This window comes from Cupressus sempervirens, chromosome 5, assembly GCF_028749045.1.
Source record: "Cupressus sempervirens isolate cs-2001-9-10 chromosome 5, ASM2874904v1, whole genome shotgun sequence".
In the NCBI taxonomy this organism is placed as follows: domain Eukaryota; kingdom Viridiplantae; phylum Streptophyta; class Pinopsida; order Cupressales; family Cupressaceae; genus Cupressus; species Cupressus sempervirens.
In genome coordinates this window covers 93,625,208-93,691,607 of record NC_143122.1, presented here as the reverse complement: position 1 = coordinate 93,691,607, position 66,400 = coordinate 93,625,208, and the positions used below count along the sequence as shown (strand labels likewise).

The following is a 66,400-nucleotide window of genomic DNA, read 5'->3' as shown; positions in this document are numbered from 1 at the left end:
GGGAAGAATCCTGGGGTTCACACTTTTCCAAGGAGGAGAATGGTATTCTTGGACTTGAGACCATTTCTTAGAATATAGAGTTCGGTTCAACGACAACACAAACTTGCAAAATTTTAAGACACATTAATGTTTGGTTTGAGGCTACATCTATAGAGTCCATTCAAATGCTTTTGAACTTAGTTGAAGAGGAGGAAGGGAAACTTGTCGAGGAATCAAAGACCCAAGATTCATTACATTCTAACATTGTGGTTGTTTTAGATTCACAAGCTGAAAGATTAGCAGAAATAGACCATCAAGGTTTGAAAAGTTTAGCAATTGAGGGTGGGTATCACAACCAAAAGAATTTAAATTCTTCAGAACTTATTTCAAGTAATACTATAGAGCCTAACAATGCAGCCAATCCTAAAGATGAGGGGTATATTCCAAACAAAGAGGGTTGTACACAAGGGCATGCATATGTGTTTCTTTGGTGTACATACATTGTGGATGTGCATCAATAAGGGTTATAGTGAATTCACATATAGAGTTAAATCAAACAAGGAACACAAAACAAGCATACAATCGACCCTCAAATGTGATAAGGGTGTTACCTCTTGCTGCGATTTCTCCTCACCCAAACTCTCGCCCACAATCTATCGCGCGAAAATAAAATGAACTATTTCACCTTTGTTTTAAATATATGATCCCGACAACATGAAAATTTCGACGAGAAACTTAACTATCGTTGAAATTTCAACAATTTACTTAACTATTGTCAAAATTCCAACATTGTCAGGATCATATTTAAAAATAAATAAATTAACAAGCCAAATTGGCATGTCATTGAAAATGGAGGCCTAATGTACTAGTGAAACCTCGTGCAAAATGAAGGTGGAACACTTTCGAGGTAAACTTGGTATGATTATAATTACTGAGAATGAGTCTCAACATATTTGATTATTGTACTCATAAAACTAATTATTAATCATGAATGTTATTTCATGATTATTTGGGCCCTATGTACATCATTGGGAAGTGATGAATTTCAAATGATTATCACTTGTATTTATTAAAGTTATTGGATGATGAAAATATTACACTAACTTAATCTTCTATTATGATGGATATCTTATGATGTCTAAGAAGATCATGATAGATTATATCTTGCATGGTGGAATAATTTCCTTAAACTGACCATGAATATAATGTTCCTATGGTAAGTATTATTGAGGATACATGTGAACATACCTTATGGAAATGTTAAGTATTTGGTGAATATCACCCGACTTGATATTCGAAGGCAATTACTCTTGATATCATAAGATGATATCTAAATGGTGGATATATTCTTATCAATGATATCCTTAAAACTTGTCATTACTGATATTATGTTGAGGTAATATCTAGTCCTATATTTATCCTCCCTAAATAAGAGGGAGTGTTAATTTTATTGTAGTGTCAGTCAAATAAATCTCATTGAAGATATACAAAATGTGAAGTAAAGAGGTTTATTTGTGAATGGAAAATCCTACACGTTTTATCCAAGTGTATAAAGTTGGCAATGCCACTTATCTTGTATGCACACATTTGGAGGGAGCAAATGGATGTTGTAGAACAAATAAAGTTGATCTTCAAAAGTTATTTTACATTTGGAAACAATAATGAAGAATAAATAATACTAAAACCATTTTAAGATGTCACAAATGTTGTTAGATTCCTTGTATGCCAAGGTTCCTAAAGCAATTAGAAAAACTTGAAATGGTATCTTATTTTAGATCTTGACTTTTATTAAATTTATAAGCTATATTTCCATACAATTTTTTTGTCATGTTACTACAAAATTTAATGTTTTTGTGATGATGGTTTAAATAACATTGATATAATTTTTTATTTGAAGGGGATTATTGGACAACTCTAGAATGCACACCTTCATTAAAGAAATATGTCATCTTATTATAACATTGTTGGCAATGATTTGCATTACCCCATTTCAAAACATTATGCTTTACAACTTAATCGCTCTTTATGTTGCTCAATTTCTACTTTTGCTAAATTCACAACCCATGCTATCATGTTGTTGTGAGTCTTGTGAAGTTTGCAAGAAACAACAACAACTTCATCATTTTTATATTCACTGGACTCGACGACATGGTCGTTCGATCACTTCTTTCCATAAGTTGGAAACTTTTGCCTAAGGCTTTGAAGTTTTGTGAATTGAGCAACTATCTGATAGTGAGATCTTCAAGGCACAATAATCATGAGATCATCTTGCATTTAATAAGACAATCCTGGCATAATCTTATAATGGGGTACATTATTAAGTTTGGTGGAAGGTTTGTCTTATTATGAGGTGGTGAAGTACAATATTTGAAATTTCTCGTGCACAACTAGAATTAATTGCTAAATAAAGTGTTTATAAATTAAGTACAAATTCATTCCTTTCATCACCTTATTCTTTGACAATAATGTTGCAAGTTATGTTAGTTGTACTTTGACCTTGCTAAGATGGGAGAGAGATACAACAATGAAGATCTCAAGCTTGTGCTTTGGCTTGCTCTCACCAAAGAAGAGATGGAACAGTTTGACATTATCTCCAATATGTTCACCACCATAACCTGAGGTAGGTATACACAAATACTACTAACCACCACACAAGTTGTCACAATTCATAGATCACAAGGTCTAACACTAGATAAAGCCACAATTACTATAGGTAAAACTAAAAGACAATGCCTGACCTTTACAATAACCTCAAAAGTCAAATCCTTATAAGGCCTTTGTTTAGAATCCACCTTCTCTTTGGATCACTATTGCAAAATGAAAAAGAATTCGAACAATATTATTAGAAAGAAAGAAGAAAATCGGTTGCAATTGATATTGCAAAAAGTCTAAGCATGCAAAGTTACTTGTACACCCACTTTTTAAGTTCTACATTTTAATTATTCCCTTCTTTTCTTTGAGGACTTTTTTTGTTGATTATCGATTATAATGTTATTTATTCTATAGGTTCACACTTGTTGATCAAGAAGATGAAATAAATCAAATTTATATTAACTAAGATAATGCCCTACCGAAAAAAAATAGGACACTACTATAACTTCAATTTTTACAAAATAGATGCTGCTATATACAATACTTCCTTCTATAATGCAACATGTTTGTAGTCCGCTGATAAAAAAGATGAAATAAAGAAGATTTATATTTACTAAGACAATTCCCTACCCAAAAAAAATAGGAAACTACTATAACTTTAATTTTTCCAAAATAGATGGTACTATATACAAGACTTCCTTCTATAATGCTACATGTCTGTAACTCCTAAACTTGTATACACTTTCTTTTATTATCTAAATTTTTATTTGAACGCATCAAAAACCTATTGGTGCTCCTCCAATGGTACAATATTCTTATTCATGCACATCATTTAGTGAGGGTTCACTTTAGATTGGACAAGTAGTCTTACCATCTCTCCTTTTAAGAGTGGTAACATCAATAAGCCTTCCAACTATAGAACCATTATGATAAAGCTTTTGTTTGCAAAATTGTTTGGGAGTATTTATAGAAAACAAATTTACCATATGGGTAGATAAAAAGGATGGATAAGCTAAATAACAAGTAGGTTCTAGACCTAAGCATTCCTCAATTGATTACAGTACTAAGGCACATCATTGAAAAAGTTTTGGAGGGAAAGCAAGAAGCATTCTGTTGCTTTGTAGATTTCAAAAAAATATTTGACACAATCCCTATAGATAAGATTTGGCTCAGGTTAGAGGAACTCGGGGTCCCTATTCATCTTAGAGTTGTTGTTCATAGACTATATGAGGAGGTTAAAGTCAAAATCAGAACTTTAGATCACATCTTGAAAGTTTTAGAAGTGACCTAGATGTCAAACAAGGGTGCCCATTGTCCCCTACCCTTTTTTGTTTATATATTGACAAACTTGAAGAGTGGTCAAACTTATAGGGGGGGATGGTGTTCATCGCCAATTCTATTCTTGGCTTATAAAAACATGTACTTTACCTTGAGCATTTTTTTAGAATGTTGGGGATGCAAGACCATATCATCAAGACTAAAGTGATGGTTTTCTCTAATAAAAGAAAACATAACCACTGTAAGTTTTACTTTGAAGGCAACACTCTTAGTATTAGATTACAAATACCTCATAATTGACTTCAATAAAAATTGAAGTTGGGAAGGATGTAGGAAGAAGCAAATTTTGGGAGGTTGGAAAGCAGTTTATGCTTTGCAAAATAGATGCAAAGAGGCAAAACTTTGAGATAGGAAAACTACCCAAACTCTCTTTAGGCCTTGAGTGCTATCAATTGTTCTTTGTGGCTATGAACTATGAGCCGACAACACTTCTAATTTACAATGGAAGTAAACTGAACAAAAAATGAAAATGCTTGATTACAAACAAGTTCAAAATTAAAAGTTCAACCCCCTATGATATCATGTTGAGTGAGTTAGGGGTTGCTCCTATCGAAGCAATTGATATAGCGTGACTCATAAGATATTTAAAAATAAGTAAGCAAATGAATGAGCACAAATGGCCCAAGGTTGTGTTTAGTGACACATTGTACAAAAGAAAGAAGACTTTGATGCGTTAAAACAACAAATGGTTTAATAAAGGGGATACATGCCTCACAAATAGAAATGAGATAGACTTTTGTTATGAATAAATTCCATATGCATTCTTGGGATAAATGTTTAATGAGAAAGAAATATTGTTATATTACATAGTTTAATCCCACTCATAACCATCATAAAAGATTATGTTGGGGTCAATATCTCTTGGAGAGCCAAAATTCTTATTGTTGAGTTAAGGACCAACTCTCATCAACTTTATTGTAAAAAGTAGGCATTCAAAAATACCAAAAGAAACTTAGGAAGAAGCATTTCATTTTAAAGTGTGATGCCTCGACATTGACATTTTTATTATTCTCTTGAGAGTGAGCTCTTGGATAGATTCATTCAGCCAGAACAACTAAGAGCACTCTTCTTGACGTTACATAAGAAAAGGGCAAAAAGGGCAAAAGGGCAAACATGCATAAATTAAGATATCTTTAGCATTGCCGATTTAAAAAATAATTTCTTCCTTTTTTATCTGAGTGCAATTTTTTGTTTTTCTTACCAATTTTTTTTTAATTTTAGGGGAAATGAGCTAATTGCCACTCATGCTAACTTCATGCACCTACAGTTCCCATTCTATATATTGAAATTTGTTAATTTTTTGTTGAACCTCTGTAGGTGAGTGAAGAGCTTAAAGCTAACCTTTCTACTTTCCTACAATTAGAGAGCTCTTTGTAGAACTCGTAAAGTGCGAGGTGGTCTAAAAGTGTCATTTTAAGATGTTCACCCACCTGCCACTAAAACCTCCAAATAGCCGCTATAGTAGTTTTTGCACAAATGGACCAATAAACAACCAATAAAACTAAAAATGATCTACTATTAGTAAATGTATGATTGGCTAGAAGTAACTTTTTATAAGAGAAAGGTAGCTGTAATTTAGAGTTTGGACATTGCAATAATGCCTAGGCAACAAAGAGCTTGTTCCCCTTATTTGGCAAGGGACGTGGCTATCCTCCCTACAAATTGCACCATTGACTAAATTTCAAAAAAAGGAAAACATAATGATTTTTTTTAAATTTTTAACATTTTTTTTTTGATGAATAGCCCTTTTCTATTAATAATTAATATACTAAGAATACAATTCACAAAAAAGGGCCAGGGGATACAAGATCACCCCATGAGAGTTCACACGACCAAAGTCAGAATCAAACACTATTCATCAAAAAAAAAAAATATAAAGCAACCTCAAGCGGCTAAAGCAGTGCCTGATAAGGGTGGTGGCTCATCACTATCATGGAAACCCCAATCATCTTTGGTATTGGGGGGTGGACTAGGAACAGTCCAATCATCATTGGCAATAGCAGCAGCAAGATTAGTGGCCTGGTCAACATCTTTTAACTCTGGCCGTGGAGGCAAAATTGCCAGGTCTAGGCGAGGCCATTTCCCAGAGAGCACCCACTGAGCACTAGGAGGAGGAGCCAGGGACTAGCCAGTGTCATCATGGGGCGGGGAAGCCAAACCACGCCTCCATCCACCATTGCCACCATTGGGAGAGTGGTGGCGAGAAGCCTGGGAGCGCGGGGTGTGCAAGTGGCAGCCTGAGGAGTGGTGCCATGGACGGCAGCCTTGAGGTGTCAAGGTATCAGCTGAGGCATCTGGAGGAACTCTGGCAACACTGCAAGGGGCATTGCCCTAATGGTTCAGTAGCTCTTGCAAGTGAGCCACCTCTAAGGCCACTTTGTTAGCTTGAACTTGAATCTGCATAGTTACATTATTACAAATGCATGCCTTAGTGTACATAGCAATATTACTACCAAGAAAACTGTGAGTGAAAAGAACAACATTTCTATCTTTCCACAAAGTGAACAAAATCTCCATCTTGAAGGTATGCCAAATCTAAATAAAATTTTGAGGGATTCTAGAGGAATCCCCCAAGATAACCATGTACCAAGAAAAGGGTTCAAGCCTAAACGGTCTAAAAAGGTCACGAATCTAGTGCTAGTAATTTTGAGCATATTTACAAAACTAGAAAATATGCAAGAAAGACTCTGGTTGTCCACAAAAAGGTCATCTAGGATCTGGAACCCTAATATGCTTGAGCCGAGGCCCAAGGGAAAGACCTTGAAAAGCCAGACACCAAGCAAAATGGGCAATCTTGGGCTCTGTAATAACACTCTAAATAGTGTCAAAGCGCTTTCTCCATTGAGAAAGAGAAGATTGCAAATGCCATCTTTGATTGAGCGTATCCACCATCAACAGATGGGGAGAAAGCCATCTATAACCCAGACTTGGTTTGTAATTGGTGAAAGGAGTAGTAGGATACCACTTCCAATCATGCCACCAAGGTCTAACAGATTGAATACCCACTTTATGAATTAAGTGTACTAGAATTGAAGAGACCAATAAGTCAAAAGTCTGTTGATTTGAATGGACAAGACAGTACTAAACTTGCATATCTTCCTAGGATTTGAAACTCATGGAAACCCTAGAGAAAAGATCTTTAGGAGTTTTGATGCCTTGTTTGAAAAAATGCAGAGTACTGGCACCTTGAGTCTTGGCAAGGGGAGTACCCTAAATGGAAAACAAGGGAGACCACCAAATATTTTGCTGATTCAAAGAGAGGCCATTGTGGAACTCATCACCATACCAACAAAGTTAAGGCTTGATAGCTTCCCAAGCTTTCCATATGCTCTTGATAACAAAAAAGCCCTGAATGATCACTGGCTCTCGCATGATTAGAAGGGTGTGGAAACCAATCCCTTTCTGAGCTGGCTTGTTGATGGGAAAGCCAGAAAATATGCAATGCCGAACCAAAATCTTCCAGGCTTCATCTCCAATGATGGCACGAAGAATCTATTTGGCACATAGAGCAAGGCCATGCTTCTGTGTGAAAAGTAGGCCAAGGTCACCAAATTTTTTTGGGAGACAACAAAAATCTCAAGCAACTCTGTGAAAGCCATGATGATCAAAACCAGAAGCCTAGAGAAAATCCCTGAGCAATCTTTCCAATTTCTGATAGGAGGCTTTAGAAGGAGCCCAACAAGAAGAATAATAGACATGAGCGGCCGCAAGAACTTTTGAACAAATTTGGAATTTGCCCGCAAGGGAGAGCAATTTCGTAAGCCAATAATCTAGTTTCTTGGTGATCTTGGCAAGCACAACATTCCATAGTTCAGTAGGCGAAACCTAAAAAGCAAATGGAATGCCAAAAAAGTGGAATATCTCTCTATGGGTGACCCATTTCCATTCAAATTGGCTAAGCCAAGGTGCTGCTGGCAAGAAAGACTGTTAGTAGTAGAGCATTTTATGCCATTGAATAACAGATCCAGAGGTTTGACAAAAAGTGTCCAGGCATTTTAAGACATTTTGGATGTTTTCTTCATCCTCCAAAAGAGTGAGGAAGGAATCATCAGCAAAATGACCATTAACCAATTGGGAAGATCATTTTGGCAAAGAAATGCCACGAACCAGTCCTGAGGACATAGAGCGAGCTAGCAAATAGCCAAACCCTTCAACAACGTGGACATAAAGTGTTGGTGTCAGAGGGCAACCTTGCCTGATGGAACGAAAAAGCCCAAAGGCATTAGATTGAGAAATTTTGATGGTAATGCAAGCATTAGCATCGCCAAAAAGCATTTCCACAGACTGTTGGAAATTGGGACCAAAACCAAGAGCCTGGAGCATAGCCAAGATAAAAGGCCATTCAATGCGATCATAGGCTTTAGCAAAATCAATCTTCAAAAAAACAGCCGGCTGTTTGGATTTGCGAGCCCACTCCATTCATTCCCAAATAGCAATAATGTTGTGAAGAATATATCTAGACTTAATAAAGCCAGTTTGCTCAGGCTTCACAATTAAAGACAGAAGGTGCCGGATTTTGAGAGAGAGTGCCTTGGCAATAATTTTATAAGACACGTTCAGAAAGGTAATGGGCCTCCAATTGCAAATATCCTTAAGATCTCCAACTTTAGGTATAAATTTAATATTTCCTTTATTGATGATAGTTCTTAAGCTTTTAGTATGATAGGCTTTAATATTTGATCTTCATGATCTCTATATTTTGTATATTTTGTGATTGAAAACAACACAATTTTTGAGAAAATTTCGCTGTGTTTTTTTGAATCTGAAAAAAGTCATGTTTTACCAGCGCCAGAGATGCTCCCAGCGACTTTCTTCAATGTAATTCGGGGACAGCCAAAATAGCGCCAGAGATGCTCCCAGCGACTTTCTTCAATGTAATTCGGGGACAGCCAAAATAGTCGAATCTTGCTTACTTTTGCGCTTGACGTACACGTAAAGAGGCTGGAACCCCTCTCCCCAAGCATTGAGTTTCGTCAAAATTTAAGGGCGCTCGCAAAGGGTCGAAACGCCGGAGACGACGAGGCCATGGCTTATCGCCTTTCAGCGGCCCTCAGAGGCTGCTCAGTCACCAGGGCGGTTGCAAGATCATGCTTCCCCTCGGCTCCTGCTCTCAACTGCCTCTGATCCAAGCGCTCTTTCGATCAAGGTCTAAAAAATGGAGAATGATGATGTGCAGAGTAGCTGGAGTCTTCATGGAAACAGGGATATTACTTCGCGCTATGAAATTCTGGAGAGGGTGGGTAGTGGGACGTATTCAGATGTGTATAGAGGCAGGAGAAAGGAGGACGGGTTGATTGTAGCCTTAAAGGAAATTCATGATTACCAGAGCAGTTTGAGAGAGATTGAAGCCCTACAGAGGCTAAGGTTGGCTGGTTCCCCACATGTTGTTTGGCTTTATGAGTGGTTTTGGAGAGAGCACGAAGATGCAGTTTTAGTGTTGGAGTTTTTACAATCTGATCTTTATTCTGTTATAAAGTCCTCAAAGGAGGACGGGAAGAAAATTCCTGACAGAGAGGTTAAGACATGGATGATTCAGGTCTTACAGGGAGTGGCTGATTGCCATGCTAATTTTGTTGTCCATCGTGACCTGAAGCCTTCAAATCTATTAATATCGGCTAATGGAATTCTCAAGGTTGCTGATTTTGGACAGGTAAGTAAGATAATCTTTTTTGCTTGCTTTTTAAGTTTTACGGTTGGCTGTTGCAGTAAGCTCAAGCCTCTTTTGTAGATGTCATTGCAAGTATTGAGTTCAAATCTGAAATGCTCCAGAGTTAGACTTCCGTACAGGGAAACAATACTCATCGTGGCTGTTCTGCACTATATTTTATCATGCTGTGGGAATAGTAGAGTTTTTAATTCATTTTGTATCCAGCAAGCGCACTTCCTTGTTTTCTGTAAATTATTTCTTGGTTCAAATTTTCTTTTGATTCGTAGTATATTCCTAATTAAATATTTTAAAACTCTCTATATAATTCAAATTCCCCACTTTACAAAATTGGAACGCCTGCTGCACCTGCATTACCACTGCCATTTATCATTGACTTTAGGTCTGAAATTCACCAAGTCGTGAATCCATCTAAGGAAACAAAACTCTTTATGGCTGCCCTGTACTGTATTTTTATCATCCTGTAGGAATAATAAAGTACTAGTTTCCAAGTTCATTTTGTGTCCAGCATGCCCACATTCACTTTTTCTGCAAAATTTTTCTTGGTTCAAAGTTTATTTTGATTTGCATTATTTCTCTAATTGACTATTTCACAACTCTATATAATGCGAAATTCCGAATTCAATTGGAAGCCCTGCTCCATCTCTACTATCGCTGCCATTATTTGTTTTGAATTGCTATTCCTGAGTTTAAATATGAAATGCACCAAATTCATAATTCCATATATGGAAACCATACTCTATATGCCTGTCCTTTACTAGTTTTTATCGTCCTGTAAGAACAATTGAATATTACTTTTTAAGTTGATTTTGTATCCAGTATTCACATTGTCAATTCAAAGTTTCTTTTGATATGTATTATTTCCATAATTGAATACTTCATAATTCTACATGATTTGAAACCTCTACTTCACAAAATTGGAAGCAGTGCTGTACCTGCACTTCCACTCATTCTTTTGGAAACTTTGGCTTGAACTTCACAGTAAGAAACATAAAATCAAAGTCCCACGATTCTTTTCCTGAAGCCAAACATATATTATGAAACAGCTGTAGTACCTTTTTTTTTAATGAATTCAGAAACATTCTGATGTGGAGGCTTACACCTGCAGGCAAGGATTTTAGAGGAGCCTGTTACAATTTTGACAAGAGAGTATGAACATCCAGATGGTAAGGTTGTGAATGCCTCGGGAGAAGGAAGATTGGATAATAGTGTTAATGCTAAAAATTTACCAAATGAAGTGGATGTGAATTCAACCTCTGCAACTGAATCAACTTCTGAAGGTTTTGCAGAGCGCAGACACTCGGATTTAGGGTGGAAAAATGAAGGTATTGTTGATTCTGAACTCACTTGCGGTGTGGGAACTAGATGGTACCGAGCCCCAGAATTGCTATATGGAGCAACAATCTATGGTAAAGAAGTTGATTTATGGTCCTTAGGCTGTATCTTTGGAGAGCTGCTGATTTTGGAACCTTTATTTCCTGGCACTTCAGATGTTGATCAGCTTAGCAGACTGGTTAGAGTTCTAGGGAGTCCAACTGAGGAAAATTGGCCCGGATGTTCTAATCTTCCTGATTTTGGGAAGATTTGTTTTCCTGGTAACTCTTCTCATTTAGGTTTGAAGAATCATGTTCCAAATTGTTCTGAGAGTGCCTTTTCTATCTTGGAAAGACTTGTTTGCTATGATCCTACAGCTCGGCTTAATGCAGCAGAGGCTCTTGAAAATAGATACTTCATTGAGGAGCCTATTCCTGCCCAGGCACATGAATTGAAAGTTCCTCCACCTCAGAAAGCTGATGAAACTTTCTCAGATGATGAATGGGACAAAAGGAAGAATGATGAATCAGATTCAGATCTTGAAGGCATGGATGGTTTTAATGTTGTTCACTCAAGTACTGGTTTCTCAATCCAGTTTGAAAATTTGTCATGAGGGATTCTGTTTTTCTATAATAAGAAAACTAATGCTCGTGCCAGGTCTGTTTTGAAGGCATTCAGACTGGAGTTATCTAGTTTACATTAGAGGAGATTGACTACTTCGACTGTACTAAGCAGAGATGTGCTTCATAGAGAGATATTAAAAACTCATCCTTAATTTCCTGGATGAAAACATGGAATGTAGTTTCCAGTCTGTGAACAATGAAGAAAACACAGTCTTGATTTTGGCAGCGATATCTCCTGTACAGTTAAATGAATATCTATCCTTAGCCACATAACTCTTTAATTGGCATACTTCCTCATATGATTTACATTTCTTTTTGGGAACTAGCTGAAACAGATTTCTTTTTGCCATTGGAACTTGATTCAATGAAGTGACCTTCTATAGATTCTGTATTTTCTTGCCAACCTCATGAAACTGACTGCTCTTTACCATTGGGACTTCATAAGTTGTTATTTAACTGAATTTTCACATTCTATTGGAGGTTCAATTTTGGGGTGAGAGGCAAAGTGATAGTATATTACTGAACTTGGAAATTTTCAACAGAAATGAAGAATGTTAGCAAAGTGGGCCTAAGGTTTTATACAGTTGCGAAGCTTCTTTGTTTTGTTATATATTTGAATTTTGCCAAGACTTAATTCCCTTCAATTTGTTTGTTCTTTTAACTATTTGTAATGTCTCTAGCATAATTCTAATGCTGCGAACCCTTTTTTTTTTAACTTTTCATAGTTACATTTGGGCTTCTGTTTCCAAAATACACAGCCTTGATTTTTGTATTTCTAATTTGAATATATGCCACTATTAGCACTGCTGGGCATGCTGCATGATGCTACCCTGTTATTCTGAGCACAATGGTTTACAGTAATGAGTGTATGAACTGAAAAAAAAGAAAAAGGAAAATACTGAGAGGATGAGGGGGTGATTCAATATTTTAAAATTTTATCACAAGTGGAGACCAAACAAGATCACACAAAAAGAAGACACACAGATTTTTCTCACGTGGAAACCCTTTTGGGTAAAATCCCCGATACACTAAAAATCAGAAATGGGCTACAACCCAGTACAATAACTGAGCTTTGACGCAACCCGAGAACTCCACTTTGTCTGTCAATGAACTACAACTCAAACATTCAGATGGCTACAACCATTAAAGTGCCAAATCTTTAGTGCAAAATCGATCTGGTCATGAACTTTCCAGCACAAGAATGGAAAGGAGATTTCAGAGACTACAAAATAGTGAATACAGTTGGACCTCTCCTCAAGGCAACTTCATGATATTGCCTTGCTAGCAGCACCAGACTCAATGACACATTCCTCTTCGCTACAGTACAATTTTCACATACCCATTTTCAAAGTAAAGTATTCAACTTCCTTCTGTTCTGTGATTCACTCCAGCAGAAACCAACATCTGCATGCCCTCAAATGTTATAACTGAAGAACTTGGCTAATAAAAACACTTATTTAAAATCTGTCTCCCTTTTTAAAACTTCAATACATAGAGAGCAACTTATATGCCTCGGTTTTCTCTATGAGACTGTCATCAGCATTAAGATACACCATGATAACTTATTATATTTTAGACACTCCGTTTTCTTTTACAGCAACATCCTTTCACCTTTGTCATTCCCATCTTACAAAAAAATTGATTGTATTTGAAGACCATTCATATCTCACGCACCTCCAGAAAATGCATGTCATCAATTTTGATTGTAACGACAGCCCAGAGCTGGTCATCATGCGTTAACAGTCCACTTGAGTGCATGGATGTTTTCTGCATGTTGTCTTTAGCACAACCATTTCACACCACATCTTGAATTGATAAACTGCCACCTTCTTGCCTTATCACAGATGTGTGTCATTTTGAACCTCCAAAAATTTAGCAATGTCAGAGCATTTTATTTCTTGGTTACTCTCTTCCGTGTGAATGATATCTAAGTTGCAAATAACTCAAACACCCGTCCTTGTCTCTTCAACTTCACTTGTAACACCCCTACATTTGTCCATTGTTCAAATGCCATATATTCTGTATATTTTCTGGAAGAAAAACGACAATTATACTCTGCATGTTTTCAGCAACAGTTCTTACTCATCGTCAGGAAGGAATCTTTCTACTGTTATAAAATATGCCTTTCAAAATCCAGAATGCACACAATGTTTATAATAACTAAAGTGGAGCAGAGAAACCATTACACTATCCTGGCACTTACTGTTGTCAGGAGTTGCATTGAGCATTGCAGGAGGTAGCAGGGATTCCTTCTACACCGAGTATGATTAGTTCTAATAGGTACTGAGATGAGAGATGCTTGGTATAGGATGAATTTTACATGCATCATCCCATTCAGCTCCACATCAACACATGCCAGCACAATAACAAAACCAGCTGGACTAAATGTCAACGCAACAACCACATGTCACAAAGAGAACTATAGATCAGTAACACACACAATCAGGACTACATGCCCAATGAAAACTGATCCACCAGAAGGTCATATGCTAGCACTTGGCAGTCCAACAGGCAGAACTTGCATCACAAATCAGAGAGCCATTAAATTGAAATCACAAACCATCAAGGAAAAATACCAACTCCCCCTATTTTTCACTGATGGCAAACCCGCACAACTACCCCCGATGGTACTACTCCCCCTTTGACATCAATGAGCATGAGGCACAAGTTCACAACTGGAACTTTGGGGTAAAAGATAAAACTCTATCCCTGAAAGTAAGCTACTCAGTGAGGTAGAAGTACACCAAGTCTATTCCTCAAGTACTCAAATTGTTCTCGGGTAATGGTTTAGTAAATATATCAGCCGCCTGTTCTTTAGTACGCAAATATCCCAGTTTGACAATATGATTAGCAACCCGCTCCTTCATGAAGTGAAATTTAGTTGGAATATGTTTAGTGCATGAGTGCATAACTAGATTCTTGGAAATGTCTAGAACGCTGGTATTGTCACAATAGATAGAGATAGGATCAACAAACTCAACTTTAAAATCGAGCGAAGGATGTTTGATCCAAATTACCTATGTGCAACATGATACAATTGCAATGTACTCAACTTCAACTATAGATACTGAAGTGTGCGACCTTTTTTTTGCTTAACTATGAAACAAGACAACCTCCAAGGAAAAATGCACTGCCACTTATGTTTTTCTTATCATTAAATGAACTGACCCAATCTGAATCAGTAGAGGTTGTTAAAGTAAAAACAAAACGTTAAGTGTTCCTTTCAAATACTTCAAAATATTACGATAATAGATAAGCTTCTATTATTAGTTAATGGTTATCTATTTGTAATTTATTGTAAATATTAGAATGTTTCTAATATTAGTTAGTGTGTAGTTATCTGTTAGCTTTCTTTAGCTTTCTTTTAGCTAGAATAAAAAGTTTCTATTCTTTACGATCGTTTCCTAAGGAAACATCGTTTTATTCTTTTGTATATATTGACCTCTCGGTCTCTGTTAATATCAAGCAAATATTTACCAATTACTTCGTAATATGGTATTAGAGCCACTTAATTTTTTTTCAAAAATCATAATTTCTTTTCTAAAATTATCAGACCCTATTTTCAAATTTTTTTTTGAAATATTTGCTTTGAACTAGGGTTTGTTTGAGAATATTGACCATCAATATTCACATTTTATTTTCTGGCCGTTTTTGAAAAGACCATGACTTTTTTGGGCATTTGCGTCCATTTTTTTTGCACATCTAGGGCTAGGATTGACACCAAGGGTTTCTTAAAACCCTCAGTAACATATTCGCACCCAGAAACTGTGTTTTTTGCTACGGATTTGCTATTGATTTCAAGTTTTTTTCAGCCCAGGTCATTTTAGTTTGAAACCCTAATTTTTGAGCTCAATTTTTTTTTCTGACCACATTTTTGGTGGGTTTTTCGAGAGCTCCACTGGGTCGTCAAGTTTTTTTGGGTGCCTCGATTTTTGAGCTAGTGGATCCGAAAATTGACAACATGTTCTTTATGGGTTTTTCGAGCTTTCTTCTGGGCGAACACGAGTCCTAATCTGAATATGACAGCTCTAAAGAAACCTAAATCAGCCAAATATAATATTGCTCCAAAAGAACCACTCTAACTAGAGCTTTAGATTCTTAGTAGGCGTCCCTTCTTTGCTGTTTTGTTTGGAGCGCACAATACTATTGAATAGAAGTCCACTTAAAAAGAAATCATTAGTATTGTTAGTTATGAATATAAATTGCTTTCTTGATTAGATATTAACATGCTTTGTTAACCCAAACCAGTTCACAAAATGCTGAAATTTTTTGAATTTTATTACAAGATCTACTTGGTCCTACCTTTCCTTAGAATATAGATATTACTATAGTGAAGCAAAATCCACCTAATAAATCAACTTTTAATATAACATTCTAAGTTCAGCGTAATTATTAGTTATTGATTCTAATCATAAAAAAGAGGATACAATCTAACCCAATCACCATTAAATACAAACATATTATTCAACTAGATTCCTTAAATTATGATAGGATTATAATGGAGAAAAACTTAATTACTTATTTTAAGATTGTTTAATTAAATTAACTTAATTAACTCTAATATCTAAACGTGGACTAGAAATTCCACACAGGGCAATGCAACAATATGTAACTTTCCAAAACAAATTTTAATTATATTAATAGGATTCATTAGAATATATTTAAACTTATGCAAAAAGTAAACTGGTTTACCAAACTTCATCATAGGAAGGAAATAGAACAGGTCGACTATCTCTGCAGAATGCTTTAAACTATTAACCTAATTACTTTTCCTGTGATAATTTGGATTCTTATAGTATAACAAACTCAATATAGACTAGAAGTACATTGAGAGTGAGTGCCGCCTTATAAGGAAAAGTTAACAATGATAATAAAATGCATTAGGATCTCATACTTTATCGATACCCTACTAAATGTAGTGCCTTTAACCTTAGAGGATTTATTAAAAAAGGATATTAATCTGAATTTACATATTAATCCAATTGATCTGCCCATTTAAAGCTCTGAAAGCTGCTACCTTATCTACCAATTAAAATAGTCTAAAAACTTGCGTCCTTCAAATCTACGCTCGCAACCCTACCGAGTCCCATTTGATAATCCTGTGCATATGTGCCTTAATAAGGCTCTAAGAACCATAGCAACTATAATGCAGAGGTAGAGAACAGTATAAACTTTATATTAATATAAATATTATATATATTGATATCATGAGATTACAAATATATAGAAGGAGGCGATTGAGCTGGACGCAACCAGACTAACCAGCCTCGGAATAAACTGCCATACTAAGATAACTACCATATAAACCTAGTACAAAACTCCCCTTTAAAAACATATGAAGACCTAGAGCATACTAAAGAAAACCATGAGCACGAAAAGCCCTAAATGCCTACCCAACCAGAGAGAGACCGAAAAAACACTAACCAGGATACTAGACACGAGACAACATAGGGGAAGACACCAACTAGAAACCATAGAGAACAATCTAAGAACCAAGCACACCCTATTGTTTCCAAAAAAAACATAATGACCTCGGCAATGTCATTAGGGTGTTCCAGCTGGAAATTCAAAAGAGAACTTTTCCCTACTGGACTTTTCGATATTAGGGGTACAAAACTCCAGGGCACCTAGATTTCCCAGTTCCACCCCCGAATGGACATAGGAATTAAACAGGCCAAGATAACTTTTGAGCCATTCCTTTCCAATATCCGCCACTAGCCCTCTCCATCTGAGGAGGAATTGTATGCTGGATTCCATCTTTGGCCACACTTGGTTAAATGCTATAAGATCACAAATTACCAATGCAAGTTGCCTTGGTAAAATTGCCAAATCAAAGCTCCCCAGAGGACGGTCCATATACATTTTAGGGAGGGGGACTCTGAGCTTCTCGTCTAAGCTCGTTATCGCTTCTTCTAGCCCTCCGCACCAAATAGGATCAAATATGTTCTGACAGAGTCTCACCATGTCCCATTTGTCAATTCTCGCCTTGGCCATGCACCCAATAAAGGTTCCTATAATATCGCTATTAGTCCTCCATGAGAAGTCATATTTGATAAAACCTTCACCTAGGGCCCTACTCACCGCAGTTTTTGTCATCCCATCTATTGGTCTGAGCATCCGAGTCCACCTTTCTAGCTTCACATTGCCATGAAAGGCCATAGTACGAACCTCCGAAGCATGAAAAACGCAGATAAAAGTATCCATAGCTAAAAGAAGGGCACAAAATGACAACGACAACAGGTCCCAAAATGAATATAAAAGGGGAAGAAACAGCCTACAAAAGCTCTAGAAGATCTAAGACACTTGCCTACATCATCTAAATCATTATCTTGACATCACCTAGAAATTGCTATGATGCGGAAGAGAGAGATTCCATAAGGGTCCATTTGGTTCGTGGAATTTTAAAAACCAGGATTTCTATAAACCTTGGTTTAGCCAAATCAAGGTTTTGCAAATCTTCATTCTGATTTTTGGGATTTTACTTAAACCATTTGTTTCACTCGGAAGATGCGTGTCAAGACACATTTTTACGTGTAAGGTTGGAGTAAAAGGAAAATTTCAAAAAGTAGTCCAATCTATTGTTTTTACACTCCTTAAAAAACATAACCAGATTTTGATTTTCAATTCCGACTTGCTAGTAGGAAGTTAGAAAACCTGGTTTTGAGGCAAAATTGGAAGTCCGGTATGCTAATTCCATTTTTTCCAATTTTGAAACAAATGCAAAAATTTTCAAATCCGGATTTTGAAAAAGCCAATTCCTGTCATCTTCCAGGAACCAAACGGACCCTAATTGGAAGACAAGGGTGCTACCTACTAACAGAGAAGGAAATTAAGCCATAAACAACTATCTGAGAGATATAAGATACTCAACTCTTTCACTATAACTTTCTATTCGATATAAACACATCTAAATTAAAGGACCCCTAAAATAATCTTATGCCTAATCCACTAAGGAATTATGAAAATGCATTTTGGCAGTTTTATAATCTATTAATCTGTGCAATGCCTATACTTCATGACATCCTATAATAGCTGGTTACAACTTATAGGATATATTATAAACTTGATCTAAAATAGCATTCTGTTATATTACAATATAACTTAAAAAGAGTTAAGGGACCTACACTTCCTAGGCTATTGGTAAAACAGAACTAAGAAAATTCAAACCATTATAAAATTGATTATAGAGATTACTTAAATTAAAAATAAATTGGGAAGACTAGCACTCTATACTTGAGAAATGATCATTAAATACCAAAAAATTCCCACCATCAGCTCCCTTATTTGCCAGCTGATCTGCCTTCCGATTACCTTCCCAAAAGATATGACAGATCTGGATATCTGCAAACAGGTCCAGGAAACTATGGACTTCTTCCAGTTTAGAGTAAAGAACCCAGTTGGGTGTTACTCTCTTCCTTATAGCATTTAAAACAATTTGAGAATCACCTTCGATGATGATATTAGATAAACCTAATTTTAGGCAGAGCTGAAGTCCTTCTTCCAATGCTTCAAGCTCTGCCAAATTATTAGTATTGGGATCGATAGATTTCACTTTCTTAACAATCCACTTACCTGTGTCATCAATAATGATGCAACCGATACCTGCTACACCTAGATTACCTCTAGCAGCCCCATCAAAGTTAAGCTTTGCCCATCTACCGGAGGGGGTTCCATCCATAGCTTTCCCTTGCCTCTTTGCTCTTCTTGAATTATGTAAGCGGGGGATTAATCAAGTTTGTCCATTTCATTTTGATATACCCATCCCAACTTGAGAATGATCCTTATTCTTTCATGGAATTCCTAAGACGAGTGTTTACTGTCTTGACTATATAAATCTTAATTGTTATTTCCTATTTTTTACTAACACTCTATTACACCCAAATTTTGTAGGTTGCTTGACCATGTGGATGGTAGGGCAAGAGTATTGATAGAAGACCAAAAGAAAGAGTGGAAGAAATATGGTTGCACCATTTTATCTGATGGGTGGATAGATGGAAGAAGTAGAACCATTATGAATTTCTTGGTTGCTTACAAAGATGATGTGGTGTTTTGGAAATCTGTTGACGCCTCCAACAAAGTGAACAATGCACACACATTGGCTTTAATGTTGGAGAATGTTGTCATGGAGGTGGGAGTAGAGAATGTGGTGCAAATCATCACAAATAATGCAGCAACATATGTGGCAGCAGGTAAATTTAATTTTTTATGTTCAATATGAATCATGAATGTAATGCTATAGTATTATTCAATTTAGATTTTTTACTAATTATTGATATTTTACTAATCTTTTAGGTAGAATCCTCCAAGAGACCTTGTGCAGCACGTCCTTGACCTTCTTTTGGAGGACATAGGAAAACTTGATTGGGTGAGTCCAGTTGTGGAAGATGCTAGTGGAGTCACCAAATATATCTATAATAGGCAAAGATTTGGTGAGACCCGCTGTGACAAGGTTTGCAACGGTGTTCTTGACGTTGCAAAGTATTCTCGACCACATATTGGCTTTGAAACAAATGTTTGTGTGCTGATTGGGTTGCTTCATCTTACTCAAAGAAGCCCGAAGGAGAGGCTGCGGCATGGATAGTCTTTGATGATAGTTTTTTTGCAAAGGCTAAGGAGATTGTGGAGGTAGGTTCAAGAATCAAAACAATGTATTTTTATTTGATTCAAGTTTCATTATTAATTCATATTAATTCATAACTTACTATGTTATTAACTAATTTGTATTTTTCAAATTTCAAATGTGGATGTCTATGCCCCTGGTTAGAGTCTTGCACACATGTGATGGGCAACAATCCCCAATGGGAGGTCTTTATGAGGCCATGGATAAGGCCAACGAGGCTGTTAAAAATTACTATCATGTGGACAGACTCAAATTTGACCCCATTTGGGAAATAATTGATAGAAGGTGGAATAACATGCTCCACCAACCTATTCATGCAACAGGCTACTTCCTCAACCCCAAATTCAGGTATTATGATTGTCCTTGAAGTTGAGATTTTACTAAGACTTTATTTTACTTTACTTTTTAAGGTTGTGTAGTAAGATTTGATATCATTTTCTATTTGTTTTAGGGCCAATGATTCCTACTTAGATCCTAACAGAGAGGTCATGGAAGGTCTCTCTAAATGCATTGAGAGAATGATATCCAACGAAGCAAAGAGAGACCTTGTTGTGACCGAACAACAAGTCTATGTGGAATTGAGGGGTAATTTGTTCTCTTCTGTGCTAGCAAAGAGAGCAAGATCTACTCAAGCACCAGGTAAAGCGTCAAACTTTAAAACTTTTGCAAATTGATAAGTTGTGTTTTCTGATTATCTTTTTTCATTGCTTTATAACTTTTTATATTTTGTTCTGTAGATGCTTGGTGGGCAAGTTGGGGTGGCAATACCCCAATTTAAAGAATTTCGCTCTTAGAGCCCTATACCAACCTTGTAGTGCATCCCATTGTGAGCACAATTGGAGCTTATTTGAGTTGATCCACACAAAGAAAAGAAATAAAATGACTAAAAAATGGTTTAATGACCTTGTTTATGTGCACTATAATCTTAAGTTATGCATAAAAAGGGCACAGAGTTCACCACTACCTGGTCCATTCAATCTGGAAGAGATAGATTCTTATTTTGATTGGACAACACATGAGCTAGGTCCATTGTTTTCACTGGATGAGATCGCTGATTTGGAGAGGTAGGCCATGGAGGGGGATGTCGGAATAGATTTTCATTTCACAATGGATGACATTGAGGACGAGGACGATGATGATTCAAGCTCAGAGGATGAGGCATTACCAGTGCCACATATAGGAGGAGATACATCCTCTTCTAGGATGCCGAGCCAGTCAATAGGGATGTCAAGTGAGGAGGCACAACCACAAACTTCACAGTAACGCAGCGCACACCCTACCCCAGTGCGGGACACTTCTTGGAGGCCTAGACCCCCTCGCTTTCCTACTAGTAGTAGTGCAACTAGAAAGAGGAAGATGTGATTGTATTGAATCTTGATGTATTTACTTTTAGTATTTACTTCTAGTTTGATAGATTGAAACTATTTACTATTTTGCTTCCCGCCACGAGCAATACGCATGAGAATGCAATTTTGTACAACTATGCATTTATATATATCTAAACTCTGCTTGTTTCTTTTGTGTTCTCTTTAATTAACTTATTAAATGCATCTTCTCATTAAATTTTGCAAATAAAATGTATTTTAAATTAAATTTTAGCAATTTTTTTAGGCTCCTAAGTTTTCTCGAGTTTTTTTTTTTAAATCACCGAGTTTTTCTCGATTAAACTTTTGGGGGGATTGGTGATATTTTGCCTTTGGCGAGTTTTCCAACTATGGTTCTGGTGTTACACGTTCGATTGCCCTTGGTACTAATCAGGATGCATGGGATCTGAATAATCGGGAGTCGGTGATGCGTCTTAGATTATCCGTAGTTGATGATCAACTCTCTCAAATTCCATCTGGCAAGACAACTATGGGCACATCTCAAGAATCATTATGAGACTTCTAACAAAAGTAGAGCTTTCTTTTTGAAGAACACTATTTTCTATTATCATGGATGAGTGAACATCGCTCTAGGCTCACCTGAATAGGATTCAGGAAATTTGTGATCAGTTGCTTTCTATTGTTCGCAAGATGGAGGAAGAGGACATTATGGTCATCACTCGTAGGAATTTACCCAAGTCTTATGAGCATTTTATCGAGAATCTCAATATCACGTCTTCTAGTATTGATTTGAAATTCACAGATCTTTGCACACTCGCTTCAACAAGATCGGTGGAAACAATAGTTCGGTAGTAGTTCCAACTCCACCTCCATAGAGCAAGCCTTTGCTGCTAAATTCTTTCAAAAGGATAAAGTCAAGTCTTAGTAGAAGTCCTTTGCTCCAGCTTTAGAAAGCTTCCAGAAGAAGAACATTCAATGCAACTATTGCCACAAGTTTGGTCACATGAAGGTTGAATGTCGGAAACGCTTAGCTGTTCAATCTAAGCAATCAGGTTCACAACTCAAAGTGAATAGTGCAGAGCACACTGAGCAAACATAATCTGCCTTTTACGCCTTCATGGCTAAGACTTGCAAATCATGTGAAGTCGTCTACCTGGTACATTGGTTCAGGTGCCTCTCGTCATTTCACCCATCGTAGAGACTAGTTCATTGACTACCAACCTTATTCAAATTTTGTTATTTTTGGTGGTGGAGAAGAGTATGCTGTTGTCGGTAAAGGCAACATTTAGATTTAGTCTACTATGAGGAATCTCATTTTCCTCGATGTGTACTACATTCCAAGGATGGAACTAAATCTACGCTCAGTCAATTAGTTGTTGCGACACTCTGCACAGGTGGATGTCACCTTTAGTTCTCATCAGTGCACCGTCACTGATAGGGCGACTCAGTCTATTGTTGCAGTGGGTCTTGAGGATCATGGTCTTTTTCGACTTATTGATTTTGGTGATTCAGCTATTATTGCTCAATGGTCTTCTGTTAGCACACTTTGACATCAGTAGTATGGGCACCTAAATGTGCATTACCTCTCTCAGTTTGCTTGGGAAGAGCTTGTCCTCAGTTTGCTAGAGATTCAGATTCAACAACTTAGAGTTTGTGATGCATGCTAGGTTTAGAATCAACATTGCACACCTTTCACCAGTGGCGATTCATGGCGAGCTTCTCACGTACATCAGCTTGTTCATGCCGATATTTGCGGCCCTATGGCCACTCCTTTAGTTCTTGGGTCTAGGTTTTTTTTATTGTTTTTTGATGATTTCTGTAGAAAAATGTGGGTGTATTTTCTTAAAAAGGAATCAGATGCATTTCTTGTATTTCAGAAGGTTAAACCTTTAGTTGAAAAAGAGTTTGGGAAATCTATTATTACTCTTAGGTCAGACGATGGGGGGGGATCTTGTTCTAATGAATTCTCTAGCTTCTTGGATACTCATGGCATCAAACGCTAGTTAACCACACCCCACACAATAGAACAGTGTAGTTGAACATTAGAACAGAACAATCATTGAGATGGCTTGATCCATGCTTGAACACAGACATGTTCCGAAGACGTTTTGCAGAAGCAGTTAACACTGTAGTTAATCTTTTGAACCGATCACCCACAGTGGCGGTCAAAGGTAAGACTTTAGAAGAGGCTTGGTTAGGTCGCAAGCCTAGAATCACTCACTTGAAAGTTTTTGGCTCCCTTGCTTTTGATTGGATCTCTGATGCATCACGCACTAATTTGGATGCCAAGAGTCAGAAACTCATGCTTGCTGGATACAGTAGTCTTCACAAAGCCTGCCGCTTGATCGACATTGAGACATTTCATCTCCTATACAGTCGTGATGTAGTCTTTGATGAGCAACGAGGACCATTCATGCCTGTTTTTCTTGTTCTTGATCCAGCTGACCAGTCTATGAAGGCTCGTGATTTGGGAGTTAGGCTTCCATTAGGTTTACCTGATGGGAGGGCTCCATGTTGGTAAATAGATTTGTTCTTTCTGACTGTTGACTCTTAAATGCCCAAACTATGAACAATATCTGATTATTGATAGTTGAAAAGTTGCTTCTAAAGGCTAACTTTTCTCTGAATTAATAGGTACAACTCCCTATTATGGATTTGCAATGAATTATGTTTTGTTCCTAAGACTTATATGGGGTGTGTTCTTCGAGAACAAGAGAGGTAAAACCGAACCAAGCTTCAAGAGGATCTAACTCAGGCAAGAAGTAATTTCTGAACAATTGGTTAAGTTCGTGAACCCACACATCTTATGAACTCACAAAGCTTAATAACTGAAAATGTTATAACAGCTAATGCTATCTGAGTCAATTAGAATCTAAGCTACAAGGAAAGAAAAATTAACTGGAAAGAAATACATCTAAGAGGTTTCTCTTTGAACATGCCATTACACTACTTATCACATCCGTTCACTATTTCGAAACAGGGGAATGAAACTCCGTTTGTTCCTTGCTTCAACTTAGATTAAAGAGAAAACATGTAATTAACAACTAACATAAATGGAACAAAGAATAATTGATACAAAATACCATTCAATTGACTCCGCAACATCAAGTACTTCACATCAAAAATTAGCCGACCTTTTATTAATCTTTTAATTTCATACATATAGGATTCTAAGATGACCGTTACAATAGAAGTTCAATTGGTTCATCTCCTCAAAAGAATGACAAATGGCAAGAGACCAGCTTGTCGTATTACAATGATTACATCAAAAAATAAAAGAGGCGGAATATGAATCACTTCGCCTTCTTTCCCTTTTCAACTTTTGCCCTATATGCCTTAGCAGCGACAATGATTGGGATTAGCTCTTCATGCCTAGGCACATGTATGTTGGTCTATCTCAAGAGCCACTTAGAATGCTCCCTGGCTAACTCCTTCACAACATTCAATCAATCTTGCAGTTCCTCCGTGGCCACATGTATGCATCCATTGAGTTTCTAGAGTTCCGCAACTCTGTTTTGATTACCGAAGGATATATCTGTTAGACTATCCATGAATTTGGAGAAATTCTCCTGCATGACAGTTATTCCAATGAGTCCTCTCCCTTGGCTGCTAGTCTGTAAATTTGTATGTAGTCCAGTCATGAGCTCAAAACTTCTATCTTGGTCCTTCTTTACCATCTCCTCTATTTCCTTACGTCCTTTCTCTACTAATAGGATCGTTTCTGATTTGAATTGCATGCTCTGAAGCCATTCGAATAGAGGTTCATCTGCCTTCGGCAAAATCTTTGCTTCGACAGCTTCCTTTGCCTTCATTTGAATAATCATCTTTAGAAGAGAGATACAATCATCACTCTTCGCTCTTTCTCCGACCAAAGTATTTCTGTTTGCTGAGATGTTATCCTTCTCTATTTCTAATCTCAAGATAACATTGCCAATTTGTTCTATAATGGAAACTTTCTCCAATTTGAGCTTTCTAGTCTAGTCCTTACCAATTTGACCAAAGTGCCTATCTTCCTAAAGTTGAGAGATAAGGGCTTGAACCTCGACAATAGTGGTATTACTTGTTACTGACATTTTGGAGATACTTGCCAGTGGAGTGACCAATTGTCTAATAAATCTATTCAGTTCCTCTATCTCTGCCTTCATCCTAACCTTTGACAACTTGAGGCTTTCCAGTTGTCCTTTAATTACTTCATTGGTTGACTTCCATAAACCAACCTTGGTGTCGTGCCTAGCCTCTCCAAGATCTATCGAGTGTAGAGTGAAATCATCTGCAGTCATATCTTCCATTTGTCTATCCTTGGTGGGCTTCGCAATCTCCATTGTTAGGTGCCCAGTTTCAAGATCTTTTCCAAGGATAGACAAGGTCTTTTGCTTCTTGACCTTACTCAAAGCAGACCCAAAGCAAACTGCAAGAGATAAGGCATCCTTGTTTGGAGCACCTTCATCCTTCCTCTTCCTCTTCTTCTCCAAAGTGTCCTCCAACCAGGAATTTGTGCCTATCACCTTGGAGGCCGTCCCAAGTGAGTCTATGCTTAACGTCTTCCTGACTGGAGTGATTGCCATTGCAGTCGAAGAGAAGGGATTCTTCAGGGCCTGAGAAATGAGCTTGGAAGAGCTCTGGCCTTTCTCCACCTCTGAAGTTTTCTTAGTTGCCTCATCTGATTCAGTAGATTCACTACTACTACTCTTTCCATCTCCGAAATCTACTATTTGCACTGGGGAGCTACTTGGTTGCAGAAGTGTAGCACTTACTTGTGGAACTGGATTATGATGAGGTGAGGGAATTGGAGTGACATGAGGAGAGGAAACTGGGGTGATGGTACTATCTTTTGGCTCCTCCGTCTTCTTCTTGGCCTCAGTTTGGGTTCCAATAATCGGGATGGAGCCATCATGACAAGTCTTAGCCATGGGAATGTTCTTGTCTGGAGGTTGGTCACCTCCCCTTGATGGTTGAGCTGGTCCTTGAGTAATGGCCAAGGTTACACTTGTTGTGCCACCTTGAGAGGAGGAAGGAGTTGCAGCTACAACTACTAGAGAAGCTTGAGCTGACATGCTTTTACTTCTACTCCTCCTTGCAGTAGTCCATTCGACCCACTTTCCAATTCTTTTGATGATTCAGGCCATCATGATATCCAAGTCTTCCTCAGCATCCTCGTAATGCTTCGAACTGATAGGAGTGTTTCTTAACTTAGTTAGATATGTATTACTATACATATGTTGCCCATCATCCTCCAGTCCTTCAACATCAAAATCAATATTGTATGTTTTTATTTGCTCCACTGTGAGCCTGGCGAAAGCACGATCTCGACTTTCAAATTCATCTCTACAATCAGCCCAATAATCCTCAACAGTGGTAATGTGTTTGATCACACTCCGAATCTGCAACACCTCCCTAGCATATCTGTTCAGATCAAACATAGGTCTTAAGACCTCATACATCTCCAATTTGTACTGCATCTTGAACACTTTAAGCATATTCTTTGCATTAGATCAGGACTCACAACTGAAAGCTCCTACTTTCATAGGGAACTCGTATCCCTTCTTCAAGCTCCCGCTCAACACGTTCACTTGGATTGCTTGCCTCATGATCTCCATTAGCATGATCATGTCGCTTGAATATCTGGGTAGCTTCAAGGGGAATCCATCGAAAGCTGCAAGGCGCAAGTACGAGAAAGATGAGAACTGGATAAAATAACTTCCGAACTAGCTAATAGCCGCCATTGCTTCCGGGCTGAATCTCCTCTCTGGGCATCCCTGGAGCTCCTTGCAAATTCTCATGGTGAATGCATCATTAACTTTGACATACTCCGCATAACTATTTTGCAATTGCAAACATGGATAGAACTCATAGCTCTTCACATCATCGGGAAATTTTTCTATCCTTGGCAGGCTCGGCCATAATTGTAGAGATGCTAGCATGTAAATCAGAAAGGAAGACATATAGGAAGTGTTGTAGAACTTTGCAGCGCTGAGAGCATTGGAAAGATTTTCACTTACCTCATGGGCCTAGTCAATATATTGCATATTTGAACAAATAACTTGTACCAGAAAGAAATATTGTTTAACGAAATTTAGAGCTTCTACCTCACCTTTCAGTCTGTGCAGGAGAACCAAAATGTCTACAATCTCGGGTTTGAGATTAGTACCAAATAGAGTTTTGGGGACCTTACTTTTGGCGCTTCGTGGCTTTTGAAACTAGGGCTACATAATCTCCTTCCTCCAGACCATCTCCTTTGTGGAGAACTCAGAAATTGCTCCCACTATCAAATCCGAAAGTTCCTCCCGCTCTGGAACTCAGAGGCAATTCACCACAGTTTGCCTATTAATGGAGATCAATACTGTATCATTTGGTAACACAATCTGTCTGGTATCCGAATTATAATGATTTATGCATTCATAAATCAATTTTGGAGCTTGGACTGCCACCGGGAAACCAGCTGCTTCCACTAGCCCACATCCCCGGAGCTTTTCAGTTATGGGATGAATTGGCTCCGATTTCAGCCTCTTTTGGAAGTCTTGCATATCATAAAAACATAGTGAGGTATTTGTGAAATTCTGCAATGTGGACTTGATCCCATTCAGTCCATCAAAACCCGCAAACCTGGTTGCCATTCTATTTGGTAATGAAATGAATTCAAATTTCGAATCTAGAAGAAGAACCGAATATTGACTTTGCAATTACAGGTTGTTTGAAAAAGTTGTGCAATTTAACAGAATAACAATTCAAGAAAAAGCAGTAGTTCGAATAACTGTTATGTTTCCATCTATATAGGAGTCTCAATTCATCCGTTGATCTTCAGGATTCGCAACACACGAATGAATTAAAGGATAAATCTGTTGAAACAGTAAACGCGGGAGCTCTAACAGATATTTCGGTGTCTTTTCACTGTTTCCGTTGGCCCAACGGTAACTTTCCATTCTTTCATACTTACTTTCCCGTTTCCCTTTAAGTTTCGAAATATTATGAACAAAGTACTCCGTAAGGAAATATTTGCCTAGTCGAATTTTGCTCAATAGACCTTTCCCGTAATAGTCAGATTGTTTCCATTATCATCTTAAGATGTTTTCTGTACAATTTGTGGGTCCAATGCGCTTACAAAGTTGATTTTCTTTTGAATGCGGAAAATTGTCCTCATGGGTTGAAAACCCACCGAGGAGAAGACAATTTTCATTTCGCCGCCCAGGCTTTCTTTTAAACTTTATCCTTTGAGTTAATACTTCCTTTGGGTCTAGAGAAGTTTATAAGGACTACAAAAGTCGAAAGGGGCCCACCTCCTTGTTTCCTTTCCTTTACAATTGCCTTTGACGAAAAATGGACTTCATGGGTTGAAAACCCACCGAGGAGAAGTCAGTTTTGAGTTTTCCACTTGAGATGATTTTTAGTGTTGTGATGAATCCTAAATGTTTCCCAAGTTAGTATAGTGCAGTGAAAATAAGATTTTACCATAAGATATCTCATTATCTTCTTACATGGATCCATGAGCATCATTTATTGCTCTTTGCGAAAAATCGCCTTCATGGATTGAAAACCCGCCGAGGAGAAGGCGAAGCTCAATTTTTTGCAAGCTTCTTCTTTTCATTGCAAATATGATAAATTGCGAGCAAGCTCAGCTTTGTGAATAATTTTTGCATGTTGCAAGAATCTCCATCGGGTCAGGTACTAAACTACCTGTAAGACTCACAACATAAAGGAAAACCACCCGGCTATGAAATGTGGGGGAAGGGAAAGATGAAAAACCGAATGTAGACTCTTTCCACCTAAGGGGACTTAAAACTAGACTTAGATATACCTAGGCTTGACTAAGATACAAAATTTTTCAGTTTTGCAAAATGGTCACAAGGTGAAAAGTGGGGCAACACTCTAGTAGCTCCTGGGGCTCTAGTTATATTAGTGATCCCTGTACAGACACCTCCAACTTCTCCTGCAGGATCACCCAAATTTGTAGCTGCTTCACCTGAGTTTGATCCAGATTCGCCAGATGAGAAACCTGATCATAGAGCATCTCCTGATACTAATGTTGGTCATTCTCCTCTCCAGCGTAAGTGTTGGGCTAAGACACTTGTCGATCTTTGTGATGATAAGCTCATTGATGGGAGAATTGTTTGAAAAAAGAGCAAAACTACAGAGTTTGTTAACTTTTCTCTTATGGCCAACATTCACAGCGTGCTTGAACCTCAAATATATTCTGAGGCTAAAGGAATTCTAGAGTGGGAACATGCCATGATATTTGAACACCAAAGCCTACTAAAGAATAACACCTAGGTCCTTTTTGATCTTCCACCAAGGAGAAACCCATTGGCTGCAAATTGGTTTACAAAATCAAATACAAATGTGATGGTACTTTGGATAAATACAAATCTCGTTTAGTTGCAAAGGGCTTTTCTCAATGTTAGGGCATTGATTATGTGGAAACCTTTGCCCCTACTGCAAAGATGAGCACAATTAGATTAGTCCTAGCCATGGCAACACAATTTGGCTGGAAGGTCCATCAAATGGACATCAAGAGTACTTTCTTGAATGGTGATCTCCACGAAGAGGTCTACATGATGCAACCTCCTGGTTTCAAGATTGCCGGTGAAAAAATCAAGTTCTTACATTAGTGAAAGCTCTCTATCACTTGAAATAGGCCCCTAGGGCATGATATATGAAAATTGGTAAGTACCTCAAAGATCAAGGCTTCCAGAGGAGTTCTTAAGATTCAAATTTGTACATGAAAACTACTAACAGTGACATCATCATTTTGGTTATTTATGTGGATGATTTGCTCATCATTGGTAGTTCGACATCTTTGATTCATGGAATCAAACAAAGTTTATGCCAGTCTTTGTATGACTGACTTTGGGCTTGTGTACTATTGCCTAGGTGTTGAGGTTTGGCAACAATCTTCTGGTATATTCATCTCTCAGTCCAAATATGTCAGGGCTCTGTTAGACAAATTCCGTATGCAGGATTGCAAGCCTACATCTACACCCATGGAGAAAGGTCTCAAGCAAGTCTGATTCTCCTCCTGTTGATGATACTACATACATGCAACTAGTAGACAACCTCATCTATCTCTTTGCTACTAAGCCAGATATCAGCTTCGTAGTCAGGGACATCTCATGTTTTATGACAACCCTTAAGGCTGATCATTGGATGGCAGAAAAGTGCATGCTTCATTATGTGAATGACACTTAAGATTATGGACTTCTTTAGTCTCGGAGTTCTAATCCTAGACTTAGTGGGTTCACAGATTCAGATTGGGTAGGCTCTATTGATAAAAAGTCATCTTCTGGATGTGTTCAGTTTGGGTTTTGGTCCCGTCACATGGACCAGTAAGAAGTAACACGTAGTTTCTCTCCTCTATAGAGGTTGAATACAAAGGGACAATCAAGGTAGGTTGTGAAGCTGTTTGGCTTTGTCGAATGCTTGGGGATATGCAGATGTCACTAGCAGGACTAACCACTTTGTTTGTTGATAACAAAGCCATTAAAATTAGCATAGAATCCATTCTTCCATAAATGAACCAAGCATGTGGATGTTCATTCTCACTACATATGACAGCTAGTTGAAAACAACACAATAGACTTGCAGTATGTTCCTATCACAGATCAAACTGCAGACATTCTCACCAAACCTCTTGGTCTTGATAAGTTTGTTAAATTCTGAGGATAGCTTGGTGTTGTGGATAGATTAACCATTAAGGGAGGGTATTGCAATAATAGATAAACTTCTATTTTTAGTTAATGGTTATCTATTTGTAATCTATTTTAAATATTTGAATGTTTCTAATATTAGTTAGTCTGTAGTTATCTGCTAGCATTCTTTAGTTTTCTTTTCGCTAGAATAGAAAGTTTCTATTCTTTACGACTATTTCCTAAGGAAATATCATTTTATTCTTTTGTATATATTGACCTCTCAGTCTCTGTTAATATCAAACAAATATTTACCAATTACTTCGTAATAAAAAGTTCCTTTCAGTGCTTGTACACGAGTCTCTTTAGGCATATCTTGCAATCGTGCAATATAACCAACTTGCATAATGTCAGGTCTAGTAGCTGTAACAAACAATAAATTTCCTACCACAGACCTGTAAAAAGTTTGATTAGCACATGGAGTTTCATCTTCTTTTCTTAGCTTACAACCAGTTTCCATTGGAGTACTAACCGGATTGCAATCCTTCATTCTGAACTTTTCCAATTGCTCTCTAATATATTCGGATTGAGAAATAAAGATTCCATCTGCTGATTGATGAATTTGCAGCCAAGAAATAGGATAACTGCCCCAACATAGACATTTCAAACTCTTTCTTCATGCTTGCAGTGAACTCCTTTGTCATTTTAGTGCAATCACTTCCAAAAATCAAATCATCTACACAAACAACAACAATGAGAATGTTGCTATCTTCTTCTTTTACATATAGATTGCTATTAACATAGCCCTTTTTGAAGCCTTGCTGCTGTAGATATCTATCCAGCCTGTCATACCAAGCTTTTTTAAACCCATATAGTGTTTTCCTTAACTAGCAGACATAGTCCAAGTTGTTAGTTAAGATAAAACCTTCAGGCTGTTCTACATACGTTTCTTCATGAAATCACCATTCAAGAACACAGATTTAACGTCCATTTGATAAACTTTGAAACCTTTAAATGAAGCAAAAGCAAGGAAATTTCTAATAGCTTCTAAACCTTCTACGGGTGCAAATGTTTCATCATAATCCACATCTACAATCTGAGCGTAACCTTAACAAATTAGGCACGCCTTACCACTTTACCTTATTCATTTACTTGGTTCCAATAAACCCATTTTGTACCAATAACATTTTTATAATTTGGCCTAGGCACAAGCTCCCATGTGTCACTCTTCTGAATCTGCTCTAATTCTTCTTCCATAGCAGCAATCCAATGTTTATCTTTGGTTGCTTCTTCTTAACATTTGGGTTCAAACAAGGAAAGTAAAGAAACATCGTTATCCTCATAATAATTAATATTCTTTCTAGTAGCTCTAGTTTGATTTTCAGGTACTACTTATTCAATAGGATGATTTCTTTGTACAACTTTGGGAGGAGTTTTTGAAGAAGTTGTACCAATTTCCTTTTGTGATTCACTCTTGGATGATTTGTTTGTAGTTTCAGCTTCATCATTAGAGGAAGAACTAATGTCACTTTGTGAGTGTGCCTTTACTTGAGTACCTTGTTTATCTTCATTCGCTGTTCCAGCTTGTGGTGATGGAGGAGAAGTTTGAACAACAGTGCTGGTCTCTTTTTTTGGTCCATTGCTGTTGCCATTTACACTCTCACAAGATACATTAGTGATTTCATTTAGAGGAAGAACTAATGTCACTTTGTGAGCGTGCCTTTACTTGAGTACCTTGTTTATCTTCATTCGCTGTTCCAGCTTGTGGTGATGGAGGAGAAGGTTGAACAACAGTGCTGGTCTCTTTTTTTGGTCCATTGCTGTTGCCATTTACACTCTCACAAGATACATTAGTGATTTCATTTAGAGGAAGAACTAATGTCACTTTGTGAGCGTGCCTTTACTTGAGTACCTTGTTTATCTTCATTCGCTGTTCCAGCTTGTGGTGATGGAGGAGAAGGTTGAACAACAGTGCTGGTCTCTTTTTTTGGTCCATTGCTGTTGCCATTTGCACTCTCACAAGATACTTTAGTGATTTCATGAATCTTGACATTTGCATTCGAAATGATTTTATGCAGCCTTTTGTTGTAACATTTAAATGCTTTTCTTTTAGAAGAGTAACCATCTTTATTTGCTGCCCCAACTTGTGCTGATGGAGGAGAAGATTGAACAACAGTGCTGGTTTCTTTTTTTGTTCATTGCTGTTGCCATTTACACTTGCAAGATACGTTAGTGATTTTCATTTCATGAACCTTGACATTTGCATTTTAAACAATTTTATGCAGCCTTTGTTGTAGCATTTAAATGCCTTTCTTTTAGAAGAGTAGCCAAGAAAAATACCTTTTTCTGATCTAGAATAAAAAATGCCAATATTATCATCATCTCTCCTAATATAATAAGGGCTACCAAAAATCTTAAAAGTATTTAACAGTTGTTAGTTTACCTTTCCAAAGCTCATAAGGTGACTTTTATATTTGGATCTTAGTAAGCTTCTGATTTGAATATGTACAGCTATATGGACAGCGTCTTTTCCTTCATTCATCATGCAACGAGCCATTTCTTGAACTGTTCAGTTTTTCCTTTCTACAACACTACTTTGTTGTGGCTCTTCTTTTGATTCCATGTTGCTCACAAAAACTCACAAACTCATTAGAAGTAAATTCACCACCATTATCTGAATGCAAACACACTTGATCTTTGAGTCCATTTCATTTTCAACCAAGGCTTTGAAAGCTTTAAATTTATCTAGAGCTTCAGATTTTTCTTTGAGGAAAGCAACAAAAGTCATGTGAAAAATTATCAATTATCAACATAAAATACCTTTCACCTTGTAGACTAGCTGTTCTAGTTGGCCCACATAGATCCGTATGCACTGACTCAAGAGGTTTGGAGCTAGAATGCTCCTTTGGTTTGAAGGATGTTCTCGTTTGCTTCCCCATTTGACAGTTTTTGCGAGTGATGTTTGCTGTTTTTTCTAACAGTGGAATATCTCGAACAACTTCCTTCTTGCCTATCTTAACAAGATTTTTGAAGTTAACGTGCCTAAGTCTTTTATGCCAAAGCCATGCTTCAGCCACTTGACTAAAATAACACGTTTCATTGTTAGTACCCTCAAGAATATAAAGATTATTTGCTGCCCTTATGACATTAGCAATATGCTCTTTTCCTTTGCTTATAGTGCAATAATTTGAATTGAAAGAAACGTCATATCCTTGATTGCAAAACTGACTCATGCTTAATAAATTATGTTTCAAACCTTTGACATATAGCACATTCTCAATATTAGTTTCACCAGTATTCAACATAAGAGTATCTATACTAGTAATGTCAGCTGATGAACTCCCTCCAAATTTGACTTTTCCATTATTCATTTTCTAAGTGTACGAAATTTAAATAAGTCACCAGTCATATGTCGAGAACAACCACTATCAAAATACCAAATATCCTTTTCATTTCGTGCAAGAAGAGCAGTTTGGTCAACAAGAGATTTAAGAGATACCTCTTGATCTTTTCTTCTCCAAACTTCAACAACTCTAGGCTTGTTCTTAGTTTCAACATTGTTAGAAGGTCCTGCAAAGTTACTCTTACAAAATTTTGGAGCATGACCAAATTTGTTGCATCTATAACAGACAACATTGTAGTTTTCAAAAGATCCAAAGGTGCTCCTATTAGGGGAATATAACTTTCTTAGAGCAAAAAATCTGCAGTTAGTGGCTTTGTAACCAAAGTAATTACAAGCAAAACAATATCAATAAAAGAAGATTGTATTAGACTTGTTCAGGGGATCTTGCTTGGAGGTAGGGGCTCCTCTCCATTTGTGTTCTGCTGTTCCATTCCTTGTGACATAGACCATTGACTTGCTTCAAGTCCAATTCCTCTTTTGTCTAATGGTTGCTTTTGAGAAGCAAGCAGATTATCCAAGGACATGCTGCTCTTTTGATCTGTTACTTCTTGACTCAACAAGGTTGAGGATTTATTAATGTTTCTAAGACAACTTCAACTTCTAACTCACCAATGTTAACATCTTTCACCTTAAATAGATTCTCCAAGTCCTCTTGAATCGTCTTGTCTTCCTCATTCTGAATTTTTGAATCAATGAGGAGTTTCTCAACTTCATAAAGGGTCATGGTAGTCTTCATTTTGTTTTGACTTTCAACTTTCCGCAGTTCAATGAGATTCTGATCTTTCGTCTTGAGTTTCTTGATTTCAGCTAGGCCTGCGACCAATTCTAGTTCTAAATCCACTTCATCAGCTTCCATATCATCATGTTCTTGATTAATTAAATCTCCATCATCTTGATTTTCACTTTGAGTTTCCTCCTAGCCATACAAGTAATGCCACCTTCAAGATTTTTAGCATATGTTGCTTGTAATCTACATTCCTCGGGGACATGTCCCTACCCAAAAAGATCAGAACTGTATAGAGGACTTTTTTGTGTTAAGATCAGTCCACTTACAATGAATTGGAAGTGTAGTTTCAGAAGTAAATGATAGTAGTGTGCTTCAATTGAAAGGTGGGTTATTGTTCTTGTTGCTATTGAAAATGAATTCTAAATTATGCTCTTCGGTATATTTCAAATTGTTATGTTATTATTTAAATATTACATGCTCATTGACAACAATTCCAAATTATGAATGCATTATAGCATATTGAGCATCGGGTTTGATTTTTTAAATGTTGTATGTTAAGGTTTTATGATGTTTAAATGGCATGGTTTATCCATGTCTTCATACAAATGTAATGTATATATGCAAATTTTCCTATATATATTTTATATTTTCGAATTTTCCCTAGATATATAGCTGTCCCCATTTGTCGTCCCCCCCGTCACCACAATCGGCAAAAACTTTTGCCATCCTAAAAACCCGTCCCTTCATCCCCCGCCGTCCTCGTCCTGGAAACTCGGGGGAACATGGCTTGTAATTGTTCCCAAATCTATTTAGTTGTACCATAATGTAAAAATTTCTCAAGATCAGAATTAGCTAAACAACTTAGAATTGCACTCATTGCCTTTACATTATTGTCAAGAGCTTTCTTCTCATTGGCAGCTTCTAAAGATTCCATAGGAGGTACATAATCAACTCTAATACAATTCCAAACATCAAAGTTAAGAGATTTTATATAAGCCACCATCCTATAGCTCCAAAGCGTAAAGTCAGTACCATCAAACTTAAAGGACTCTATATTTTGCATGCTCTTTCAAATTCAAATAATCTATAGCCATAAACAAAATTTCATCATCCTCGTTGCTAGAGAAAATATCATTGTCATCCTTTGAATACATGCTTTTCTTAAGCTTATCAGATTTCCTATTTCCTTTTACAAGTTTCCTTGACATCCTAGGCTTTCAACTTCTTTCGTCACAACTGTTGTCTTCTTTCTCATAAGGACATTTGAAGTAAAGTAACCAACTGTACCACAAAACATTTTAAGATTAGCTTACCTTTGTGTTTGCCAAGTCCTCTTATTAACTTCCTTACAAGATAAGCAATTTCATCATTTGAATCTTCTCCTGAACTTTCCCTAAGCTTTTGCTCCTTCTCCTTTCCACCTTTGCAACCTTGAATGTGGTTTCCTCTTTTGAAGACCCTTCAATATTTGCCCACATTCCATATGCAGTCAAGATATTGTGTAGTTTATCCACAATATGTGTATCCAAATTTGACATTACTTTGACAACAAAAGCTTTAACAGTAAATTTCAAAGGAAGAGTGTGTAGAATCTTTTGAACAATGGTCTTTCCTTCAATTATCTCACCAAGTCCTTTCAAAGCATTCACGACTTCATCAACTCTTTGAAAATAGGCAACAACACTCTCATCTTCTTTTATACAAATGCTTTCAGAAATCGTTCTATATGTTTGAGCTTTTTCCTTTGTAACTTTATCATCACCACGATAAGCATTGAACAACTTGTTCCATACTTCTTTCTGAATTGTAGTGCATTGCTTTGACAAATTTTGATTCAAAGAGATCCTATAGAAGTGCATTCATGGCTTTTGTATTATTTTTAAAGTCCCTTTTCTCATCAACATCAGTAGGGGGCCGAGCTGGAGTAGTATATTCATTTACTACACTCATATAAACATCAAAACTAAGAGACATAGTGTAGATTTTCATATGGACACTACAAAAGGCATAATTTGTTTCATCAAAAAGAGGAGCACGATTTGTGGCTAGACCATCTAAGACACTCATAGTGACATAGGATAGACCTACTAGACTTTTCAGCTTTTGAAGAGAAAACCTAATTTGATACCAATTGAAAAACAAATGAACATACTGAGAGGGGGAGAGGGTGAATCAATATTTTAAATTTTTATCACAAGTTTAGACCAAACAAGATCACACAAAAAGAAGATAGACAAATTTTTCTCACATTGAAACCCTTTCGAATAAAAACCATGGTACACTAAAAATCAGAAATGGGCTACAACTTAGTACAATAGTTGAGCTCCAACTCAACTCAAGAATTCCACTCTGTCTATCAATGATTTACAACACAAACATTCACATGGCTACAAACATTAAAACACTAACTCTTTAGTGCAAAATCGATTTGGTCAACTTTCCAACACACAAGAATGGAAAGGAGATTTCAAAGACTACAAAATGGTGAATACAGTTGGACCTCTCCTCATGGTGACTTCATGATATTGCCTTTGCTAGCAGCACTACGACACATTCCTCTTCACTTCAATATAATTTTGACTTACACATTTTCAAACTAAAGTACTCAACTTCCTTTTGTTCTATGATTCACTCTTGGAGAAACCAACATATGCATCTCTCAATATGTCATGACCGCAGAACTTGGCTTATTGAAATAGTTTATTTAAAAACTTGTCTCCTTTCTCAAAACTTAAATACATAGAGTAACCTATATGCCTCCGTTATCTCTATGAGATTCTTATCACCATTGTTAGTGAACAGATTTGTCCTTTGAAAAGAATACAAAGTATGACTCCAAATGCCCGAATACAAGAACAAAAAGCTACTAACAATCGGATGAGTTATCATTGATTGATAACTCTCCTTTGTATTGAGAGGTACAACTCTCTCATAGAAAGATTTGCAATGAATTAAATAACGTGTATCTTTAACTTGAAGACAGAAAGGTTTTCTAAAAATGGAATGAATGTGGTTGCTAAATTTACGAATAAGAATAAAGAGAGAAAGATAAGTAAATAGCTGCATGACCATTTATTCAATCCATCTTTACATTACAGAGAAAATGAAGGAAAACGTTATTTATTCTACGAACTATAAATGACCATAGGATTGCACCAAAACACAAAAGATGTGACCACACGATCAAATATCAACCCAAGAAAGATATATTCAAACCACAAGATCTGATAATATGACCTATTTGTTTTAAGTGCATAACAAAGAAAACCACATGATTGCTCTATCCCCATAATTACAATTGACTTTAGCAGAAAATAAATTTTCTTCCCCTATTTCCTTGTTACAAATAGAAAAAGAGATGTATTCCTCTTTCCTGTAGCCCCAAGACTTCCGTTGTAAGAATAACCCCCTTTTTCTCTTTCTATCCTCTATTTATTTCCTTGGTGTCTCGGTTATCTCATCGATTTTCATAAATGATTCTTGGATGACTTTGGATTTCAACCATTAATATATATTTTTATCTCCTTTGATGGATATGGGTTCTTGTGATGATCTCTTTTGAATAACCATACATGTAATGGTTAATCCCATCTATGTTAGAGGCTCCCAAAATGAGTAGCGAGGTGACTCTTAGTCTTTTCTTAGTTAGGATATTCCAAAACCCATGTCTTTTACTTACACATACCATTGCCAATTATTGGCATGCGTACATTCTACCAATCGGGTTCTATTCCTTTCAACGCAGTATGGACAAGGGCATGATCTGATTGGTTGCATTGCCTTTGCTTTACAAATGATGAACCATTATATTTTAGCATCTAATCCTTCAATTCTCTGCATTCTTTTTTATAAGGGCTGAATCTTTGTTGGAATGTAGAGATTGACTACTACTGTTGACTATAGCGGCATCAAAGGATATCCATTGAGATCATTTCTTATCAAATTTACAAATCATTGCTTCTTTGTGATGTACAACTCTGTTTGTTTGTGTCGTGACTTCGATATTCCAAAACCAGAAGTCATCTTGAACATGGTTCTATGATATTTGGCATGATTTAATCACATCTTTGTTCACCTCATGTGTTGCATTTTGATTTAGAATGGATTTTGTAGAGTGAAGGAGATCGATCACAAACATATTGGGCATTTGGATGGATTGCACACCTCCATATTCGTGGATGAGCTCTCCATCATCGAGATTGACACTATTATGTGACACTTTTAAAATCACCGCCTTATGGGTTGTCAGAAATTTAGCTCAAGACACTTCGGTGGCGTTTAAAATGATGTCCCTAGTACTAAAACATGCCCTGAATTAACACAATTCTTCCGTGTTGACAAGGTATTAACGAATGTTGCACTCCACATTGACCATCGAATGTATGAATTCCATGTCATGGTTTTGTGAGGTTCCCATTGGAATTGACATGGTGCCCATCTCACTTTTACATTTTTGAGAGACATATTTGGTTGATTTAGAGGGGAAATGTGATAATATATTGGTGGTAAGAAATAACATAATACATTGCATGCTTGATGGCAGTTTGATTCTTGAAAGGAATGTAGAAATCATATACTCGAGAATCAATCGAATGCAAGATGAGGCATCTCTCTATTTGCAAATTGACCATGGTATTAAAAGCCACATGAAAAAGGTGAGTCTTGATGACAACAATTGTGGATATTGTGCACCTTTTCTCGAAGAGGTTTCTACACTTCATTTTTTTCAGCTTGAAATGAAATTTGGCCTAAAAGATGTTATAGACAAACCGTTGGAAGGTAAAGAATACTATGATGAAATGTGGTTGTTCGGGAAGGAGCACTTGTCCCACACATTGCTGCATGCAATTAGCTTGACATTCAGCATTGAAGAAGTCACCAGATGGCTCCATTTTTGGGACACTTCATTGAGGTGTCATCTGTTGCTCTGGAAGGGTTCTTATTTCTCTCAGCCAGTGGATGGCATGTGAGTATTGTATGCGTGAATATGCGGCCTTTGCTAACACGGACACTTCAACACGGTCTTTATTTGCGGATTCATCCCGGAATGAACATTGGATTGTTTGTCTGAAAATCAGTCAGCAAGACGACTTGTTGCCTTCTATCTAAAGGGAATTGCTTGTTAGATATCCTCAGATTTGAGGTGTTAAGCAACCAGACCCTCTACGAACGAAGGATTTGAAAGAAAATGCAACTAATCTATATGAGAATTAAACTAACAATGAAAATCTTATGAAAATAAGGAGCTCAAATGAATGCACAATCCAGCAGCAATTCGATGCAAATTCTTATTCAACCTCCTCTCAAAATGAAGAGATGAGGGTCTCTTAAATAGACTTTCCTGAAATCCATCAACGATTGAGATCGATTTCAATCAACGGTTAGGATTAAAGGTGAAGTTCAGTCATAAAGGAAGAATAAGGAGTTAACTGATTTAATTTGAGTAGAATACGGAGTTAACTGATTTAATTCCTTTTTGATCAACAATGAACTGGAAATTTTCCTTTTTTGAACTGAAGAGAGATTTTGGTGAGATATTTAATTTAATAAAATGAGATATGTTCTCATAATTACATTTTTCATTTAATTAAATAATTCTATTTAATTAATTAGAGACACTTTTCTTATTTAATTAAATAACTTCATTTAATTAATTAGGAATGACTTCCCATTTAATTAAATAACTTTGTTTAATTAATTAGAAGTAAGTTCTCCATTTAATTAAATAATTTCGTTTAATTAATTAAAATAGGCATATTTATTAAATTAAATAAATTTAATCCGATAGTACATTAGTCTTAGGATATAATTTAATTTAATAAAATGAGATATGTTCTCATAATTACCTTTTTCATTTAATTAAATAATTCTATTTAATTAATTAGAGGCACTTTTCTTATTTAATTAAATAACTTCATTTAATTGAATGACTTCCCATTTAATTAAATAACTTTGTTTAATTAATTAGAAGTAAGTTATCCATTTAATTAAATAATTTTGTTTAATTAATTAAAATAGGCATATTTATTAAATTAAATAAATTTAATTCCATAGTACATTAGCCTTAGGATATAATTTAATTTAATTAAAGTATAAATACTTATTAATTAAATTAAATATTAATCAATAGCTTTAATGTAACTAATATGAGTAAATACTATAGGAATTAAATAATAAGCATGATGAATGCAGATTAGGGTTTTCTGCATTTGACATTTAAGTCAAGTAGTGAGTAGCAGAATAAGGATTTGCCTAGTGAAATAGGACTTAGGATTGATCAGAAATAGACCAGAATTGGTATCATGGCAATGAGCCAATTTTGGGGTATTACATTTTGCCCCTTTTTGAATGAATGTGCGAGCAACACGTTCAATTCAAAAAAAAATCAGAAAACGTGATTCGAAGATGAGATTGGTTTTGAAGGTGATGACACAGAGACCAATTGATAAGCTTTTAAGGACTATCTCTAGAATAGAGCTTAATCCCAAGGAATCCAAGCAGAATGCCTAGATACCTAAAATTGATAGCATATAAAAGACTATCTCCAGAACGGAGCATAATCTTTAAGGATCCAGACAGAACGTTTAGATACCTAAAATTGAAAGCATTTAGAAGATTATCTCCAGAATGGAGCTTAACCTTCAAGGATCTAGATAGAACACCTAGATACCTAAGAGATTGAAAAAAAGATAACAAGGTCCAATCATGAGTCATAGAATCATCCCCAGAATGAGGCTTGATTCTCAGGAGTCGAGGTTTAGATTGTCCCAATACCTATCTATCGAACTCTGAGACGAGTTGTTATAAGGTTGATCAATTGATGAAAAGATAAGATAGATGGCAAAGATGCCAGATAGAAGGGAACAAAATGCCTCGAGTGATGAGATGCCCCAAGTGATAAGGACATAAGATGGGAACCAAATGCCTCAAGCAATAGGTATTCAATGATGTAATCATCCTGCCCCCTCGGGAGCGAAATCGAAAGATGACACACTAGAAATAGATGTGAAGCAATATAGCAATAGACACAGAAGAAATATGAGATTCAACATAATGTAGAAGAGATCAGAACGATCTGAACAATAAAGAAGAGATCAGAACGATCAGAAGAAATATGAAGAGATCAGAATGATCTGAAGAAATATGAAGAGATCAGAATGATCAGAAGAAATATGAAGAGATCAGAATGATCTGAAGAAATATGAAGAGATCAGAACGAGCTGAAGAAATATGAAGAGATCGAAACGATCTGAAGAAACATAAAGAGATCAAAACGATCTGAAGAAATATAAAGAGATTAGAACAATCTGAAGAAATATGAAGAGATCAGAATGATCAAAAGAAATTTGGAGGTTGATCTGAAGTGATTTTGAGATCCAAAAGACCAAGTTTGAGTTGAAACGATTCCAAGAATTGCAAAGTATCAAAAAGATTTAGATTGCACAAAAAAATTTTAAAATGCATTTTTGAGCCACTTAAGTGTGTCAGATTTCGAATTCGATCTCAAAAAAAATGGGTTAAGAGAAACCAAAGTAGCCAAGAGGGTGATTAATCAATCATTTGTGCAATTCGTGAATGAATTTGATTCTTTGAAGAGATCAACAATCCCTCATCAGAGAAGGTGAAAGTAGATTTGCAATTGAATCGCATGCTTATGCAAGTGAAGTATGCAATGCAAGACTATGTTAAATGCAACCCTAGCTTTGGTTATTGAGCCTCGATATTTAATCATCACCGGATATAGAACAAAGCTTGTAGGTCATACAATTCCCACTGACATTGCAATCATGGAAATATAAATATAACATACATTATTGGTTTGTCGAGATTAAATGTAAGCATTCGAGGCACAAGAAGCTAGAATGACCAAAACATTTGTCCCTTTTAATGTAGCAAGTTAACATAAGCATCAAAGCATAGACGCTAGGATGACCTGAATGTTGCTTGCATAACAGATACACCAAACACACAGGAGATCCATCTTATGCTAAGTACTCAGTATTTATATTGTTTGCAATGACCCTTGCGTTCGTAACCTGAGATAGAAGTGTGCTAGATATACTCGCAGTGACCCGTACATTCACTTAATAGGACGCGTATCAGTATGTACTATAGCATGAAGAGTTCACTCCAACAAACAAGGAGAAGAACCAATGTCATTGATGTATTTGTATAAAAGGAGTCGAGGTATACACGACCATCCAATACAAGATGGAGGCTCTTATAGTGGACACTTCTTTTATAGGAACGTATCAACTTGTTGGAACTAAACCACAGACAGAAAGCCAAGAAAAGATCATGCCCTTAGTCATTACTTCTCTAGTCAAAGATGACATCATCGAGTTGCTCGAGGAGATATGATAAAGCAAAAACAAATCAAACAAAGAAAAAGCTTAGCATATCCAAACAAATATATCATTTTTTTGAATTCAATGTTTTGGATTGATGTCAAGTGTCAATGTCCAGAATACATTTGAAAGAAATCTCTTCAGTAGGGTGACAACAGTAGGCAGACGCAGTCAGAACGACTGGTGACTGAGGTCAAAGAGGAATCTTCACGATGAAGAACCTAAGGATTGAGCAATAGTAGATAGACAGCCAAGACGACTGGTGACTGATGCAAGAGAGAGATCTTCCATAAAGGAATCTGGAGACATAACCCGAGCAACAATAGACAGACACAGCTGAAACAACCGGTGACCGTTGCGAAAGAGATTCTATGAGGAGAATCTCGAAAAAGTGACACTTGCGATAATAGGAAGACACAGTGAAGAACATTGGTGACTGTCGCGAATGAGATTTTATGAGGAGAACTTTGAAAAAGTGACACTTACGACAGTAGGCAGACGCAGTGAGGACCACTGGTGACTATTGCGAAGGAGATTCTATGAGGAGAATCTCGAAAAGAGTGACACTAAGGGGGGACGCCCTCGAGCTATGACAAGACTCAATCCATGGATACATGAGCGAGAAAAGCAGGAAAACGAAAGCATGAAAGTGACTGTACAGAGTAGCCAGAAGATGCGTTGCAAGATGGAGCATTGGGAACAAGAGGTGCCTGTTTACCAGGTTTTCACCTTCTTGGCAAGTTTTTTCTTTTTGCTTTTTTTCTTTTTAGAGTTTTTGGAAAGAATTCAAGCCTTTCTCAAATTAGATAGCACTCCTATAATGTAAGTTATGATAAGCCAAGGCCATAGTAAGGTACGCTCAAAGATGCTAATAAGGTAATGGAGGGAGATAGTAGAAAAGATATATGGAGAACAAGGTTTAGGCTATGGATAAGATAAATGGGATGGAAGGATAAAAGGTGGAGTGGAGAGGGTATTGAAAGGGATGTGCAAGGGTAGAAGAAAAAGTGGGCAAGATCAACATTGACACACACCTTGAAGGGTAGTGGAATGATGGAGGAGATATGGATGAAATAGCTTGAAGCTTAGATATATGAGGTGGCAAAACCATTGTGGAGAGAGGTGGAGTAGAAGGTTTTGAAACCTTTTTAGGAAGATGTTGGGAAGAAGGTGAAGTGAAAGCCTTTGGAAGCTTGAATGTCAACTTTGATTTGTTCTCAATATTCAAGTCCTTCAAAAGAGACTTGGGAATCCATATAGCTTTTGATCTTTCATTAGATGCTTTGGAACACATTTCTTCAATAACGGATTTAAGAACCCATACTTTCTTTGGTTGAGCTCTTTGAATAGTGGACCTTTGCAGTCTCTTTTGCATATTTTCCTTCTTGACATTCACATGTCGGTTAGGGGAGACAGTGAACTTTTGAGGATGGATTCATGCACTTGTGTTTGAGTTGATCATCCAAATTTCTTCCAAAGGACTTGGGATTTATGGATGAATGAGGCCAATATGACTGGTTTAGATGGAAAGGTGGATGTGAAGAGTTCAAGTATGTGTATCTTTGTTGATCTTGGGGTAGGGTAGGAGGAATGTGTAATGAGCTAGTAGTGGCAATAGGAGATAGAGGAACATAAGGTCCCAATATTGATGGAAGACTTGAAGGTTTTAGCTTAGATGGGTAGGGACCAAGGATAGATTTAGAAGATGCAAATGGATAGTGGATAGGGATATCAGCATCCTTAGAGTGAGCAATATGACCAAAGTCATCAATAGATAGGAGCAATACCTTTGATAGGAGTATTTAAAGCTTGAGCATAGTTTGGAAGTGAATGTAGCAAGGTAGAATAAGAGAGCGAGGGAACACTTTTGTCTTCAAAAGAAATTTTGGGTAACATAGGAAAAGTATCCTTCTTTTGGTCTTTTGTAATCTCCTTAAGGATGGTGGAAGTAATATCTTGATCTTGCTTAGTAGAGGTGCATGACATGGGAGATGGAGGACTATGTGGCTCTTGAGATGGAGGCACGAGATCTTGGAAGACTTGAAAGGGGATGAAGGAATCTTGATCTTGATCAACACTTGTTTATTCATCATTTAGGTGGTCCTCTTGACATGAAACCAAATCCAAGGATGAGGGAGTATTTGAATCTATATTCAAATATATTTCTAGAATCTCCATAATAGGCTCTTGAAGGGACAATGGAGGAATAGTTGGATTGGGGATAATAGGAGCAACACATGGAGGTTTTGGATCTTTGCTTTGTGTAGTATGGGAGAGGTTTGTAGCTAAGTCAAGATTAGCTTGAGTTTCCTTTAAAGGTAGTCCTTAAGGGTACACATAGTCAACTGGGGGAGTAGTGAGTTCTTTGTTTGGTGAGTATGTGTTGGAAAGATTGGACACTTTAGAAGGTGAATGTATGTTGGAAGAAGTAGCAGTTGCATTTTAACCATTACTAGACATGGTTTTATGAGGTTGATCTTTCTTGAGAGTAGAATCTTTAGTAGTTGAGAGCTTAGATTTTTGAATTATGCCACTGTCAAAGAGATCTTGGATCTTATTTTTCAGCTCCTTACAATGGGAAGTTTTATGTAAATTATGTCTATGATAGGCACAATAGTTACTCATAAAGGAAACTCCCGCCAAAGTGAGCTTAGGTAAAGTAATGAGTTTTTCTTCAAGAAGTTCTTCCAAATTTGATTCATAAGATCTTCTCATAGGGGTGAAATCATGCTTTGGTTTAGGTTCCCAAGGTTTTTCTTCAAAGATATTCCTAGATTTCTTGGGTGTATGTGAGGTGTTCTCAAATGTCTTGGATTCAAGATCACAAGAATGTGATTTTTGGTTGTCATAGGAGAAAGGGAAAATTTCTCTCAAGGAGAATTTGTTCGATGATGTGTTTTCCTCTTCTTTTAGTCTTTGAAGTTGAGCACCCATTGATTGGATTTGTTGCTTCATGTTTGCAATTAGTAGCTTTTCTTCTTTACTAGGAATATTGGATTTAGTACATTTGTTGTTGGCCATTTTGATGTACTATGTTTCAAGTAGTGACAGCCAAGTTTTAGAACAGAAGTCAAGTTGCCACAGTCATAGACAATGACAAAAAGCAAAAGCTTAGACAAGGACCACACTAGAACTTAGTCTCAAAAAAAAAGCAAGATAAGAGTGCAGTATACTAAGGTACGAATAGTCTGATTTGAAGGCTAGAACAACTAAAGATTATGACTATCATGACACAGAGTACAACAAGCACTAAAGGACAAGAGCAAGATAACTGAGAGACAAGACTAGTTAAAGTATGGATCGCAAGTCATTAGCTAAGCGGGATGCCACTGTTTGAGACTGTTTTCAGACAGAGAAGCAGTAAACCAATGTAGGAAACAAATTTGGTACAGAGCACCGATAGCTCTAACAAACTAACTTGACAATTCAGACTCAAGATCTCACATGAAGATCCTCTGAAAGGCACATGAGAAAGTACACAGGGCCATGCAAAGACTCAGGATAGCATAAAGATTTCACATGAGGATGTGCTGTAGGTCACGCAAAGTAGTGCAAGGTTAACTTGGATAGCATAAAGATCTTGCATGGAGATGTGCAACTGTTTGCATGAGAACTTGGACAAAGCTACGTGAAGAAGTAGTAGGACAACAAGTATTCGCGCAAAAGTTTGCAAATTGCTTGCGAAAATGGAAACCAGACTGACAACTGAACTAGATTTTGAAAAGACTTTGAAGATTTTAGACAGATTGTTGATTCGTTTCAGTAACCAGGCAGATAAATAGGCACGTAGAACAACAAGCAGGTGATTTCAAGCACGTCTGAAAACAATGAGCAAGGGCAAAAGCAACCTTGCGCATGAACAATCAAGTGACTTAGTTTGTGCTAATCCTTAGGAGAGCTATTTGTGTATGTTTTCAAAGAGTTTTGCAATCAGTGCACACATTCCTAGAAAGTGAAAAGTTTGGCCTCTCTAAGGTTTTTAGTAATGTTTTGACTCTGCAACTTTTATGACTCACAAGGGTGACCTCCAATCCTAGCGCACCGAGGTTTCAACACAATCCGAGAACTTAATCTTCAAGAGCTGCTAGGGAGATTTGACAACCCACAATGAACCACACCCGTGGAGATTTCATCCACAAGGACATTTATATAGCGGTTGTCACTACCACGTCAAAAATGGCTATTACCGCTCGAGGTTCCGTCAACGCAGTTTGCCCTGTAGAGGGATTGTCTGCTATGGTTAACCCTCTCTAAAGGTGACCGACTCACAATAGTGTATCACAGGGGACTTAGCTTCCAGATTCAAGATTTTGACACCTTTTCACTTTTAGCCCAATCAAAGCAGACAGATTAATCCGACACACTAAACTAAGAGTATCTCTTAAAGATCTATGATATCAACTCCCAGTGATCTATCAACCTCTCCGGAGAAAGGATGTCTCATTCAACAAGTTGAAGATTCATCTATCTGCGAGATGCTCAAAGTATCCTCCCCACCTACAAGGAATTCGTCTTAGAGAGGAGTTTCACTAGGAACCCACTCTCTCAAGATCCACGAATAGTGTTCATGGGGGCCTAATTACTATGTGTGTATAGATGTTAATTCCCGAAAGAAAATCTATCCAAAAGCAATAAAAAAGCACAAGGTGGTACACTTAACGCTTTAACTATTGTGAGGTCAGTCCAAAGATGTGGAACATTTAACCCCTCACACAAGCCAAAACGAGTCCACAACTCAGAAACTAGTGAGTTCTAGAAAGCAAAAAAGGGTTGCCTTGTGGAGCATTTAACACTTATTTCTTGTAAACCCCTCCCCTTTAACGTAGTGTTGATCTTGCAACCATAGGGTGGAACGAGGGGCCGGCGGATTAGCGAGTCCGATAACCCAAGATAGCTAATTAGATCTATCACTAGTAACTAAGCCTGCTAGATGAAACTAATAGAGATCACAACCTAGCATCAAATTATGCATGTGTTGTAAAATGAGAACATGGAAGGAAATACACACAAGCATGACACAAGAGATGTTCGTTTTAGCTCCAAATGAATTGTTATCAACTGAGGAAGGTTACCTGGTGATCCTCGCAACGCGCTTAGTAGATTTTACCTGATTTTTAACAATTCTTGTGTTGTTTTCGAAGCTAGCAAAAGCGAGATGCATTTTTATTTTATTTTATTGTTTTCTTTTGTCATATTTGGATGGCCTTTTTTTCTTCCTTGCTGTTTTCCAACAAAAACACCTGCAATAAAAATTATTGATTAAAATTCCAAGATTTGCATCATGAGTTAATAATTTTTTTTTAATGAAAACACATAATTTTTTTTATTAAAAATAGAATTATGATCCAAAAAATCTGAAATTTTTACTGTAGTCTACAGAAAGTGTCCCAAATTGGCAATAAAAATTTCAGATCAAAATGTTGAGATTTATCTGATAAATTAATTTTTTTATGGAAAACCATAAAAGAATTAATAAAAATATATTTTAAATTTGAAAACTCTGAATTTTTTATTATGATATTTAGACATCATCCTAAACTTTTAGTAAAAATTTTAGATTTTAATTCGATTATTTGCTGTGTAAATTAATTTTTCAATGAAACAACCATTAACGAATTACTAAAAATCCAATTTTGATCCAAAAATTCTACAATTTTTACTGTACATGCCAGACATTGTCGTGAATCTACAGAAAAAAAGATCAAAACGTGTTATTTTACTAGCTCAAATAATTCGCATATGACAAAATCATTAAAAAAATATATAAAATAAAGCTTTAATAAAAAAAAATTGAAATTTTGCATGTGATTTTTTCCTATTGTCTAGAACCTTTAGTAAAAATTTCAGACCAAAATTCATCAAGTTGGTCTACTTTTTATGATTTTTATGAAAAATCATAAAAAGGATTAAAAAAAAATTTTTAATCAATTTTTTTTATTTAAACCTTTAAAACATGAGAAGGAAGAAAAAGAAGAAGAAGAAGAGAAATAGAAGAAGATTAAGAGGAGAAGAGGAGGAGGTTTCTCAAATGCTCATTTTCTCATCATTGTTGGATGCCTTCTCGAAATGTCTTCAAACCTGCAACAAGTCAAATATGCAAAACAAGATATAAACAAAAAACTAAAATGCAAAACAAAAAGAATGAGGCCAGAAAACTGATTTCTCAGCTCCACAGTGGGCGCCAGAAATGTATGCGTGAATATGTGGCCTCTGCTAACACAGCCACTTCAACACGGTCTTTATTTGCGGATTCATTCCGGAATGAACATTGGATTGTTTGTCCGAAAATCAGCCAGCAAGACGACCTGTTGCCTTCTATCTAAAGGGAATTGCTTGTTAGATATCCTCAGATTTGAGGTGTTAAGCAGCCAGACCCTTTACGAATGAAGGATTTGAAAGAAAATGCAACTAATCTATATGAGAATTAAACTAACAATGAAAATCTTATGAAAATAAGGAGCTCAAATGAATGCACAATCCATCAGCAATTCGATGCAAATTCGTATTCAACCTCCTCTCAAAATGAAGAGATGAGGGTCTCTTAAATAGACTTTCCTGGAATCCATCAACGGTTGAGATCGATTTCAATCAACGGTCAGGATTAAAGGTGAAGTTTAGTCATAAAGGAAGATTTCCAAATTAAAGGGAGTTAACTGATTTAATTTGAGTAGAATAAGGAGTTAACTGATTTAATTTGAGTAGAAAAAGGAGTTAACTGATTTAATTTGAGTAGAATAAGGAGTTAACTGATTTAATTCCTTTTTGATAAACAGTGAACTGGAAATTTTCCTTTTTTGAACTGAAGAGAGATTTTGGTGAGATATTTAATTTAATAAAATGAGATATGTTCTCATAATTACCTTTTTCATTTAATTAAATAATTCTATTTAATTAATTAGAGGCACTTTTCTTATTTAATTAAATAACTTCATTTAATTAATTCGGAATGACTTCCCATTTAATTAAATAAATTTGTTTAATTAATTAGAAGTAAGTTCTCCATTTAATTAAATAATTTCGTTTAATTAATTAAAATAGGCATATTTATTAAATTAAATAAATTTAATCTGATAGTACATTAGTCTTAGGATATAATTTAATTTAATAAAATGAGATATGTTCTCATAATTACGATTTTCATTTAATTAAATTATTCTATTTAATTAATTAGAGGCTCTTTTCTTATTTAATTAAATAACTTCATTTAATTAATTAGGAATGACTTCCCATTTAATTAAATAACTTTGTTTAATTAATTAGAAGTAAGTTCTCCATTTAATTAAATAATTTTTTTTAATTAATTAAAATAGGCATATTTATTAAATTAAATAAATTTAATTCCATAGTACATTAGCCTTAGGATATAATTTAATTTAATTAAAGTATAAATACTTATTAATTAAATTAAATATTAATCAATAGGTTTAATGTAACTAATATAAGTAAATACTATAGGAAATAAATAATAAGCATGATGAATGCAGATTAGGGTTTGCTGCATCTGACATTTAAGTCAAGTAGCGAGTAGCAGAATAAGAATTTGCCTAGTGAAATAGGACTTAAGATTGATCAGAAATAGACCAGAATTGGTATCATGGCAATGAGCATATTTTGGGGTATTACAAGTATTTCTTGCTTTAGTTTCTCATGATAAGTGTTTCCCTACCGATGTATATATTGTAAATATCTTTTTGGTGTGTAGTGTTAATTTGAATAATGCCTAGGCTTTGGGCTTGCCGCTAGTTTTGGTGGTGTGTTGGTTTTTCTTGCTCTACTTCCTGTTTTCGCTTGTAGTTGCCCTGCTCCCCTCCGCCTGCTTTGAAAGTAATTCCTTGTATCTTGTTTTCTTTGACTCTATGCTTGTTGTTTAAGGCACTCATCTTTTCAATTAGAGACTCTGGAGTTCTCTTCTTTTTGCATGAAAAAGAAATCCCACAGTTAGAGCCAATGTTAGTAGTAAATTTTTTAAGTTTATGGTTTTCCCCGGTTTCCTTTGGTCCTACTAGTTCACATTACACTGAGTTTGGTTCAAGAATGGGCCTTGAACTGTGTATTTCAAGTTGAAAGGGTCCATCAAGTTTGACGAGTTCAAAGATTCACAGTACATGCAAGTACATTTCGAGTTCATATTGCTTGAACTAATTCTAGAAGGTCAATAACTAACTTCAATACACAAATATAAAGTGTAGATTCAAAGCTCGTGGTCGTGATTAATAAAATAGTTAAAAAGAGCAGTCAAATGTGAGTTCAGAAGTTCAATATATAGAAGCTCATGATCTAGGTTCATTGGTTCAATCTGGTTCAATTGGTACAATCAATTCAAATAAAACTTCGTCAGGCTCATTTTGGTTTTAGGTCCAGTGCAGAGGTCCAAAGATTCAAGGCTTAAGGTTTAAGATTCATGATCCTAAGTCTAAAGGTACCCCATTGTTTCATTTTCAAGTAAAGGTTCAAAACTTTCCATACCTTTCTTGACTCCATTCTGATTGGTTCTAAGGTGTTGGAATGCACTAGTTGAAATGCTTATATTCAGGTATAGGTTCAATACCACACGTGCAACTCCAAGTTTGAGGGTATATTCTAGGGGTGCAACTCAATTCAAAGCACAATTCATTGATTTAGCAATGTGGATTTAGTTGTGAAGTTTGAAGTTACAAATTCTTGTAAAATCTTATGCATGATAATAAAATGAAAGAAATCTGAGTGAAACTTGGGGCCATGCTCTAGCCAATTAACTAAAAGATGAAACCGAACACACCTAAGATCATCTGGAGGGGAAATTTATTAGGACATAAAAGGTTCACACCTCTTTAGTTAAACATCATCGAGCGTTTCTAGTATGAGTTGCGATGTTGTGAGCTCAATTCATCTTTCTCAGAGATGAATTTATTAGAGTGTTATATCTGCGACCATCATGATGAAATAACTATGCAAATTGTTTGTTATAATTCCTCAAGATGAGAATGTGACTGTGCCAAAAAGAATATGAGTTGCCTCTTGAAATGTTGATTCCACTCTCCGGCCAAATTAACTATTTCAAATCTAGTCTATTTCTCCAAAATTGGAGCCCTCAATTGTAAAGACAAACACAATATGCATGCCCAATATCATTTGGTTCCTCGAAATCGAAGGTGGAAAATTGGTGGAGTTGCATGGTTTGACAAAATGAAACCCATATAAATGCAACAGATTCATCGTAGAAACACAAGTGAAGCATGTGAAATATTGGATAGAATTCCTCAGAGCAGAAACCTAGGTGCCTGTGCAAAGGTTCGAAGCCATTACAATCCATCATCGAGCATATGAACTATTAGAACTTGGTGTTTAGATAATGCTAATTGCATTAGTGTCGGAAGTGTTTGATAAAATGCTTTGACATAAAATCCGCAAGTGGGCACTATCTCAAAAATGATCTACATATCTCGAGAAAGGATAGTTCTCAGCTGTCATAATCCCCAATTGAATACCACGACATCCACTCTATCATCCATGGATTAAAATATGTGTAGAGATCAATCTAAGAAACGATCCCTAAAAGGACAGAGGTAAACTGTTTGACAAATTGTCAACACAGTTTGGATGTCCAATGATGCAACATGATGGTAGTCATAATCAAATAATAAGTAAATTGCAGGGTCCATGTGAAGGTAGGTATTCCCAAATAAGATGGAGTGTGTTCCTCTGTAAGGATGTGTGAGGGTCCCAAAATTTCAGAGTTGTCAAGGCATGCAAATAAAGGAGCCATTCATATTTCATGAGCGTAGTGTACATGACAACTCAACCAATGAACAAGATGAGAAAGGTGTGTAGCCGTTCACTATGCTAGTCACGTATCCAAGCACGAGCTTAGTCATGGTGGACATAGGCACATTGTGAATTGTTCAAAAATCCAATATGGTCATAGACTTGATGACATGCATGGAACCAAAGGAAGATCAGTAGTCAAAATGACATATCTTCAAAAGCTTGAACTGTAGTTAAAGAGTGATGAACCCAAATCATGGGTTGGGGTATCATGAAAATATTCATATGGAGGATCAATGAATCAAAGCCTTTGATGTTCTTTGTTACCAAATGCAAAAAAAGTGAAAACTCATTGGGACATTAAAACATAGTCCAGATGGAAGACAAGCCAATCATTTGACAAAATGTCTAGGAGAGGCATAACGTGCGGGCACAACCATTAGGTGTGATCGATATATATGGAGCGGGATTGTAAAAGAATGGCAACTAATTTCTTCGTCATGCTCTAATAGTGACGTGAAATGTAATCACAATGTTGAGAAGGAAGATATTAGAATTTAGAGCATCGCCCCGAAAGAGTCATCATGCATATTATGAAGGAAATATGAGATACGTTCAATAAAGTTCTCTCTTTGCATGCCACTTGTCAAGTATTATCAAGACTATGGACTTCATCTTATGATGGCACGATATACACTAGCTCATAAAAAACAAAGAACATCTTTTCGGTGCTACCTAGACACCAATATCAAACTTAATATTACCTTGATTTATGAAGTTATAATGTGTATTGATAAAAGGAAAATTCATTATAATGAAGTGAGATTAACATTCACAGGAAACATATCATTCAAGAACAATTTCCAAGATTCAGTTATAAAAAAATGAACAACTTTATCTAAGCTATTTATTGTAAAGATCTTTCAAGAAGAGGGTTCCAGTTTTGGGTTTCTCAAGAGACTTTGTACTGCAGAGGGATTTTCTGTTAGGAATAACAGAGAGATGGGAGAGTGATTTTTTTAGAATTTCATTGTAAGGGAAGAGGGGGAAGTGAAATGCATTTGTTTTTCAAGAGTATGTGTTCAATTAGTTTTGTTCTTTGTAACCATAGCTGAGTATTGAAGGAGTGAAGAAAAATGTTATTTGAAATTGTGTTCCAACATTGTTTTTCATATTAAATGGAACTTTGAGTCTTTGTTATTGTCTTCGATACTTTCCTATTCATAATTTTTGTTACCATGAAAAACTTTGAAATTTTGTGTAACTGTGCTCCTGAAAGTTAGATATATAATATAATCATCATTTTCTTGCAATGAAAGGGCTAGAGGGATTGACTTTGTGCAGTCTTTTCTTTTCTTCTTGTTTCCTCTCTCCCCCTCTCTATCTACTTTATCAGTTTAATTCAGCATATACGTCATAGATATGCATAGATGTTAAATCACCTTTCTTGCTTTCTGGTTAAAAGTATTATAATTCATAGTTTAGACAAATTCATTGCAAATCTTGTAAGGGGAGTTGTACCTGAAATAGTTTAGAGGGCACTTACGCTTTCCAATCGCAAAGTGACCCAACTGTTAGTGCAAATCAAGTCTTCTTGTTTGGGCGTTTTGGGTCAATTTGTAATTGTTTTCTTCGAAGACAAATCTGTTTACCAATAAGCAGAAATATAGGTTCCCGACCATAGACCAACAAATAAGGGAACGTTCCCAAAATGTTCTTTACTTTGACCCTATCTATGCACAAGGCATATTTCAATTGTGTGTGCCAATCCCTTGGATTCTCTGTGAGCAAGCACTTTATGACCGTTATCAGGTTCCTGTTGGTAGACTCAACCACACCACTCCCTTGCAGATAATAGTCGAACAAGAATTTGATTATGACCTGATTCTCTAATGCCCATTGGGTAAGGAAAATTGATGCAAAAGATGACCCATTATCGCAAACCAAAAAGAACGACATCCCAAACCTAGTCACAATATGTTGTTCCAAAAAATTAGTGCCTACTTTTGCAGTACAATTCCTAAAAGTTTTATCTTTAGTCCACCATGTGCAATAATCTGTAGCCATTAGAACAAACATGTCTTGTAGATGATGGTGGGTTTATAGGACCGATAAAATCTAGCCCCCATTAGGTGAAAGTGTGAACCTCAAAAATTGGTTGCAATGACATAGTCGGGTTCCTTTCCCTATTGGCACTTGTTTGACAAATGTGACAAGAACATACATGTTTGTATGTGTCCTTGAAAATGGTAGGCCAGAAGTACCCTACTCTTAGAATTTGATGGGTTGTGGCCTTTGCCAATCCTTGTCTAGTACCGTACTTGTCATGATAATTCTCTAGTACTTCTCTTGCTTCTTCATGACCCAAACATTTCAAGTAAATCCCCTCATAGTTTTTCTTGTGGAGCATTCTATCTTGAAGCATATAGGACTCACATTTCATCCTCAAACCTCTATGTTGGGAACTGTTCATCCATCGAGGGTACTGATTTTTCAAGAGGTAAAATACAATGTCTTGATACCATACATTTGTTGTTATCCCTTCATTAGTGTCCACCGGAGACACCATGCATTGTTCTTCATTATCTGTTATCATCTTAGTTAACCCCTTTCCTCTTACTAGCTTCATTGGTTGAATTTCTAAGTCAAATTTCTAAGAGATGGCCATCCATTTTCCTCTTTTTCCCCTAGCTCATTCTGCATTAGCAATGATTTGACTACAGGGTCAATTACAATGGCATATACCTTACTCCAGAGTATGTAATGGCAAAAGTTATTGATTTCTTTTACTACGACAAATGATTGTTTATATAGATTGGGATAATTTATTTTGACATTAATTTCCTCTTTATTTTTCTTGTGTGAGGATACTTGCATATGAGTGTTCTGAAGTGAAAGAATAGACTTTGAATGGAAATTGTTAATTGAAACTCATAAGTATAAAGGCAGTAGAAACAACCACTTTGAGGGGCCAAACTATTTCAACCAACCCACTGACGAATTTTCGTACAAAGTTAATCTTCCCGAAGAAAGACTTAAGCTCATTGCGACTACGAGGAGGCAACAATTTCAAGATTGATTCTATCCTTTCTAGATCAATTGAAATACCAACTTTAGAGATGATGTGTTCTAGGAGTTTCCCTTTTGTAACTTTGAATGAACTTCTTTGGGTTAAGAGATATGCCATATTTTCTACATCTGTTGAAAACTTGCTTCAGATCGACAATATGGGTGCTTCTCTCTTTTGAAAAGACTGTGAGGTCATCCATGTAAATGACTATGCATTTGTTTACCAATCCCTTAAATCCTTCACCCATTTCTCTTTGAAATGTAGCTCTTGCATTAATTAACTCATAGTGCATCCTTCTGTATGTAAATGTTCCCCGTTTGGTGGTGAATGTTGTCTTGAATATGTCCTCTTCATCTACCATTACTTGGTTGTATCCCGAGTATCCATCTAAAAAAGACATCATCTTAGATCCATTTGCAATCTGTAATACTTCATCAAGTGAAGGCAATGGGTAATTGAGTTTCTGAGGTGCTTGGTTTAAATTTTGAAAGTCCACACAAAAGGGAATCTCTCTAATCTTTTTTCATACAGGTACTAAATTGGCAACCCATGCAGAGTGTTGAATCAAAAAAATGATCTTGAGGTCTAGCAACTTTTGGAATTCTCTCATTATTAAGGGTTCAATAATGGGGTTTATTAGCCCCTGTCTCTCGCAAAAAGTCTTGATGTTAGGCTTCAGGGGATTATCATGGGTAATAATGTTGGGATCATATGTCTTGAGCTCCTCATTACTCTAGGCAATGACATCTCTATATTTTGTGAGTAGTTGCAGTATGTCTACTCTTTCCTAAGAGTTATAGGCCCTTCCAATCTTTACCATCTTAGGGTCGTCTTTAGTGCTTAGGTTGTAAGAGTCACATTCATCAATTCCCTTCTCTTTAGAGGTTCTCCTATGGCGTGCTGATTTGTCTCAATCAAAGATGTGTTCCAACTCCACCATCCCCTTCTTGTCCTTCAAACAAACCATTGCACATGATGAATTCTAGGATGTGTTGGTCATCTTGGAAAATTTGGAAGTTAGTAATATTATCCTAAATGGATGGGGCAACCATGAGTTCTACAGAGAACCTCTTTAGTTTTGTCCTTTCCATGGGCTATAGTACACTAACAGAGATTGAGAGTGCATCAGTTAATACATTCCTTCTTCATGGGATGGATTTGATATTTAGTACTTCAAAATCCTCCATTAAATCCCAAACTCTTTTATGATAAGCCATCAACCTTTTGTCATTGCAGGAATAAATTGTTTTGACTTGTCGAATCTCTAGTTGGGAGTCTCCTTCAACTATGAGAACTTTGACATTCTTTTCCAACGTGAAAAGGAGTTCCCGTATCCAGGCCTCACATTATGCCACATTGTTGGTACATATGAATTGTAAACGATATGCAACATAGAAAGAATCACCTCTGGGATTAACCATCACAATTCTAGCTCTAGCTCCTAGTTTGCATTTGGATCCATTGAACTTGAGTGTCCAAATTGGTTCTTCTTTTGGTTTCCTTGACTTGTGTTTATTTGTTGGAACCTTTTCCTTCATTTGGTCTTTGAAAGATCTTTTCTTAGGGACCCATTGCTTCTTTTCCCATGTTGGGCTTGATGAGCCACTTGTGGTTGCATTTGACATGGGGATTTTTTTTTCTCTTTGTTTATTCTTGATCTCTTGAATTGACTCCATGATTTTGGAAGTTTGAGGTTTAGGATGAATGACAACCGAGGTCCAACCTTGATGCAGTGCAAGGTAAAAGAATCCCCAAAGGAGATGTCCTAGCCCCCATCAAATAACCACACAATGAAAATAAAACAATAATGCAAGATCTGATACCAAATCACAACTCTTTATTCATAAAAAATTGATTACATGCAATGTGCCAAGTTGTCAGGCCTTCTCGGTTACGACCAAATAAAAAACAAGTAATAGTTATGCAAGATCCCTCAAGATCCAATCTAAACCCTAGCTAGTCTAGATCCAAACTCTAGTAGAAACCTCCAAGGAAGATCTAAATTGGTGCTTGCAAGCCCACCAAGCAATCTGCTTGTTTCCCAAGCCTCAACTACTAGCTTTGCTTACAAACTTGCAACTCCACCACAATCTTGTTGTAAACTACCTCACATTCGACGATTTGTCCACAAACTCAGAAAAAAATCACTCTTTAGCTACCCTCCAAACTCCCTCCCCCTCTGAATGAATGCCTTAAGACTCCATAAGGCCCCCTTACTTATACCCAACTAAGCCACAAGTCGGCCTCCAATAGTAATTAAATGCCAAATTCCTTAAAAGGCTTATAACACTTATTAAAATACATCAAAAACTATTAACCAAGACCCAAATAGGTCCACACAAACTCCACCAAAATGCAAGAATCTTCACAAACCTTAAATGCCCCTGCATCAAACCTTGACCTCTCACAAAGCCTCTCCTTCTATGAACTTTGATCATTCCTTCAGGAAGGGATGACAAAGCTCCCCCATCTGAGGATGTCACTATACAATTCATTTAGATCTTCTTCAATTTCCTCCCTAAAGACATCGTTCATGACTTCGAACTCACCTAGGTGAATTGAATTATCTTTGGGTATGTCACTCGCAACTTTGTTGTTTATGGATTGCGTTATCTAAGTCAAAACTTGGGTAATCACATCTTGACAATTTAAGAATTCAAACTTTGAGTGACTTGTACGGTACAACCTACAAATCCTAGTACAACCTACAAAATCCTAGAAGGAGTAAGATATTTGGATTTGTGTCTTCTCCTAAACATTGCAAGTTTACAACCATGTCATCTATGAATTGAGTAATGATTTCTTCTTGGGGGGAGGGCTCTTGTTCTCTTGTAGTAGCCTTTTCACTGGATTTTTCGATCTAGGATATATCAAATGCCATCACAATATAGGAGCCTAGGTTTGATTGAAGAAATGATACTTCATCATGAGCATTGTATTATGTGATCATTGTCTTTAATTTTGGCTCAATGTTGATTTTGATCTAGTTGTTCAATCCCTTCCAAGGTAGCCATAATTGAGTGAAATCTGTCAAGAACCATCTTCTCAAACACCTCGTCCATTCTCCACTTAGAAGCATGTTGTATGTTTCTGGGATGTCCACCAAATGAATGTTGATGATATCCTTGATCCTGTAACCTGTAGTCAATTATATGGGAACATCCTTCAACACTCCTATGACTCTTACTTGAAACATTTTGTTGAGTTGGATTACAATCTAATTTGTATGTTGTGGAGTGACCCATAACCTTTGAGTTGTCAAAAGTGGCATGATATTACACGAAGTGTTTGAATCAATGAGTAAATTGTGAATATTTTTCCCAAAATTTTTGAGAACTAGCAGAAAAGGGGGGACCTCTGCTTTGTCTTTGTACATGGTTGGCATAGCCTCAACAATGTTAATATGTAGAGTTACCATCTTCTGAGTGCTAGTGTCGGTCGTTGCTTTTGTATGATTAAGGGTCTTCAACAATGCTTCCCTTTGGCTAGGACAACTTTGTAGCATATCATACATTGAGATATTGGCCATTTTCCTTTTTAATTCTTCAATTGCACTGCACTTCTATATTGACCAAGTAGGATTCCTTAGTATAGTGAGTATGCTCCCTTGTGCCTGAGTTTGTTTCCCTAAGAAGAGTTTTTTTGCAGGTGTCGATATTCACTTTTGGATTAGGTGGCTTTGGTTGTAATCTTGGAGGAATTCCATTAGTCATGCGTTCCCTTTGATTATGTACCCTTTGATTACGTAGGTTGTATGTGTTCCGAATATCATTCCAAAAAGAAAACATCTCAATTGGCTTAGGATCTACTTCTTGATTGAATTGGAACATGAATTCTTTGTTGGATGGGTCTCCCATCTCGGTATTCTGTGAAGAATCATAAGATTACAACAACATGGTGTTGAACTAAATAGGGGACTCGTTGTTGGCATTGTGTGAATTCTAGTTTGTCTCCTAATCTCCGCTAAAGAACAAGCCACCATCATTTTCTAAATTCTAGTTCATGTCTAGTTGATTGATATCGAAAAACTAAGCATTATTATTAGTGTCTATAGGGATACTTCCATTGTTCGAACAAGTATTCCATTATCGATTCTGCCTTTGAAAACCAGTGTTTCAATCGAGTGTATTGAAATTGTTTCTCACAACATTATTTGCATTGAAATTCTTGTTGTAATTTTGACCATAACTATTGTTGTTCGAGGTTGCATTAGCTATTTGAAAATTGTTATTATGTCATAGTGATAACTAAATATGGATTATCTCATTGGTTATCTGAGACATGGCCTTTTTCATTTGGTCAAGCTCAGTTGTAACGTTGCTTTCTGCCTTGACAGATGGTGTGACATTTTGCTCGAAGAAAGCAACTTTTGGAGGTTCGTATCTTGGGTAGATTATAGCTAGAGTTGAGGTAGTAGGTGCCTAATGTATTGGGACTAGATCCAATGAAATGAATTTGTTAGGCATCACGTGTACTCTTGCTGTAGAAGATGGTAGCTGCGATAGATCTAGAAATATGGACGTTATTACTGTTATTGTCATCTTCAGTTAAAAAGGTCACTTAAGTTTATTTTGTAATATTAAATGTAAAAAACATGTGTCATTCACATGCATTGAGGCATGAATATCCGAAGAGTTATAATTAATTATAGGATTTATGAGAATCTCAAGAGACCTTTGGTTACTATGTGAAGAGTCTCTCCTATTGTTATATACGTTGCATCAAGCAAAGGATATTGTACACTTGAACATTTCATTATCAATAAAGATATATTTCTGTTGTGTGGCTGGGTTTTTTTTCCTTCATTCTCAAAGGGTTTTCCTAGGATATTTCTGGTGTTTATTGGTTTAGTTTTTGCTCCTCCTTATTGCTGTTTATCATCATTGATTTCTGGGCTAAATCTTAGCATGGTATCAGAGCCTAGTTAGATAACAACTTATAAGAAGGTTTGCTTGAAGAGATTGTGTGTTTATGATGTTGCTTATATTCACTAATTTTTCTATGGTTTCATATAGTTATGGTAAATTAAGTGGTTAATGTCTTGATTTGATTTGATTTATTTTAGTATCTTTAGAGCTTGTTTATGGCTCAAGACTTTTTCTAACATGTTAGTCTTGTACCTTTGTATCTTGCTATTTTTCGATGTCTCTCAATTTGGGTATTATTTATTATTGATCAATGTTTGTGTAACTGTATTGTATTGATGCTATGTCGATGATCATTTGTTTTCTTGGTCTCTTTGTGTTTATGTGGAAGTGCTGTCTCTCAAGCCGTGTATGTATTGTATATTCAATGATGATCTTTTCTGTATTCATTTTTCCAGTTGAAGAGTGAAGGCCTCTATTTTTTCGTGGTCTCTTGGTTGCATGGTCTAATTCTGCGACAATGATCATTGGAGTCTTTTTATGTTTATCTTCGTGTATATCAAAGTTCTATTGCTTGGACATATTGTGCTCGACATCAAATGTGTATGCCTCATAACCAAATCTTCATCCTTCTCTATCGTGAGCGGTGGACACTTCCAGTCAAAGAGCCTTATGATCATTTTTTTGTTATCCACCGTACAATATTCAACGACATGGTTGGTTTTTTTATCTATTTATTTTTAATGAAGATTTCTGAGTTATTATAATGTCACATCTTGCTGGTGACTGTTGGTGAGCTTGTTTGGTTATGATCTTCTTCATTTCTTTTTTCATTTTCTTCTTCAATTTTTTGTCTTGCATTTTTCCTTGTCGGTGGCATCGAGCGACTCTAGTAGTAACGTTTCTTTTCTCTCACTATCAAGCTCATATTTTCTTCCTTCTCTTGGTAACTGCGGTCGATTGGTATTCATTGTATTATGTATTTATGTATTTTGTTTTGTTTCAGTAGTTGGTTGTTTTTTGTATTGTGCCTCTTTCGGCCTCATTTTTAAAGTCTATGTGGCTCATGCATTAATGTGGTATCGTCTTTGCATCATAACTCTCGACGGTTCTTGGGAAGATATAAAGCAACTTGGAAGGATTTTTGGTGGAAAGTAATATAGTTCTATAGATATTGGCGCATCTTGGAAGACATATGCATGACATAAGCCAAAACAACTATCAGATTGGAGGACTCTGTATGTGAATGTGTGGGACGTCACCCTCACACATTGACAACTTTGACGTCAACTGTGAAGTTGGTCTTGGAGCTCTTTGAAACAGTTATAGATTGATGCAACTCTTTGAAACTGTGAAGTTGGTCTTAGAGGACGATTATAGATTAGGTAAATTGCAGTGATAAGTCGATTAAATCAACACATGAGGTAGTGGTATCATTGGGTCGAGCTGGGCATTTATGACAGGTAACACCGTTGACACATGTAGCGGATGCAACCTAGACATAAGCATGGCCACCAAGGTACAGGTTATTGAAGTCATGCAATATCAATAAGGAGAGCAACCTTGCATGGGTTAGGTTTTTCAGACTTAATCAGTATTGGTGTACAAAGTTATAGTCAAACCAATACTGCCACAAAAAAGATTTTGTTGACATAAGTAAAAGGATCTTGTTAATTATTTTCTTTTTGTCACACTTAGCATTTATCTGACCCTGTCTTGTTACCTTTGGAATTTTTTAGCAAGAGGTGTCATTTGTCTTTGGTATTGAGGATTCTTATGTGTCATCTTTGAATTCATCAGTCTGATTTTATTAGAAATTAGTAGTGTTCTGTTTTCACAATTTAGAAGTTGTTATGATAAGGAAAAGTGTTGATGATGGATTATCATCGAAGGATCAAAGGGCAAATATGGAGAGATTATGGTCTCATCCCATGTGAAATATGTAAGTATTGTATAGTGTTTATTTTCAGAATTTTACCTCTATATATCTCTTTATGATAGATCATTAATCTCTATTGGTTGTAGGATGCAACAAGAATCATTAGATGAAGACATGGTTTACTGAATTGAATTAGAGATACATTATTTCATTCAGATATGAAGTTCAGAAGGAGCTTTTTCTTGAGAGGGAGGCTTCATAATTAAGAGGGAGTGCTTATGGAATCCCCTTCATTTTCATATATGATTTTAATGCTTGCAATATTTGTAGAATTTGAGACTTAAACAGAACTAAGTCCTATTTTATTATGTCTATTTCTATTCATGCAAAATCAATAATAAGATTGTAAGAATTAGCTATGATAACTCTTTCACTATGCGATACTGAACATCATGTTGAGAGAGTCCATGATGTCATCACTTTGAGAGATTCCGTGATAGGAGTTGGATGTCATGTTGAGAAATTCCATGACAATTCACGTTGAGAGAGTCCGTGAATAAAGGCTTAGCTATGAGTCTTGCAAATCTTTTCATGTTGAGTGATTCCATGAATATGAGTAATTGTTACAGGTTTTCATGTTGAGTGATTCCATGAATATGAGTAATTGTTACGGGTTTTCATGTTGAGTGATTCTGTGAATATGAGTATTTGTTACAGGATTTCATGTTGAGTGATTCCATGAATATGAGTAATTGTCATAGATTTTTCATGAATCTTATAGGATATATGGGATGGGATCTTATCATTGACATTTTGATTGCAGTCTTGTACGATTGTTCAGCTAAAGATCTCTCTTTGGCTAAGAGGGAGTGTTTAAGATGTTAGCTACAATAGAGATCTTAATCTCTAGAAATAAGGATGTTATTACCTTTATTGTCATCTTCAGCTGAAAAGGTCACTTAAGTTTAATTTGTAATATTAAATGTAAATAACATGTGTCATTCACATGCATTGAGACATGAACATCCGAAGAGTTATAATTAATTATAGGAGTTATGGGAATCTCAAGAGACATTTGGTTATAATGTGAAGATTCTCTCCTATTGTTATATATTTTGCATTAAGCAAAGGATATTGTACACTTGATCATTTCATTATCAATAAAGATATATTTCTGTTGTGTGGCTGGGTTTTTTTTGCTTCATTCTCAAAGGGTTTTCCTAGGATATTTCTGGTGTTTATTGGTTTAGTTTTTGCTCCTTATTGTTGTTAATCATCATTAATTTTTAGGCTAAATCTTAACACTTGCAAGATATGGTGGTACCATCATACTAGCTTTGGTTGGAATCATCATACCTCCTCCATTGGGGTTAGCCTGTTTGGTGAAGATGACTGCTTCTTCGAAGACTTTCTCTACAGTTTCAATGTCTATAATAGGAAGTTTCCTGAGGAAGATAGTAGTGAGATGATCCATAGAGTTCAAATAGATTTGAATTGTAGCCCCCACTGATATGGTATAAGGTGTTTCCAACTTGTGGTATGCCATATGAAAATGATGATTGAAGTGGGAGATAGTCTCTACTAGATCCCTTTTGATAGATATGAACTGGTGTTGTAATAAAACTAGATTGATGAATGGGTAAAAGCACAAACCTGTGTCACCTTTTATAAAGAAAAGTGATATCAGAACGTGACAGTTCAACATTAATGACAAAAAAAATGGTATTTGTGTTTAAAATATGAAGATGATGTAAACTAATGAAATGTGTAGAATTGTATGAATTTTATGCCTATAATTTTAATAATTTTTTTGACTAAGAATTTATTCATTTTATTTTATTTCGAAGTCCCTTTTTTAACTGTAAAAAATATAGGATGTAGTTCCCGTCAAACAAGTATGTGCAAATCATCTTTTTTTGTTCTAATTTGAAAATATTTTATAGATAACATGTATAGCTAGTGCACAAAAAAAGAAATAATTATTTTTGATGTATATTTTCTTTGTTATAAGTACTCAAGTTCGACCTTGTCAGAATCCAACAGTTTTTTCCTCCCGTCAAAACTTCCCTATCAAATCTATACCTTCTTGAAAATAAATTACATATTCATGAAGAGGATTCTCTCCTCTAGTGATAAATATATATTTTTTATTTTTTTGATATGATTTACTATTTTTTATCATTTTTTGAGAGAGCATCTTCTGAAATGTTGAAATATCGACTTATAATATTTTGAGATTATAACATATTATAACTAATCAAAACACTCAAAAATTTATATAATGATGATATTGAATCTGAAATCTATAAAAGGGTATTTTTATTTTTATTTTTTAAATTGAGTTTTGATAGAGAAATGAGATTTCACCAAAACAGGTTTTTGTATCACAAACGGTGACACAGATCTATGCTTTTACCCGAATCTTTTGAATTGATCTAAGAACAACTTCTCAAAAGATGTCCAGTTAGGAATAGATCCTGGCAATAAGTTCACATACTAGTTAAATGCAACCTCTCCTAAGGTGTATGGGAATAGATGAAGGACCACATTTTCTTCTTCAATTGATTTCCAATTGCGTATTTCTTTGAAAATGTTGATGTGATCTTCCATTGTCTATGTCTCTCTGTAGATCAACCTTGGGAAAAAATTATTAGGGTTCTTGGGAAGATCATTGAGTGGATTCTATAGGTTGATTGACGAATCCACTACATTTGCAAAGAAAACCATTGGTGGTGGGTTCAGTGGAATGATAGGTGGGGGTAAAGTAGAATGTGGAATAGATGAAGAATTTGTGACAACCTATAGATTGCATAATCTTGAATCTCTCTCTTGAAAAGTTGTTCAATGACCAACTCTAAGGTTCCAGATGACTATTTTTCAACTAGCTAGGTAGCTCAATTGAAGATAAATGTGAGTATTCACAAGGAGGGCTTTGCTAGTATCTGTCAATTCTGCACAACTTTGATGAAACATAACAAAAAAACTAATGTATATTTTTATTTTCCATTTTATGATGTATGCAATTTCTAATTAATGCAACTAGATGAATTTCAATTTTTAACTGTGTGTTTGAAAAGAAAATAATGAAGATAGAGTAACAAGAGATTTAAAGAAAATTACTGAAAGGAAAATTCCTAATGACCATAAGCCAAAGCAACAACATATTTGTGAATTAAATTATCAAAAGAACCTGGTAGGAAACCAATGAAATTAGGAGGTTCCTCAACTCCATTGATGCAATCATCGATGGGGACTTTAATGAAAACCAATTAATGTGTCACAATTCATCAA

General features: G+C 36.2%; 2 protein-coding genes across 2 annotated transcripts; both read left to right on the top strand.

The window, feature by feature from the left end:
- The first annotated feature begins 8,871 nt into the window (after positions 1-8,871).
- CAK1AT (CDK-activating kinase 1AT) lies at positions 8,872-12,094 on the top strand. Its single transcript, XM_089828764.1, has 2 exons — positions 8,872-9,559; positions 10,683-12,094. The coding sequence occupies exons 1-2, from the start codon at positions 9,065-9,067 to the stop codon at positions 11,499-11,501; spliced, it is 1,314 nt and encodes a 437-aa protein (XP_089684890.1). The 5' UTR covers positions 8,872-9,064; the 3' UTR covers positions 11,502-12,094.
- Positions 12,095-19,381: 7,287 nt separating this feature from the next.
- Positions 19,382-21,647, top strand: LOC149554710 (uncharacterized). Its single transcript, XM_089833513.1, has 5 exons — positions 19,382-19,700; positions 19,804-20,136; positions 20,276-20,479; positions 20,583-20,770; positions 20,869-21,647. Exons 2-5 carry the CDS (start codon positions 20,099-20,101, stop codon positions 20,907-20,909), a joined length of 471 nt encoding a protein of 156 aa, XP_089689639.1. The 5' UTR covers positions 19,382-19,700; positions 19,804-20,098; the 3' UTR covers positions 20,910-21,647.
- The last annotated feature ends 44,753 nt before the right edge of the window (positions 21,648-66,400 follow it).

Excerpts from the sequence above, each read along its gene's own strand:
- LOC149554710 (XM_089833513.1), top strand. The coding sequence starts at position 20,099 with ATGATAGTTTTTTTGCAAAGGCTAAGGAGATTGTGGAG. Across the intron at positions 20,137-20,275 it reads AGGCTAAGGAGATTGTGGAG|AGTCTTGCACACATGTGATG; the intron begins GTAGGTTCAAGA and ends GCCCCTGGTTAG. Across the intron at positions 20,480-20,582 it reads TTCCTCAACCCCAAATTCAG|GGCCAATGATTCCTACTTAG; the intron begins GTATTATGATTG and ends TATTTGTTTTAG.
- CAK1AT (XM_089828764.1), top strand. The coding sequence starts at position 9,065 with ATGGAGAATGATGATGTGCAGAGTAGCTGGAGTCTTCATGGAAACAGG. Across the intron at positions 9,560-10,682 it reads AGGTTGCTGATTTTGGACAG|GCAAGGATTTTAGAGGAGCC; the intron begins GTAAGTAAGATA and ends TTACACCTGCAG.